Source organism: Hemitrygon akajei, chromosome 3 (genome assembly GCF_048418815.1).
Source record: "Hemitrygon akajei chromosome 3, sHemAka1.3, whole genome shotgun sequence".
Taxonomy (NCBI): Eukaryota; Metazoa; Chordata; class Chondrichthyes; order Myliobatiformes; family Dasyatidae; genus Hemitrygon; species Hemitrygon akajei.
In genome coordinates this window covers 193,669,000-193,741,088 of record NC_133126.1, presented here as the reverse complement: position 1 = coordinate 193,741,088, position 72,089 = coordinate 193,669,000, and the positions used below count along the sequence as shown (strand labels likewise).

At 41.8% G+C, this 72,089-nt stretch overlaps 2 protein-coding genes across 2 annotated transcripts in view; both read right to left on the bottom strand.

The window, feature by feature from the left end:
* Positions 1-13,143, bottom strand: part of LOC140724512 (extracellular calcium-sensing receptor-like) — a 13,870-nt gene extending 727 nt beyond the window's left edge. Inside the window, exons 1-5 of the mRNA XM_073038957.1 lie at positions 12,886-13,143; positions 1,438-2,268; positions 1,099-1,326; positions 279-390; positions 1-169 (exon numbers count right to left, since the gene is read on the bottom strand). The exon at positions 1-169 is cut by the window's left edge and continues 727 nt beyond it. Coding sequence (XP_072895058.1) covers positions 1-169; positions 279-390; positions 1,099-1,326; positions 1,438-2,268; positions 12,886-13,143 — 1,598 coding nt within the window. The remainder of the gene's footprint in view (positions 170-278; positions 391-1,098; positions 1,327-1,437; positions 2,269-12,885) is intronic.
* A 39,137-nt stretch (positions 13,144-52,280) lies between these two features.
* Positions 52,281-60,566, bottom strand: LOC140724511 (extracellular calcium-sensing receptor-like). The gene is made up of 5 exons (XM_073038956.1): positions 60,288-60,566; positions 54,999-55,835; positions 54,567-54,794; positions 53,273-53,396; positions 52,281-53,185 (listed from the first exon to the last, which is right to left on the bottom strand). The coding sequence occupies exons 1-5, from the start codon at positions 60,564-60,566 to the stop codon at positions 52,281-52,283; spliced, it is 2,373 nt and encodes a 790-aa protein (XP_072895057.1).
* Positions 60,567-72,089: the final 11,523 nt, after the last annotated feature.

Genomic DNA, 72,089 nt, shown 5'->3' with positions numbered 1-72,089 from the left:
TAAAGCACGAAAATGACGCCTATCATGGCAGTGAAGGAAGTTCCGATCAATGCCAGTGAGGTCAGAACAATCCCCATTATATCGGCAAATGAGAGGAAGTCAAGCTGCTTCTGTATGCATTGGTCTTGGCGCTTATTAGACCAAGAATCGCTGGGGCACTTCATGCACTCTGTTGAATCTGTAAGGAAGAAACTGGAAGTTGACTTATTAAGCAGTCTGCAATGGCCCGCGAACACTTGAACAATAAAGATATTACTCGTGCATACCTGTGGTGTTACTGATCGTCCCGTCAGCGCACGAAATGCAATCAAAGCAGCAAATAGGTTGGCCCTTGCGAGCTGCTTTTCTTGTTCCAGGCGAGCAGCTTGTGGAACAAACTGCACGTGGGACCTCGACACAAAGTACGGTAACGTGTTAGTTTCTTAGACTTTTCAAAGAAATATCACTGGTTGGAGGTGGCGGGAGGTGTTGGGAGCGGTGGTGAGAAAAACCGAAGGATGTAGTGTTAAGTTGAGAGGCGAAAGTTTTATAAAAGGACCTGCTGGGAACTTCTTCACCCCGAGATTGGTGGATAAATGAAACAAGCTTCCGGAGGAAGTGGTTGAAGCAGGTGAAATATCAACATTGAAAAGGTACCTGTTCAGGTTATGAGGAGAAAATTAAAGGTGTGTAGGTCAAATACGCAAAATGGGACAATATCTGATGTTTCACATCACAGACACATTGGTCTGAAGGAACTCATTTGATTCTGTCTGTCTCTCGGACTCTGAGTTTGTCTACCTTGGCTGTTCTTACTTAAACGTTGGTATCCAGAGCAAATAGTAGCGAGTAACGCGACCTAAATTTTCCGCCACTAATTCATGGAAATCATAAACCGATACCGGTATTATTGTGAACGATGGATGACATTGGAGAGCTATATCTGATTAATTTTGAAAGTGGTGACATAGATGGCTAGACCGATATATCGATGGATAGAGAATGAGTATGAGTTCGTGTGTGGTGTGTGTTTGTGTGTGGTGTGTGTTTGTCGTGTGCTGTGTGCAAGGAAACTTCACAATTATTTGATAACACTACAGCCACGTTTTCATACATTACCTCTCTGAGGCCAGAAGTCCAAACTATCGATTCTTCATTTATTATGACTTGTTCAGCTGAAGGCACGGATCCATCATAATACCCAACTATCGAAACAACGGCATTTCCTTTGCTATTCACTTGCCAGTTCACAATATCGTACATAGCCACTGAGTCTCCGTTTTCGTCGAAATTTACCCTTTCCCCGACATTAGTTGTGAAATTTAGCAATTGCCTATAATGCAAAACCTACCAGAGGAAGACACAAATTATGGAATATAACATCCGTCAACAAACAGTTTATATAAACGAAGAGTTTTAATTGGATAGTTTTCGAAATACTTAATCTGTTTTATATACCTGCCAAGGCTGAAAATTTGAAATGTTTGCACAAGACTGATTGACAAACGGACCTTCACCACTTTTACACGAAAACATATTGTGAAGTGCATGAGCTATAGCATAAGTAGCCTCATAAACTTTGTTGGTCACCCTCAGCTGAGATGTGTCCGTGTAAGTGTTCAACACAGTCTTTAGGCTCTCCGTTCCTGTACATTGATGAGGTTGTGCGGTAGTCATTGTTCTCCCTTTGTCTATTCCTTTAAGTCTGCAGTCGAAAGTCTTTTCCCAAAATTCTTTGACTAAAAGATTGCCAGGATAAGTAGACGGATGAAGACGCGTTAAGAAGTCTTTGAATCCCGGGATATTCACATTACGTATCGCAAGCCCGATGGCCCCAGTAACGAATCTTTTGTTCTCCTCCGGAGATAAAAGCGAAGTTGCGATCCACGCCTCACTGCCCACCCACTGGATGCCAGAAATGTTCTGTCGAACAATTTCTTTCAATAAACTGGCCATGTCCGCTTGAGTGAGAAAAGCTACCACGACTTTCGTGGACGCTGTGCGAATAACACGTGTAACATGAAGTAACCTTTCTCTCGGGTACCACCTGTGGAAAGATTCGGAGAAGGCAATGCAAATGCCAAGTTCCTGAACTAACTCAGTGAAGGCCTGCATCCCAAAGTTTCCGTAATCGTTGTCGCTTCTCACCGTTCCAATCCAAGTCCATCCAAACCGCTTGATAAGCTGCCCCAATGCTTTGATCTGGAAGTAGTCGCTTGGAATCGTTCGAAAAAACGAAGGGAATTTTCGCCGGTTGCTGAGACAGGCACATGTGGAGAAATAGCTAACCTGGTTAGAAACCACATTGGAAACAGAGAGAAAAAAAAACAACAGCGAAATTAGTTTTGTCTCGGGGAAATGGACAATGCGAACATCAATATCTACAAAGTACTTTAACTGGCGTATTCTTTACAGTTAGGGTCATATAGCTGTACAGTACCGACATAGGCCTTTCGGCCTCACTCTTCCATGATAAGCATCTTGTCCATTAAGATCGTGCTATCTGGCTGAACTTGCCCATGTCCATCTAAACCTTCTTTGACTAAGTGTTTTCTAATCGTTGTAATTGTACCTGGCTCAAACATTTCTTCCATCAGCAGCTTAAATCTGCTCGTTGCCCTCCGTGTGAAGAGCCGGTCACTCAGATTCCTGTTAAATCTTTCTCTTCTCATCTTAAAATGATGTCCTGTATTTCTTAATTTCTTCAACTCTGGGAAAAAAAGATGTTTTGAATTTCGTCCCATGTATGATGTCACGATTTTGTATCGAGATGGAAGCATAGTCAAAGATCGGGCAAACAGACAAAGAATCCATGACAGTGTTTTGAATTAATGCTATACATTTTTATCTTAGTGCTACCAGCATTCTTGGTTCTGACTTAATTTTTTTATTTCAAAATGAGCAAATGCAGAATTCTCGTAATTTAACAGTTAGTCAGCATTCTGACCACTTTTCCGCAATAAAGAGCTACTGGTGTCCTCTAATACAAATACAAACTTGTCTCCTGCCTCACTGACCTGGAGAGCTCTTTTGGCTGCAGTCAGAGCTTCACAACTTTACGCTTTGGCTCTTGGTAGAGCCAACCATGCTAAATATATCAAAGGGTAGACAAAGGCACTACAAAGAAAGCCCGGAACACCAACAAGCCAAGACCAAAATTGGTCAAGGAGAAACAGAGATGTAAGAGCGAGATGCAGCCCGAACTCACGTTGCGTAACTGGCGGATACTAAGGAAGTAAAATAACGAGTGTATAATCTGAGTTCATTTTATGCTTTATTTGCGAATACTGCTTACTTGATGATGAGTTCCTGTGACGATGCTGCAGGTACGTTTTTCACTGTACCTCTGCCAATCTGCATTCTTACGCATATAACAGTAAACCTGTCTCTGAGGAGTGAATTTTCTTTACGGAGATCTGTCGAGTTGCTGTTGTCTATGGTCCTAGTTATGGAGTCGTAGAGCATCACAACACAGTAATATGAAAATGGTCGTCACTCCGTCAGCAGTAAGAACTTCATTTTGAGTACTGTTGTTGGGGGCAACATACCTGGGGAAAGCAACAGCGACCGTGCCTCTTGCACTGAGTCTAGCCCTATGGCTCAAAAAGGTAGAGAACTGAAGAACATGGCAATCGGGGACTCTGTAGTCAGTGGGACAGATAGACGATTCAGTGGGCGCGAAAAAGAAACAAGGACGGTAGTTTGCCTCCTAGGTGCCGGTGCCAGCGTCAGAGATGTTTCTAGACACGCCCATAATATCCTGAAGAGGGATAGTGAGCAGCCAGCAGGGAGGAGGTACTGAAAAAAGAATATAGGGAGTTAGGTAGGAAGCTGAGAAGCATGACTTCAAATGCACTAATCTTGGGATTCCCACGCGACAATGAGGATAGGAGCACAATGAGGCGGCAGATAAACACATGGCTGAAGAATTTGAACACTGGGAAAACTTCTGAATAACTTGTACTTCTTCTGGGGCAGCTGGGATCTGTACAAAAGGGGTTGCACTTGAATCCGAGGGGTGCCAAAGTTCTTGTGGGAGTGGTTTAAAATAATATGACACAGGGGATGTGAACCAGTACGATAGAACTGAGGATGAGCCAGCAGGTTTACAAGTAGATGATGGGTGGAACATGAATGTAAGGAAAGGCAAAGCAAGGACTGTGTAAAAAAGCAAACAGAGCAAAACGTTGAATTGTATTCACAGAAGCAAAATTCAAAAGGGCGAAGAATGCAAGACTGAATGTGCTGTTTTTAAATGCGTGTAGCATTCAGAATAAGGTGAACGTACTTGTGCAATTAGAGGGTGACATGACTGATGCGTGACAGAAAGAAGGCCATAGTTGGGAGCTTAACATCAAAGTATATACTTGGTATTGAAAGGACAGGCAGGTGGTATTGTGGCTCTGTTAGTAAGAGATGGAATTAGATCTTTAGAAAGAGATGTCATAGGGTCAGATAATGTTCAATCGTTATGGATGGAGTTAAAATATTGCAATGGGATAAATATATAGGAATCGAATATAGACCTCCAAATAGTAGCCAAAGTTGAGATTGCAAAAGGAGCTAGAAAAGGCATATAATAAGGGTAATGATACAACTGTAATGGGGGACTTCAAATGCAAGGGCATTGGGAAAATTAGGTCACTGCTGGATCGCAAGAGAGGGAATTTGTTGAATCCTTCTTAGAGCAGTTTGTGCTTCAGTCTACTCGGGTAAAGGCTATCTTAGACTGCATGTTTTGTAATAACGCAGATTGTATCAGGGAACTTAAGGTACAGGAACCATCAGAGGCCGAGTTCATAATATGATTGAATTAACTCTGTAATTTGAGAGGGAGAAGCATAAGTCACAGGTATCAGTATCGTAATGGAATAAAGGGAAAGAGTACAGAGGAAATTTACAAGGATATTCCTTGATTAGAGATCGTGCCTTACGAGAATAGGTTGAGTGATTATGGCCTTTTCTCCTTGAAGCGACGGAGAAAGAGGTGTATAAGATGAGAGGCATTGATTGTGTGGCTAGCCAGAATTTTCTTTTTCCTAGGGCTGAAATGGCCAACACGAGGGTGTATAGTTTTAAGGAGCTTGGAAGTAGGTATAGAGTGGATGTCAGTGGTAGGTATTTCACTCAGAGAGTGGTGGATGCGTGGAATGCAATGACAGCGACGGTCGATGAGTCGGATACAATAGGGTTTTTTAAGAGACTCCTAGATCATAGAAAAATAGAGGGCTATGTGGTAGGGTAATCTTCGGAAGTTTCTAGAGTAAGTCACTCTGTCGGCACAACATTCATTTTCTATGTTTTACGTTGAAGAAAAGGACATGCAATGCAGCAAAAGTGAATGAAAAGATGCATGATTGGGAAGAGTGTAAAATCCAACAAAAGGCAACTAAAACTCAACGAAGGGTAAAGATGAAATGTGAGAGCAGACTGGTTAATAATATTAATCAGGATACCAAAAAAGTTTCTTCAGTTATTGAAAGAGTAAACGGGAGCCAGGAGTTGATATTGGACCACTGGAAAATAGAAACGCAGAAAACCTACAGCACAGTGCAGGCCCTTCGGCCCACAGTGCTGTGCCAAACATGTCCCGACCTGAGAGATGACCTAGGGTTAACCATAACACTCTATTTTTCTGAGGTATATGCACCTGTCCAGGAGTGTCTTAAAAGTCCCTACTGTATCTGCCTCCACCACCGTCGCTGGCAGCTCTATTCCACGCACTCACCACTTTCTGTGTAAAAAGAAACTTATCCCTGACATCTCCTCTGTACATACTCCCAAGCTCCTTAAAACTGTGCCCTCTCATGTTCGCAATTTCAACCCTGGGAGAAAGCCTCTGACTATCCCTATCCATACAATCAATGCTTCTCATTATCTTTTCCATCTCTATCAGGTCACCTCTCATCTTCCGTAGTTCAAAGGAAAAAAAGACGAATTCACTCAGCCTATTCTCATAAGGCATGCTCCCCAATCCAAGCAACATCCTTGTAAGTCTCCTCTGCACCCTTTCTATGGTTTCCACATCCTTCCTTTGTGAGGCGACCAGAAGGCGACAAAACGATACTGGTAAGGTATCAATGGGGGTCAAAGAAATGGCAGATGAGCGTAATCGGTATTTTGCATATTTCCTCACTGTGGAACACATTATTAATGTTTCTGTGAGTGTCAGGGAGCAAGAGTGTGTGCTATTGCTATTGAAATGGAAAAAGTGCGATGCAACTCAAATATTTTAAGTTCGATATGTCATCTGGGCCTAATGGACTACATCCTAGTGTCCCGAGAGAGGTTGATGAAGAGATAATAGATGCATTGGTCATGATGTTTAAAAAAGTCCCTTGATTCTGGCATTGTCTCAGAGGACAGGAAATTTTCAAATGTCACTCCATTCTTTAAAAATGGAGGAATGCAAAAGAATGGACATTATGGGCCAGTCAGCTGAAACTCAGTGGTTGGGATGGTGTTGTAGTGTATTATAAATGATCAGGTTTCTAGGTAGTTGCAGATTTAATGATAGAACAAGTCAAAGTCCGTAAAGAGAAATCCTGCCTGACAAATCAGCAATGTTACCATTTGTTTCAAGCGGGATAGAATATGAAAGCAAGGACATGATATTGAACCTTTGTTAGACATCAGTCAGGGCGCACTTGGAAGATTGTCAACAGCGCTGGGCCCCATCTCTCCGAAAGGATGATCTCTCATGGGAAAGAGATCACCGGAAGTTTACGATGATGATTCCGGGAATGAATGAATAACTGTTGAAGAGAGTCTGGCAGCTTTGAGCCTCTGCACACTCGTATTTAGACGAATGTGGGGGGGGGGTGTGGGGGTGAGGAAACTCTTTGAATCATACTGAACTATGAAAGGACTAGATAGGGTGGATGGGGAGACGATGCTGCGGGAATCCAGAACTAAAGGGTAGTACCTGATAATTGAGAGCTACCCTTTAAGTGCAAAATAATTAGAACATAACATAGAACATAGACATTTGCAGACATTTCAGGCCCTTCAGCCCATATTGGTGTGCCGACCATGTACCGTTCCCTAAGAGACAGCCTGGAATTTCCCTAGTGCATAGCCCTCTAATTTCTCAGCTCCATGTACCCATCCAAGAGGCTCTTAAAAGACTCCATTGTATCCGCATCCATCATCGCTTCCGGCAGTGCATTCCAAGCAAGCAGAATGGTCTATGTGAATCTTACACCTGACATCCCCTCGTTACTTATTTCCAAAACCTTAAAACTATGCCCCCTATTGTTAGCCATTTCAGCTCTGGGTTCAAGCCTTTGGTTTTCCACATGATCAATGTCCCTCATCATCTTATAAACTTTTATCAGGTCACCTCTCATCCTTCGTCTCCCCAAACCGAAAATGCCAAGTACACTCAACCTATTCTCGTAAGGCCCGCCTTCAAATACAGGCAACATCCTTTAAAATCTACTCTACACTCTCTCTATCGTATCCTCATCCTTCCTGTAGTGAGGTGACCAGAACTGAACACAGTACTCAAAGTGGAGTCTAACCGAGGTCTTATACAGCTGTGACATTACCTCACGGCTGTTGATCTCCAACCCGCGGCTGATGAATGCGAACACACCATACACCTTTTTAATAACACTGTCAACCTGTGGAGCAGCTCTGGGTGTCCTATCGACACGGACCCCAAGGTCTCTCAGCTCCTCCGCACTGCCAAGAGTCTTACCATTTATATGATATTCTGCTTCAAGTTGGACCTATCAAAATGAGCTACTTCACACTTATGTGATTTCAACTCCATCTTCTACATCCCAGCCCAGTGCTGCATCCTATCGATGTCCCACAGTAACCTCTCAGAACCCTCCAGACTATCCACAGCAATCCCGACCTTTAGGTCACCAGCAAACCTACTAACCTACCTTTCGACTTCTTCATCCAGGCCATTTATAAAAATTACAAAGAGGTGGAATCCCAGAACAGAACCCTGCGGAACACAACTGGTCACTGTCCTCCACGTAGAATACGAAACATCTACAACCACCCTTTGCCTTCTGTGGCAAATCAAATCTGGATCCACAAAACAAGGTCTCCTTGAATCCCATGCCTCCTTACTTTCTGAAGGAGCCTTGCATGGGGAAGCTTATCAGATGCCTTACTGAAATCCATATATACTACATCCATTGCTATACCTTCATCAATGTGTCTTGATACTTCTTTCAAGAATACAATTTGTCTCGTAAGGCACGACCTGCCCTTGACAAAGCCATGCTGACTATACCGAATCAGATAATGTCACTTCAACAACTCATAAATGCTCCCTCTCAGGATTTTCTCCAACAACTCGCATACCACTGAAATCGAACTCACTAGTATATAATTTCCTGTGTTATCTCTATTTCCTTTCTTGAAGAAGGGAGCAACATTTGAAACCTCCAGTCCTCCGATACTTCTCCTGTTCCTATTGATGACAGAAGGATTATCGCAATAGGCTCAGCAATCTCCTTCCTCGCTTTCCACAGTAGACTGGGAGTATATCTAATCCGGTCCCGGTGACATATCTAACTCAACGCTTTTCAAAAGCTCGGGCATATCCTCTTTCTTAATGTCTATATGCTCAAGCGTTTCAGTCCGCTGTAATTTTTAAGGTCTTTTTAACCTGGTGAAGATGAAGCAAAGTGGTCATTAAGTCCCTCCGCTACTTCCTCCGACTCCATGCACACGTTTCCATTATCGCACCTGATTGATCTTATTGTCACACGGCTCATCCTCTTGCTCTTCATATACCTGTGGAATGCCTTGGGGTTTTCCTTAATCCATCTCACCAAAACCTTCTCATGGCTAACTTAAATCCATCTCACCAAAACCTTCTCTGGTTAACTTAATACCATTCTTAAACTCCTTACAAGCAATCTTGTGATTTTCTAGAGCTCTAACAGTAGATAGTTTCTTGAACCTTGTGTAAACTTTTTCTTTTCTTCTTAACTAGGTTTTCTGCATACTTTGTACACCATGGTTCTTTAACTCTACCATCCTTCTTTCCCTGCTGCAATGAAACATATCTATGCAGAACTCCATGAAAATGTACCCTGAATATTTACTACATTTCTGCCGGGCATTTCTCTGAGATCATCTGTTCCCAATTTATGCTCCAAACTTTCTGCCTAATAGCATCAAATATCCCCCTACCCCAGTTAAATGTTTTCCCAAATCGTCTGCACCTATTTCTCTCCAGCGTTACGGTGAAGGAGATAGAGTTCTGGTCAGTACATCCAAAATGCTCTCCCACCGAGACATCTGACAACTGACCAGATTAATTTCCCGAAACCAGATCAAGTACTGCCTCTCCTCTCGTTGGCTTATCTATATATTGTGTCATGAAACTATCCTGAACACGCACACCAACTCCATAACATCTGAACCCCTTGCTCGGATTTAATTAATTTATTTTTTGTGGTGTAATATATAATTGATGTAGAAAGTTATATTACACTAATCTTAACCGAACATTTATTGTATTTGTCATAGTAGCAAGACATAGTCTTGACCAATTTGTTTCTTCAATTTTAATATTCAAATCACTTTTTCATTTTTGTCTTGACTTATGGACTCCTTGTTTAATTGCCTGTTTTTGAATCAAATTATACATACAAGATATAATTTTTTAAATATTTCCTTTTTGAATTAAAATTTCTATTTCATTAGATTTCGGCAATAACATTGTTTGACCTAGTTTTTCTCTTATGTAAGCCCTTAGTTGAAAGTAACAAAATAAAGTGTTATTTGATACTTTATATTTATTCTTTAATTGATCGAATGACATTAATATACCTCCTTCAAAACAATGTTCGGTTAAGATTAGTGCAATATAACTTTCTACATCAATTATATATTACACCACAAAAAATAAATAAATTAAATCCAAGGTTATCTGATCAGTGTTTCCGATGTAGCCAAGAAACTGGTACATTTTTACATTCTACATGGTCTTGTTCTAAAATTCAAACTTTTTGGACAAATTTAAGACTTTTACTGGAGCAAATTACGGGAATACAACTTCCTCATAATCCAATATTACTTTTACTAGGTGATATTGAAGGGATAAAACCGAAACTCAAACTAAATAAATATCAGAAAGAATTCATAAAAGTTGCACTGGCAGTAGCCAAAAAGGCTATTGCAGTTAACTGGAAATCAGATACATATTTAAGTATAGATTGTTGGAAGAAAGAAATCTATGGCTGTATTCCATTAGAAAAAATTACTTATAATTTAAGAGATAAATATGAAACATTTTTGAAAATTTGGTGCCCTTATTTACAAAAGACAGTATTAAATATATAGGTGCTCTGAAGATGAAACAATTGGTTACTTGGGGAAATAAATAAATATATATACTAAAGTTATTAAGAGCTCCATGGAGCATGTGGAGATCTTCCAACAACCAGGCACTCTTTCTTTTTTTTTCTTTCTTACTTTCTCTTTTTTTATATAGGGAAGTTAGGGGGGAGGGATTAAGGGGAGGGGGGAAGGGATATAAACGTTTTTTCCACACTTGTAATTACTTAAAAACGCAATTAAATAAAATTTAAAAAAATCTGAACCCCTTGCTCTAAGGAGATGTTAATTAATATTCGGAAATTTAAGATTTCCTATAATAACCCTATTAGTATTGGACCTTTACAGAATCTGCCTACCCATCTGTTCCTCGATACCCCTGTACGATTGGGGAGTGGGGGCCGGAAGTCTATAAAATAACAGCCTCTCCTCTAGTTATTTTCCCTTTCCTGTTTCTGACTTCCACCACACTGAGTCAGCAGATAATCCCTCCATTACCGCCATTTCTGTAACCGTGACACTAAACCCCCTCTCCCCGCCAGGGTATTGGGCCGCCTCGGATTTAATCGTACACGTCCTTTTTGTACAGGTCATACCTCTCACAGAGGAGGTCCCAATAATCCAAAAAATCTGAATCCCTGTTCCCTGCCCTAACCCTGCAGCCCCGTATTCATCCTCCACCTCATTCTATTCCTATACTCACTGTCGCGTGGCACAGGTAGCAATCCCGATATAACTGCCTTTGAGGTCCTGCTTCGCAGCTTCCTTCATAACTCCCTGTATTCTGCTTTCAGAACCTCCACCCGTTTTCTACTTGTGTTGTTGGTACCAATATGTACCACGACCTCTGGCTGCTCATCCTCCTATTTCAGGATGTTGTCAACCCGCTCAGAAACATCACCAACTTTGGAGCCTGGTAGGCAAACTACAATCCTCGTTTCTTTCTCGGGTCCACAGAATCGCCTAACTGTCCCTTCACTATATGGTCCCTTATTACCGCTGAACTCCTCTTCCATTCCCTACCCTTCCAAGCCACGGGGCCACGTTCAGGGTCACTGCTGCTTCCCTCAGAGAGGTCGTTCCCCCAACAGTACTCAAAATCGACGACTTACTGTTAAGGGAGACAACCACAGGGGTGCTCTCCACGACCTGACGTCCCCCATACCCTGTCAGAGGTAAGTATGAATTTCCTAGCCAGAGAGTAGTAAATATATAGAATATTCTGTTGTATACTGCGGTGGAGGCCAAGGCCCCGCGTATATATATATATATAAAGCAGTTGATCCTTTTCTGATCGGTCAATGCGTCAATGGCATGTCGTAAAGAGGGATATGGGATCAAGTATGATGCAATGCCGGAGCAGACATGATGTGCTGAATAGCCTAATTCTGCTCCTATGTTTTATGGTATTATGGTAGTATAGTCTTATGGTCAGCCTAGACCCATCGACACACACCTCTGACCCATAAACTCTCTGGACATCGCCCGGGTCAATAAAGATGTAAGAAGTCCGTTTAAATTCGCCCCATCTCTTTAGTTTCCATGAAAAAAAAATCCAATGCGATCTCAAAGTGGACGAAATTTGCCCTTTGCTTTTCTTTTGCTCTTACTATATGTGTAGAACTCCTTCACCTTGCCTGACAGAGTAATTTCGTGCCTTCTTTTTGCTCACTTGATTTCCGTTTTAAGTGTTATCTTGCATTTATTACACTCTCCAGGCACCTCTTTTATTCATTGCTGCCATTACCTGCTCTTTATGTCCTTCTTCTTAACCTAGCCCTCAATTCAAAGCAAAACTAAGCTTCGCAAAAGTTTTAGCCTTTCTCTTTACTCTAACAGGGACGTACAAGCGCTATGCTCTAAAACAAAACAACTAAACTAAAGGCGTAATGATTACTAGTTGGAAAGCGTTCCCCTACACTCACTTCTTTTATCTGTCATTACCGGTTTCCTTATAGGAGATTTAGGATCAAACTGGCTCTAGCTGGGATCTCAGTTATGTGATCTTTCCAGAATACATTTGTCAGACTGTATCTTGTTTTGTACGGTGGATGTTTTGTGAAAAAAGCTTCATATGGACTAGTGTCTTCTGCAATACTCCTTTTGAACTGTCTACCGAAGAGGCAGACCAGGAAAGTCCACAGCCCATTTCTCTCCCCAAGACTTCCTGACCCACTGACTTCCTTCAAAATCTTGCTCCTTTCACCAGTTAGTACTGTTGCCATCAATGCTAACCTCCGGTTCTCAGTGTGTGGAATTTTGTAAGATCTTCCAGTCGCTGGTGTGTTTCCCCTGGGTACCCTACTTTCCCCTCTAAAGTACTCCGCAGTAGATAAGGGGAAGTGGGATGAAAGAGGAACTGACGGGAAGTGGGAGTCAAATAGATTGCGGGAATGCGGGTCGAGACGGAATGGGGATGATGCGACTGGGTTGAAGAAATTCACGGGACATTATAGACGGAATTGCAAGCAAGAAAAAAACAGTAGCACCATGTGTTATATGCAGGGACGCTGTTTTACCACAGTACATCAACTATGACTATTTGAAAAGAACTAACCATAAAAATAAGGCCCAGGCATCAAAGGAAAACCTTACCATAGGGACTTTGAAAGGACCGACTGACGCCGCCACCGCCAGCGACTGCGAAGATGCTGATTCTGCCACGATGGCGGGGACCAGTGAACGCGGGGAACAAGAGTCCTCTGAGAACGCTGGATCCTGTCCATTAATCATTTCGAAAGCCGCTTTAACTGACAAGCGAGGCACATTGCATGAATCATAAATCCTGTAGCCCAGTGTAATGTTTGGAAGCAGGTCGGGACTCCTGTTTATCTCTTCAATCGCAAATATCATCGCCTGCATGAGGCGGAACATTTGGAACTGCAAGCTGCAACAGGGAGATGCTTCGTAAATTGCTATATCTGTAGATTGTTTTATTATTGTGTAATGTACCGAGGTAATGTGATAAACTTTGTTTCACATGCCATCCATACAGTTGATTACATGAAAGTCCATTAAATTAGAACAAGGGAAAGCAATAATAGAATGCATAGAATAAAGTGTTATTCATGGAGACAGTGCAGTAAAAGTGGATAATAAGGTACAACATCATAAAGAAGCAGGTTGTGAAGTTAAATGTCCGGATCGCCATTTTATTCCAGCAGGATGTATGCCGTCCTTCCGCCTGGTGGTACAGGACATATAAATCGTCTGTCCTATGGGATGGAGAAGAGAAAATATCTGGGGAATACTTGACAACGGTACACGAATGTTCTCTGAATCCTACAGAACAAACTATATTCATTATTTTTTGAAAGGGAAAGCGTTAATATTTCCTGTCAAAGATCCTTCTTTGGTTTTTAGTAAAATAGAAAGCACGTTAGATGTAATCTAGCAGTTTTCAGAATTTTCTGTCTGTTATTTCTATTTCCAGCATTGTTCGATAGTCATAATTTCTTTTGTGAACATGAAGGTACTTTTATCCACTTTTCCACAATGTTCATAAAAAATTCTGGTCTGGAGCAAACGTTGAGTTGGTGAAGGAACTTAGTCATAACATCTGTGGAACGAAATAGACAATAGGCACAGGAAGTCGAACACTTTCAGCTTGTGTGAACTGCTGCCATTATAGTCGTGATGTTTGCCACAACTTATATTAAGTAATAATAAGTTTTCTTCCATTTAGTAGGATTAAAACATATTTTGCAAATCTATATTCATATTTAGTAAATATTAACATAATTTTAAATATGTTTTCTGAAACTTGTATTAATTCTGATTTGTTTTCAGAAAACAGCAACAAGCGATTCAGCAGAGAATTTCGTTTGTTGTCACCTAAAGAGAAAATGTTTCAAGCTACTGTCAAAAGCCTGTCAATTCTGCTTATCGGGAGCTGAAACATTTTATATGGACACTGGCATCAAAGCAGCAACTGCATAAATGTCTGGTGTAATCCATTTGTCAGTATAAAATGATTTCTCAGTGTGAGGTCGTAAGTTTGAATTTATTTTCATTGGTGATAGATAATTGTCATTTTTTTCTCTTGTAACATACACAGACTGAGTGTGTTATGAAGGATGAGCAGCTCTGATGGGCAGAAGGGTGCAGAGTTGCCCATGTTCCCCCCCCCCCCCCCCGGGAGAATCACAAACCGTTAAAGTTGCTATGCTGCTAATGAGAGAGAGATGAAACAAAAACATGTCAGAACATCTGCTACTGATAAGAGAGGGGAGAGAGACTTGTTGATTCACAGTATTATGACTTCTGAGAGGGTTATTTATCTTAAACCATTCTGTTCATTAAAATTCCTCAGTCGACAGACGGAGTGGGCTGGTTTGATGGATACAGCCATTCAAAATTGATTGACATGCGAGACCCCGTGAGTAGAGATAAAAATGTGGTCTGAAGAGGCACCCTTCAGACACAACAGAAGACACACTATTGAGCACTGATTGAGTGTTGGAACCCACGGGAAGGTGTGGGGCATCGGAGACCGAACAAAGAAATCGGTCAGTTTAACTCACAGTGTTATAGCAGGGCCGGTGGAGGCATGTGTGTGTGTCCACTCATGCCAGAATGACGAGTCCAACACAGAAGAACGGTCTGGCTGAAGGACAGAGGGGTCATACCTGAATGGCCACAACGAAACGACGGATCAAGAACGTAAAGGAAGTTTTGCCTGCCTGTAGCTGTTACTGCTCGCACTCTCTCTCTCTCTCTCTCTCTCTCTCTCTCTCTCTCTCTCCAACGATTACAACACAACAACCAATATCTGCCTCAGCACGTATGAACTGAACTGAACTTTATACTTTTCTATGACAATTCATTATCCCCTAGACATCGATAGAGCTTGTTTATTATTACTTATTATTATTCCCACACTTTTAGGTTTATTATTGCTAACGTGTATTGTCTATAAATTTGCATTATTGATACTGATTTGTGTATTTTACTAATAAACACTTTTGAATGTAGTACCACCAGACTCCAACGGATTCTTCTATCTTTGCTGGTCAGACACCCAGTTACGGGGTACGTAACAAGTGATATGTCTGTCATCGACACTGATCATGCAGATTAAATCATTGCACAGTGTATTGAGGTCAAACATGGTAAAACCAAAAGCAGTCTAAAGTAAAACAGATACGTCAGTGCAGATGAACAATAATGTGCTAGTTGATAACGATGTACGTTATGAGCTAAAGTGTCCATCTTCATATTATGGAGCCATTTAATAATGTTATAACACATGGATAAAAATATCTTTGATCTAGTTGTTAAGGCGTTTGTATCCTTTGCCTGAAGGGAGAGTGGAGAACTGGGGTATCTGGGAGTGGCTCTTCGATTGTTCTGGTTGCTCTACTCGGGGCGAATGAAGCTAGACAGAGTCAATATGAGGCAGGGTGGTTTCCGTGATGAGTTGAATTGTATGCATAATTCTCTCAATTTTTTTGCGTTAACTTGAAGAACAGTTGCCATATAAAATGAATATTCACATAGATTGGATATTTACTACTGTGCGTCAATAACATTAAACCTGTTTTCCAATCAGATGAGTGAATGTGTTTTTTTGTGTAATGCATATTATGAACTTTTTTCACTGATAATATAAGATACGTTAGCTGAAAATGTACGTCACCAATTACGTGATTTCTGAAAATATTCTTACAATTTCAAAGAGAATATTGTTTGTAGAATAGCTTTCGACACACCTCTATTTCTGATGTGGATAATTTAGCAAAGAAAAGAAAATACACTGCAAAGAAGCCGTTTCTTTCCTACTTTTTATAATCACAATAAACACATTTAATGCCAAGCGTATACGTGTTGCTGAAATCTAATGGAGAATACACTCCAGAAAATCGTGCTGTCTCTAAGATTACCGATTCATGCTCATATTAATGCCACGGCGTAATTAAATTCTGGATTAAAATTTAGAGAGATGTCCTTGAGCGACCAACAAGTACACAGATAGAAACTGAACTGGATTCTATCTCTCACAATATTACACCACCCACCATCCCGGTCCCCGTCTGCAGTTAAGTGACTCAATGAAAATCCAGAAAATGCTAGGAAATAATATGTAGAAAAGACAACATCTGTGGAAAGAGAAACATCTGTTAAGGTTTCCAATCGAAGACTCTTCAGTAGAAGATCGAAAGAGAGAAAATCAAATTCGCTTTAAGTTTTAGCGAAAATGATAAACCCGCTACTTCGCTCATTAAACTGACCTTTCACATGTCACAGCTCTCGGTTTGGTTTCAAATGAAAGTTCCGATTTCTCTGTACGGGAGTGCAGACCAATAATACCGCCGATGTCGACGTCACCTTCCTTTGATAAACTAATCATATCAAACATTTGTCTGCGTTTACATATCAGGCTACCAGTTGACACTGCAACAGGTAACAATAACATCCAGATCACCATAAAGCACATACTTCCTTTCGTTCTGACTCTTGCTGACAAAGCACCAGGCAGATATACATTGGAGTTCATGCTTGAGCAAGCAATGTTGCTTCTCGTGATTAAAGAAATGACGTTCCAAGGGGAGTAAATTGGCGAAGCATGAATCCAGAGTTGTTGCCCTGTTTGGAAAAAAATAATAACTAATTCGGTAGAGCTCATTAATGGGTTTCATAGCGATTATAGCATCTCCATCTTCTGTTTTACTTCTCCTGTCTAGCCGATGGTATTACTTTATGTTGAAAACCCATGATCAGTGTTGAAAGGAGGGAATCCATAGTTGAATATATTGGGTTGAGTTGTTCTCCGAACTTGGCAGCTTACTTGCAAATGTTTCTTCACCATACAAGGAGAGGAATGACTGCAATTAATTTGCCAAGATCAACTACCTGAGCTGCACATTTCCGAATTATTTCCTTTATTGAATCTGTTAAGGCCGAAGAACAACATTGCCTAGTATAACCTCTCTTCTACACAAAAAAAAGCTGAATAGCATGTCAATGCAGAAAACTATTTCGTGAATTCACTTTAATTATATATTTCCTGCTGGATTAAATAGCAAAATTATGGGCAATATTTCTGTGTTTCCGATAGAGTTTTAACACACATGCATTGCAGAAATAAAAGACTGAACCCATATAGCCCTTTATTTATTCCAACTATCATCTCTGTCGCTGTTCCCAGTCTTCCCGTTCCCCATCGATCACTCTACCTTACATAAACCTATCTTCCTCTCATTCCCTCTTCACCTACATCCACTTATCACCTCCCAGCCTTTGCCACCTTTCTCAGTTTTCCCTTCGCATCTGTCGTCTGTCAAAGTAATAGAGGACGGACGATATGCATGTCAGCCCTAGTAGCTGCTTGAACTGATCGAATTTTGTCTTTAAAATCCGGACGGTAACTGTGATGCAAGCAAATGGAGTTTTATCTGGAATTGAAAGAACACGGAATACCTGGGTTCGATAGAAGAATTTCATCTAATCTGCTTGATGTAGGGAAAATAACCAGCCGAATTAACTCCTCTTTGACATAATTCGAAAGTGAGAGTCATAATCTTCACTAACATGTCGATTCCCACCCCAGGTACTCACGACCACCCTCCCTTTCCCCAATCTGGCAGAAAATATCAAAGCCCGGATACGTACCACCAGTCTCAATAATGAGAGATTTCAAAGGTTTCCCAAATTGACAAGATGAATTTTCCTTGTCATAGCCACTACACCTTGATATCTGTTTGCATAGCACCTTTTCGGTAACTGAAACAATTTATCCTGAATATTCTTATTGCTTTTCCATTGTATTACGTGGATGTACTAAAGCGATTAAACGATCTGTATGAATGGCAGGTAAAGTCAAGCTTTCTACTATACCACGGTACACGTGACAAGAATAACCCATATTACTAATTTGAAATACTATACATACCACGCCCAATTAAGTGAATTCTAGCTTCCACGCTGAACACACAAACGAGTGCAGGCAAACAAACGTAACAGACAAATTCCTCACTGATATGGGCACTGTAATCTTTGAGATACTCTGGGCAATAAAGTAATTTAGTATTGCTATTGTTCTGTTGATTGGAAAGAGCAGCCGTCTAGAAATCAGTGAATTCGAATGAATCAAGGCCAGTGGAAGAAGACAAACCAATTGTCTTTGTTCCTGCCATGAGGTCTGACGAATGGGGCCTGCCGTATTGTTAAGCTGCTCTGCTTCCTCCACTTTGTGAACTGGTTTTGTTCGGCTGAATCAACGTTTTAAAGTAGAGGCGATAATATTCCAGGAAATATGCTGGACTAAAGACCATTTCCAAATAAGATGGTATTTGTGAGTTGCTCTTTGGCGTGATTTAGCATTCAGGTTTCTCAATAGCGTGGTCTGCCCTGAGGGGTTCGAGCTGGTTACTAGTTTGGTAACTCTTTTAGAACAAAGACCCATAAATGACCAATTGTTAATGCAGGAGAGGGCAGTGAATGGATGCTTGTTTGGACAACTGTTAATAAGAAGGTGTTAGAATTCAGTCAATCGACCCACAGTCGATAACACTGAATACAATATCGGAACTGGTAAGGAATGGATACACAGGCTTCGAATGCATGGTAGCGCCAACTATCCAGAGATCAGCAATCGCGGATGTGGAGGGCGTCATGGACAACTGGAGATCAGATCGAGACGACGAAGAATACATGGCCGCATAGTCTCTTTTTCTGGTTGTTACTCTGTCCATAGTTTGACAGTTCATGGAGATTTAGGAATAGCAAGCAGATGTGCACGTATGTAGTCCGTTTTGTAAATTATCGTGTTCTTCTGTTCAGACAATAAAGGCATTTGTGGTAATTACAGAATCTCTCTGCGTCTCTCTGCCCATTATTACTGAGGTGTAGATCCCTGTAACAGTTTATTATTGTCACGAGTTACAATGAAAAGCCTGCATATCTTTCATACAAATGCAATAGTTCTTTTCTGCATTAACTGATTTAAGCCTGTGGTATATGCAGATGGGAAAAGTTTGACCTTCAGTTTTCCTAGACATACACCGGAACTGGACTTCGTGAGAGGGAATTTCCAGAATGTCTAGGGATTGGCGTTTCAGAATAGCTTGCTGTTGAGCCAGTTTGGGGAGCAGCCGTGCTGTATTGGGTGTTGTGAAATAATCCGGAGGTGGTAAGGGAACTTAAGGTTAAGGAAAACTTAAGGAAAAGTGATCACAATATGATGGAGATCACTCTGAAATTTGAGAAGGAGAAACTAAATTTCAATGTGACCATACTTCAGTGGAATAAAATAAATTACAATGAAATGAGAAGTTGACAGGCCAAAGTTGACTGGAAAGGGACAATAACAGGAAGGACAGCAGAACAGAAACAGCTGGGGGTTTTGGGAAAATGAGGAAAATGCAAGACAGATATATTCCAAATAAGATGAAATTTTCGAATGGAGGGACACTACCGTGGCTGCCAAGTGAAGTCATAGCCAAAGTAAAAGTAAAAGAGAGGGCATACAAGGAAGGAAAGCTAGTGGGAAGATAAAGAATTGGGAAGCTTTTAAAATCCTGCAGATTGAAACTAAGAAGGTCATTAGAAAGGAAGAGATGAATTGTGAAAGGAAACTGGCGATTAATATCAAAAGCCTTTTTAAGTATATAAAGGGTAAAAGAGAGCTGAGGGTAGATTTAAGACGAATAGAAAATGACACTGGAAATATTGTAATGAGAGAGGCAGAGATGGCGCAGAGGAACTTAATGCGTATTGTGCATCAGTATTCACAGTGGAATACATCTGCAATAAACCTGACTTTCGGAAGTGTTATGGAGTGAATTATGTGCAGTACAAATGACGACTGAGAAAATCCTCAGCAAGCTTAAAGGAGTAAGGGTGGATGCATCTCCTGGACCTGATGGAATGCACTTTCGGGTTCTGAAGGAAGTAGCTGGAGGGAATGCAAAGGTATTAACAATGATCTTTCAAGTTCAGGCAGGCAGAGCAGGATTCCAGAGTTCCGGCGAGACAGGCGGAGAAGGCTCCCAGAGTTAAGGCAGGCAGAGCAGGATTTCAGAGTCCCGGCAGGCAGAGCAGGATTTCAGAGTCAGGCGAGGCAGGAGGATCCCAGAGTTCGGGCAGAAGACGGAGTCTTGAGGTACATGGCTAGGCTCGTGGAGAGCCCCTCCTGGGCGGGCCGCATATGTCCAAGGGAGCCTCCTGGTGAACAACGAGGGGCTGTCGGGCTAGGGACGGCACGCGGGGGGTAATATCCAAATCAGCAAAAACCCCAGGGTAACGGGAACTAGCATCCTGTGCCTGCGTTGCTGGGTCCATGCGTGGGGTGGTCGTTCTGTCAGGAACGGGGACAGGAATGGACCCAAGTGCAGGACGCAGGCACTGAAGTACTAGGGGTAGGACAGGACGGAGATGCCATGGCATGCAAGGGGTAATGCTTGGGTTCAGGCGGACAGAGAGTCTTAGTCGAGCAGGCAGAACAGGATCTCAAAGTTCAGGCAGGCAGAGCAGGATCCCAGCGTTCCGACGAGGCAGGCGGAGCAGGCAGGCAGAGCAGGATTCCAGAGTCCCGGCTAGGCAAGAGGATCCCAGAGTTTGGGCAGAAGCATCCCAGAGCTCGGACAGAAGGATTCCAGAGTTCGGGCAGAAGGCGGGGTCTTGAGGTACATGGCTTTGCTGGAGGAGAGCCCGTCCCCCGGGCGGGCCGCATATGTCCCGGGTAGGGCTGCCTCCCAGGCGGAAACACGGAGGCCTGGGCAAGATGCGGACTCCTAGGCGGGTGCGGGGCACAATCCCAGAGTACAGCCAGAAGGCGGGGTCTTGAGCTACATGGCTTGGCTGGAGGAAAGCCCCCTCCCCCCCACCCCCTGGGCGGGCCGCATATGTCCCAGGCGGAGACACGGAGGCCTGGGCAAGACGCGGACTCCTAGACGGGTGCGGGGAACAATCCCAGAGTACAGACAGAAGGCGGGGTCTTGAGGTACATGGCTTGGCTGGAGGAAAGCCCCCCCTGGGCGGGCCGCATAGGTCCAGGGTAGGGCCGCCTCCTAGGCGGAGACACGGAGGCCTGGGCAAGACGCGGACTCCTAGGCAGGTGCAGCGCACAACCCATCGGAAGCGGGGTGGGGGGTGGGGGGTGGGGGACGAAAGGTGCAGATCACCCTGCTCGGCAGCGGCAGGCAACGGATAGAAACATAGAAACATAGAAAATAGGTGCAGGAGTAGGCCATTCGGCCCTTCGAGCCTGCACCGCCATTCAGTACGATCATGGCTGATCATCCAACTCAGAAACCTGTACCTGCTTTCTCTCCATACACCCTGATCCCGTTAGCCACAAGGGCCATATCTAACTTCCTCTTAAATATAGCCAATGAACCAGCCTCAACTGTTTCCTGTGGCAGAGAATTCCAGAGATTCACCACTCTCTGTGTGAAGAAGTTTTCCCTCATCTCGGTCCCAAAAGGCTTCCCCTTTATCCTGAAACTGTGACCCCTCATTCTCGACTTCCCCAACATCGGAAACAATCTTCCTGCATCTAGCCTGTACACTCCCTTTAGAATTTTATACTTTTCAATAAGATCCCACCTCAATCTTCTAAATTCCAGTGAGTATTAGCCTAGTCGATCCAGTCTTTCTTCTTATGAAAGTCCTGCCATCCCAGGAAGTAATCTGGTGAACCTTCTCTGTACTCCCTCTATGGCAAGAATGTCTTTCCTCAGATTAGGGGACCAAAACTGCACACAATATTCTAGGTGCGGTCTCACCAAGGCCTTGTACAACTGCAGTAGATCCTCCCTGCTCCTGTACTCAAATCCTTTTGCTATGAATGCCAACATACCATTTGCCTTTCTCACCGCCTGCTGTACCTGCATGCCCACCTTCAATGATTGGTGTACAATGACACCCAGGTCTCGTTGCACCTCCCCTTTTCCTAATCGGCCACCGTTCAGATAATAATCTGTTTTCCTGTTCTTGCAACCAAAGTGGATAACCTCACATTTGTCCACATTAAATTGCATCTGCCATATATTTGCCCACTCACCTAACCTATCCAAGTCACCCTGCATACTCTTAGCATCCTCCTCACAGCTAACACCTCCGCCCAGCTTCGTGTCATCCGCAAACTTGGAGATGCTGCATTTAATTCCCTCGTCTAAATCATTAATATATATTGTAAACAACTGGGGTCCCAGCACTGAGCCTTGCGGTACCCCACTAGTCACTGCCTGCCATTCTGAAAAGGTCCCGTTTACTCCCACTCTTTGCTTCCTGTCTGCCAACCAATTCTATATCCACCTCAATACCATACCCCCAATACCGTGTGCTTTAAGTTTGCACACTATTCTCCTGTGTGGGTCCTTGTCAAAGGCCTTTTGAAAATCTAAATATACGACATCCACTGGCTCACCCCTATCCACTCTACTAGTTAGCATTGGAGAGAGATAGGAACAGACAGGTTCGAAAGTGTTTAATTGGAGTAAAGAGAATTTTTAGGCAATCAGGCAGGAAATTGGAGGCTTAAATTGGAAACAGATGTTCTCAGGGAAAAGGACGGAAGAAATGTGGCAAATATTCAGGAGATATTTGCGTGGAGTTCTGTATACGTACGTTCCACTGAGACAGGGAAGTTATGGTAGGGTACAGGAATCGTGGTGAACAAAGGCTATAAAAAATCTAGTCAAGAAGAAAACATAGAACATAGGCAGTTCGGCCCACAATGTTGTGCCGACCCTCAATCCCTGCCTCCCATATAACCCCCCCCCCCCGCTTAAATTCCTCCATATGCCTGTCCAGTAGTCTCTTAAACTTCACTAGTGTATCTGCCTCCACCACTGACCTGGGCAGTGCATTCCACGCACCAACCATTCTCTGAGTAAAAAAACCCATCTAATATCCCTCTGAACTTCCCTCCTCTTACCTTAAAGCCATGACCTCTTGTACTGAACAATGGTGCCCTGGGGAAGAGGCGCTGGCTATCCACTCTGTCTATTCCTCTTAATATCTTTACACCTCTATCATGTCTCCTCTCATTCTACTTCTCTCCAAAGAGTAAAGCCCTAGCTTCCTTAATCTCTGATCATAATCCATACTCCCTAAACCAGGCATCGTCCTCGTAAATCTCCTCTGTACCCTTTCCAAAGCTTCCTCATCCTTCTTATAGTGAGGCGACCAGAACTGGACACAGTACTCCAAGTGTAGACTGACCAGAGTTTTATAGAGCTGCATCATTACATCGCGACTCTTAAACTCTATCCCTCGACTTATGAAAGCTAACACCCCATAAGCTTTCTTAACTACCCTATCTACCCGTGAGGCAACTTTTAGGGTTCTGTAGACATGTACCCCCAGATCCCTCTGCTCATCCACTCTACCAAGTATCCTGCCATTTACTTCGAAATCTGCCTTGGAGCTTGTCCTTCCAAAGTGTACCACCTCACACTTCTCCGTGTTGAACTCCATCTGCCACTTCTCAGCCCACTTCTGCATCCTATCAATGTCTCTCTGCAATCTTCGACAATCCTCTACTCTATCTACAACATCACAAAACTTTGTGTCGTCCGCAAACCTGCCAACCCACCCTTCTACCCCCACATCCAGGTCGTTAATAAAAATCACGAAACGTAGAGGTCCCAGAACAGATCCTTGTGGGACACCACTAGTTACAACCCTCCAATCTGAAGGTACTCCCTCCACCACGACCTTCTGCCTTCTGCTGGCAAGCCAATTCTGAATCCACCTGACCAAACGTCCCTGGATCCCATGCCTTCTGACTTTCTGAATAAGCCTACCGTGTGGAACCTTGTCAAATGCCTTAGTAAAATCCATGTAGATCACATCCACAGCACTACCCTCATCTATATGCCTGGTCACCTCCTCAAACTCTATCAGGTTTGTTAGACACGATCTTCCCTTCACAAAGCCATGCTGACTGTCCCTGATCAGACCATGATTCTCTAAATGCCCATAGATCCTATCTCTAAGAATCGTTTCCAACAGCTTTCCCCCCACAGACGTAAGGCTCACTGATCTATAATTAGCCGGACTATCCCTACTACCTTTTCTGAACAAGGGGATAACATTCGCCTCCTTCCAATTCTCCGGTACCATTCCCGAGGATAACGAGGACAAAAAGATCCTAGCCAGAGGCTCAGTAATCTCTTCCACCGCCTCGTGAAGCAGCCTGGGGAATATTCCGTCAGGCCCCGGGGACTTATCCGTCCTAATGTATTCTAACAATCTCCAACACCTCCTCTTCCTTAATATCAACATGCTCCAGAACATCAACCTGACTCATATTGTCCTCACCGTCATCAAGTTCCCTCTCATTGGTGAATACCGAAGAGAAGTATTCATTGAGGACCTCGCTCAATTCAACTGCCTCCAGACACATCTTCCCACCTTTATCTCTAATCGATCCTACCTTCACTCCTGTCATCCTTTTGTTCATCACATAATTGAAGAATGTCTTGTAGTTTTCTTTTATTCTATTCGCCAAGGCCTTCTCATGCCCCTTTCTTGCTCATCTCAGCATCTTCCTAAGCTCCTTTCTTGCTATATTCCTGAATAAGCCCATTTGATCCTTGCTTCCTAAACCTCATGTATGCTGACTTCTTCCACCTGACTAGATTCCTTCACCATGGTTCCTTCATCCTACCATTCCTTATCTTCCTCACCGGGACAAATTTATCACTAACCTCCTGCAAGAGATCCTTAAATATCGACCTCATATCCGTAGTATATTTCTCTGCAAAAACATTATTCCATTTCACACCCGCAATTTTTAGCCTTATAGCCTTATAATTTGCCCTTCCCCAATTAAAGAAGTTTTCTGTCCTCTCTAATTCTATCCTTTTCCATGATAATGGTGAAGGCCAGGGAGCGGTGATCACTGTCCCCCACTGGATGCTCACCCACTGACAGATCTGTGAACTGACCTGGTTCGTTACCTAATACTAGATCTAGTATGGCATTCCCCCTAGTCTGCCTGTCAACAGGGATCCGTACTGGACACACTTAACAAACTCTGCCTCATCTAAACACTTGGAACTAATCAAGTGCCAATTAATATTAGGGAAGTTAAAGTCACCCATGATAACAACCCTGTTATTTTTGCACCTTTCCAAAATCTGCCTTCCAATCAGCTTCTCGGGATCTCTGCTACTACCAGGGGGCCTATAGAATACCCCCAGTAGAGTAACTGATCCCTTCCTGTTCCTGACCTCCACATTTACTGACTCAAAAGAGGATCCTGCTACATTAACCACCCTTTCTGTAGCTGTAAGAGTATCCCTGACCAGTAATGCCACCCCTCCTCCCCTTTCCCCTCCTCTCTATCCCATTTAAAGCACTGAAATTCAGGAATATTGAGAATCCATTCCTGCCCTGGTGCCAGCCAAGTCTCCGTAATGGTCACTACGTCATAATTCCATATATGTTTCCAAGCTCTCAGTTCATCACCGTTGCACCTGATGCTTCTTGCATTGAAGTACACACACTTTAGATCTTCTACCTTACTACCTTACACCCTTTATTCTGTTCCTCTTTCCTCAAAGCCTCTCTATATGTTAGAGCTGGCTTTACTCCATGCATTTCTTTCACTGCTCAATCGCTCCAGGACCCCAAGATCTCTTTGATCCTGCACACAGCTAAGACTCTTGCCATGAATGCTATATTCTGCCATCATACTTGATGTACCAAAATGAACCACCTCACACTTATCTGGGTTGAACTCCCTCTGCCACTTCTGTTTTGCATCCTATGAATTTCCCACTGTACCCTCTGACAGCGCTCCACATTATCCACAACATCCCTAACCTTGAGTTAGCAAATTCATTAAACCAACCCTCCACTTCCTCATCCAAGTCATTTTTTAAAAATCATAAAGAGTTGGGGTCCCAAAACAGATCTCTGAGGCAGACCACTGGTCACCGACCTCCATGCATAATATGACCCGTCTACCAGCTCTCTTTGACTTTTGTGGGCAAGCCAGTTCTGGATCCATAAAGCAATGTCCCCTTGAATCCCATGCCTCTACTTTCTCAGTAAGCCTTACATGGGGTACCTTATCAAATGACTTGTTAAAATCCATTTACACTACATCTACGGCTCTACCTTCATCAATGTGTTCAGTCATATCCTCAAAAAACTCAATCAGGCTCCACAGGCACGACTTGCCTTTAATGGAGCCATGCTGACTATTCCTAATCATATTATGCCTTACCAAGTGTTCATAAATCTTGCCTCTCAGGATCTTCTCCATCAACTTACATTGAAATAAGACTCACTGGCCTATAATTCCCTGAGCTACTCCTACTCTATTTGTTGAATAACGGAACAGCATCCGCAACCCTCCAATCCAATCCTTCGGAACCTCTTCTGTCCTCATTGATGATGAAAAGATCATTGCCTCAGGCTCAGCAATCTACTCCCTCGTTTCGCACAGTAAGCTCGGCCATTTCCCGTCCGGTCTCGCTTGATGCTTTCCAAAATCTGCAGTACTTCCTTTTCCTTAATATCCGCACCCTAAAGCTTTTCAGTCCACTGTCAGTCATCCCTACAATCGCCAAGATGCTTTTCCGTCGTGAATACTGAAGCAAAGTATTCATTATGTATCTTCGCTATTTCCTCAGATTCCATACACTCTTTTCCACTGTCACACTTGATTGGTCCTAGTCTCTCAATTCTTAACTTCTTGCTCTTGACAGGATTAAAGCAAGAGAGAATCTGTAGACGTTGGAAATCAAAGTAACCTACAAGAATGCTGGAGGAACTCAGCAGGTCAGGCAGCATCGAAGGAAAAAAAAATACTGTCAGCGTCTCGAGTCGAAAACCTTCGGCAGAATGCAGGACTGAGTCAGCTCTTTGACTCCTGTATCTTCTCCTTGGGGGCAGCAGCGATAAGAGAGCATGTCATGTGTGACAGGCTCCAGAACGACGGCAGCATCCTTTCTGTGACAGTTTCCTGTGGATGTTCTCAATAGTGTGGAGGGTTTTAAGCCTGATGAATGGTACCGTTTCCTCTCGGTTCTGCACGAGTTTTAGGTTTAAGGGCATTGTTATTTCCATACCAGGCTATGATGCAGTCAAAAGTTTCAAGTGTTTCAAAGGGACACTTAATGTCAGAGGACTGTCTACAATATACATACTGAAATGTTTTCTCTTTGAAACTATTCAGATGAACAGATCAGAGCGTCCAAAGAATGAATGAACAGTTAAATGTTAGAACCCCAAATTCCATACCCTATTCCTCTCCATTCCGCGCGAAAACGGTAGCAAGGAACAATTCCACCCTCACCCCACTGGCAGAAAAAAGCATTGGCACCCGCCGCCGACCACTCAAGCGTGAGCAAAGCAATAGGAAAAACTTGGACTTGCAGTACTCCAAAGTTCACCCGGGAATCGACATACTACAGGCTTTCTCTCTCTCTCTCGCCCTAATAAGGGAGAAAGAACTGACTGTTTCACATAACAAACAACTCGCTGGTTTAAGATGTTAAAATTCCGTTACTTCACTTTTTCCGAACTCTGTGCCCAAAGATCTTGGGTCATTGGGCACAAAGTGTTATTATCCATCTCCCACGACACATTGATCGCCTGCTCAGACACCGACCTCCGATTCCCCCGTATCCAGATCCACGAATTCTCGGTCCTCCGATGGCGAATGAATCTTTTAGGCGGAGCCCTTGTCCCGAATAGCGGCCATTTCTCAATCCCGGAGAACGGGTCCCATTCCCGCAAATAACTGTAGTCAGCATGTAACTTCAGGTCACGGTCTTCAAAAGAGCCTGAAAGGGTAAAATAGAGGTTAGAAGATGGAATTAGAGCTGTTTCCGAAGATGCAAGCAAAGGAATTACCGTTAGTCGCCATTAATCCTCCTCTGCTCCTCCACTAATATGTTCAGATAATATTATCCACTACATATTTATAGAAATTTGACAAAGTTTCAGAGGTCATGCCAAATCTTCGCAACCTCCTAAGAAAGTAGAGGCGTTGACACGGTCTTCGTAAATCCTTATACAACCAGGGCTTGAAGTGGTTTGTCGTGCCCCACAAACGACCAGGAGACGCAGAAGATTCTTCAAGAAGTATTAAACTTTAATTTGCAAATCAAAGCTGAGACAGTCATTGAGCTAGTCGCTGATTGCCCACCGATGCTTGTACATAGCATTTTTTATAGCAATCCCCTGGTTTAGTTGTATTAGCATATCCAATCGGTCTATAGTTGCGTATCACAAGTACATCCGCCACTATTGTTTCTACCTATTGACTTAATCATGTTCTAACCTACATCTCTTAGCTACCTCTCATTAACACACCATTGTCTTCTACATTCAATTGGATACATGCATAGCAAATAGCAAACTCAGACGACATAATCAACATCAAAGCTGACTACATAGTTTTGGTTACACAGCAAACAAGTTCAAAGCAAAACATCTCTTAGCTACCTCTCATTAACACACCATTGTCTTCTACATTCTTAAGATTTCATTCTCTAGCAAATAGCAAGTTCAAAGCTGACTACATAGTTTTGGTTACACAGCAAACAATGCAACTTTTATACTCCAATAGGCTCAGGTTCTCCGAAAGAATAACATGGAAGGACGTAAAGCTGATGACCACCTACACCTCTTATCCTCCAACAAACACTGGTTCGTGGATCTCTTACTTCCTTCTTCTGATGTCAATAATCAACTCTTTATTGTTGCTGAGTAATTGCTGTTATGGCACCACTCAGCCAAATTTGGCAGAGAATTTTTTCTTTCAGTTAGTCCTTTCACACCATCAAAGCTGTCTTTCACTTTCAAAAGCAGTGCATCCCTCTCACTGTTGTTGATGTCGTCATCACGATATCTCGATTTCCATCCCCAGGACACAGTTCACCTTGTTCTCATCCAACGCCCCACCAAATATTACAATCTGCATGTCATTCATGGCCACAGCCGGCATCCAAAACGTGATTCCCATCAGCAGCCACATTTCCCCTTGGCCCGGGCTTTCCGGTTTCTGCGGGGATTGAGCTCTCCCTGGTGCACCATCCTTCTGTCTCCCGAGGCATCATGCTACATAATCGCAAAAGGTAGAATATCTCTCCCTATAGCTTCCTCACTATCATCCAAAGTCCTGAACAGTCCTTCCAGGTGAGATTGTCTTGTACATGCATATACACTGGTATCCAGCCAGGGCAGTCATCTGTATACAGGTGAGAATGGATACAGACTGCGTGACCTCTTCACAAAGTACTTGAGTTCCATCTACTATTGCCCTCTGAAGCTCTCTATTTCCAGCCAATGGAACCCGTCACTTCCTACATTGACATGTCTGTCTCAACCTCCTCCGTTGCCCAGACAAGCCAAAGGCTAGAGGAACAGCACCTCACATTCCACGTGGATGGTGTACAACCCACCAGCATTAAAACTAAAAGATCCAGCTTCCGATAAATTCTTCGCTCTCTGTCACTTCTCACCTATTACACTGTCTTGTTTCCCTCAACCACTACCTCGTTTACTTTTACTTTTATTATTTTTTTCTATTCTATGTTCTATTCTCAATAACAACCGCGGTTCGTAATCAGCTGATTACCATATACGAATACCTGGATTCCTTTAAATTTCACAAAAATATTTTGTCCATAAGGTCTGATCTCTCTCTCCCAATTTCTTTATTGTTCTTACCAGAACTCAGGGACTGGTGACTGGCCGGTCAGGGATGACCTTCCTCACTCCTCACCCTGGCCCTGGTCTTGATTGCAGTCTTTCAGGGAAGTCTCACAGGTAGGGTTTTGAATCCTTTCTGGGTGTCCAGCTGCTTGGTCGGGGCTCAGCTGGATTCCATATGTCGGGATGTCATTCTCGCAGCCAGTTTGTTAAGGAATGTACTTTTCCACACACTACTCAGTCCCAGGTATTCTTAAGGAAACACTTTATTGACGTGGCTCGGGAGCCGCCCCTCCGGACAGCAACGTCTCCCCTTACGATCTCTACATATATGGTTGATTCTAATGGGTATAGTTTGTTCAACGTTTCCATATTTGTTATTGTTCCAAGCAAGCTATAGGGGGAAAAAACAACTTAAGTCACGTAGCCTCGTGGTGTACAGCAGTAGGCTGTACGACATTACCACACAGTCTTGTGTTTACGCAGTAGGCTAAAGGGCAGCACCAGAGGCAGCCTTGTATTGCGCAGCAGCAACTTAAAGGGCAGCCCATCATTCTCTGCTGACTCGCAATTCTATAGTCCCACAAAGATGTTTAACCGACCCAGTTAGCCAAAATTCTGCACATCGATTTACTTGGTCAGTTCCACACACCTGCCACAGCTGAAGATTTGAAATGTTTGCACAAGATTAGTCGACAAATGGACCTTCGTCGCTTGTAAAACGAAAACATACTCTAAAGTGCATGCGTTGTAGCATAAGTGCCTTATTAGTTTGTTGGGACCCTGAGCTGAGATGTTTCCGTTTAGGTGCTAGACACGGTGTTGAGGCTCTCCATTCCTGTACATTAACGAATCTGTGTCGAGGTCGTTGTGCTCCCTGTGTGGCATTCTGTTCTGATGACAGCCGAATGTCTTTTTCTGAAAGTTCTACTACTAAATGATTAGCGGAATATGCAGCTGGATGAAGACGCCTTAAGCATTCTTTAAAATCCGGGATACTCACGTTACAAATTCGTGACTCCGATAGCATAAGCAACGATTTCTTTGTTCTCTTCTGGCGACAGAACTGATGTTGCGATTAATACCTCACTGCCTACGTAATGGACGCCAGAAATGTTTTGCGAGCAATTTTCTTTAACAAACCGTCAATTTCCGCTTGAGTGAGAAAAGCCACCACGAATTTCGTGGACGTATAACCTGGGTGACTCGAAGTAACCTTTCTCTCAAATAGTCCTGTGGAAAGTTTCGGAGAATGCGCTGCAAACGCCAAGCTTCTGAACCGCCTCAGTAAAGGCCTGCATTCCAAAGTTTCCATAATCGTTGTCAGTCCTCACCATTTCAATCCAAGTCTATTCAAGGTGCCTAACAAATTGCAGCAACCCTTTTCTCTGGAAGTAATCACTTGGGATCTTTAGCAAGTAGGAGGGTAATTCTCGCCGGCTAGAAACAAGCACACGTGGTTAAATAGCTGACCTGGTCAGAAACCACAATGGAAACAGGAAAACAGCGAGGTTGTTTTGTTGTCGACGCTTAGAGTCCAGGAAAAGACCATTATCTTCAGAATGCTACAACTAGGCTATTACAAACAAATATACGGTCAACGAGTAATGCAGCACGAAGATAGGTTTTTCGGAGCATATCTTCTGTACTAATCTATATGTCCACTAACCTAATCCTATTTGCCTGAATTTGGTTTCTATCGCGCTAAACCTTCCCATTCTATGCATCTGTGCAGTTACTTTTCAAATGGTTTAATTGAATCAGACTTAAACACTTCCTCCGGCCACTCGTTCCAAATACTTGCTGTTCTCTGAGTAAAAAGGATCCCCTCAGTTTCCTTTTAAATCTTTCTCTCCGTATCTAAATCTAATGCTCTTCATTTCTTGATTCTCCCATCCTGGGAAAAGAGCTCCCTGTTGATTTCCTCTGGTAGAAATGGGGGAAATAGTCCAAGGATTGGTAAACAGAAAGGAAATCTGAGGAAACTTTTCATTCACGACTTCTATTCACGCATTCACCATATTTCCTATTTTAAATTTCCTATTTCCAATGAATATCCACGATGGTTTGAACTTTTAGCTTTAATCTATAAGGGGGCTAAGAATGAACGTAACGATGATTCTGATAGGTAGAGCAGTGCTCATCATCTAGATGAACCATTCCTGCCCTCCATTTCTCAGCTGCGTATGCATATATATCCGTTTTAAAGCAACTTTAATTGCGTCATAGCCGATTGAAATGCAATCCCTGCTGTAGATGTACGGACCTATGTACCAGGCTCCCACAGACAGTAAGTACATCACCCAGATTCCTTTAGCAATGTATATTGACGGATAATTATTGACGAGAAACCCGGTAACTTCGCAGATGGAAATATGAATGGTACAGGAAGAGCCATGTGCTTAACATTCTTCTGAAAACTCTGAATAATGGATGTCTAATTCGTACTTTTTCTTCTGACTGTTGTGTACAGTCGCCATCAGTCGCCTTGGCCACAGTGACGTCGTCGATGCACTTGCTGATGTAGCTAGTCACTGACACCGTGTACTCCTTTAAGTTGGTACAGTCGCCATCAGTTGCAGCCTCCTGAACATGTGCCAGTTAGTGTGCTCAGGCACATCGTTTAAAGCAGACACAAGATGCTGCACACGTTTGGGTCTCGAGCAACAAAGTGCTGGGTGAAGCCTACTGATCGGTCTGGATCTGTGAAGGCAAGCCCCGCCGCCACCTCGGTTACTCAGACCACATCTCTGTTCTGCTAATCCCAGCATACAGACTGCACGTCAGGCGCTCCAAACCAATTCAGAGGCAGGTGAAACCCTGGCCAGCAGGAGCCATCTCTGCTCTTCAAGACTGCTTTGAGCACACTAACTAGCACATGTTCAGGAGGCTGCAACTGATGGCGACTGTACCAACTTAGAGGAGTACACGGCGTCAGTGACTAGCTACATCAGCAAGTGCATCGACGACGTCATTGTGGCCAAGGCCATCACTACACGCGCTAACCAGAAGCCATGGATGACAGCGTAGGTGTGTGCGGTGCTGAGGATCCGTGACTCCGCCTTCAGAGCAGGCGACAAGGCAGCCCTAACAACAACAAGGGCCAAACTGTCCCAGGCCATCAGAGAGGCAAAGCGTGCACACGCCCAGCGAAACCACAGCCAATTCCGGGACAGCGGAGACACGCGGCGCATGTAGAAGGTCATTCAGGATATCACCAGCTACAGGACAACATCAGCTGACTGTGCGGGTGATGTCTCCCTCCCAGATGCACTGTATAACATCTACGCTCGATTTGAGGAGGAAAATGGCGTGGCGGCGAGGAAGACCACCCCTCCTCCAAATGACCAGCAGCTGTGTCTCATGGTGGCCAATGTGAGAATAACCCTGTGAAGGTCAACCCACGGAAGGCAGCTGTTAGAGTTCTTAGTGGATGTGCAGACCAGCTAGCAGATGGTCTCACTGACATCTTCAACATCTCCCTGAGCAGCGCCATCGTTCCAACGTACTTCAAGGCCGCCACCATGGTCCCCGTGCCGAAGAAGTCTTCAGTGTCCTGCCTCAATGACTACCGTCCCGTTACACTCACATCCATCATCATGAAGTGTTTCGAGAGGCTCGTCATGAGGCACATCGAGAACCTACTGCCCCCCTCACTGCACACTCTGCAGTTTGCTTACCGTCCCAACCGTTCAACAGACGGCATCACCCTCCACCTGGCCCTAACCCACCTGGACAAAGAAGACACGTTCGTTCGAATGCTGTTCATAGACTTCAGTTCAGCATTCTACACAATCATCCCACAGAAACTTATTGGAAATCTGAGCCAGCTGGGCCTGAACATCTCCCTCTGTAATTGGACACTAGACTTCCTGACTGGGAGACCTCAGCCAGTCCGGATCGGAGGTAGCATCTCCAACACCATCACACTGAGCACGTGGGCCCCCCAGGGCTGTGTGCTCAGTCCACTGCTGTTCACTCTGCTGACCCATGTCTGTGCTGCAACACACAGCTCGAAGCACATCATCAAATTGGCTGATGACACGACCGGGGTGGTTCCCATCAGCAAGAACGACGAGTCAGCTTACAGAGAAGAGGTGCAGCGGCCAACGGACTGGTGCAGAGCCAACAACCTGCCTGTGCATTTGAACAAAACAAAAGTGATGGTTGTTGACTTCAGGAGGGCACGGAGCGACCACTCCCCGATGAACATCGACGGCTCCTCGGTAGAGATCGTTAAGAGCACGAAATTACTTGGTGTTCACCTGGCGGAGAATCTCACTTGGTCCCTCAACACCAGCTCCATAGCAAAGAAAGCCCATCAGCGTCTCTACTTTCTGCGAAGGCTGAGGAAATTCCATTTCTCACCCCCCCATCCACATCACATTCTACAGGGGTTGCATTGAGAGTATCCCGAGCAGCTGCATCACTGCCTGGTTCGCAAATTGCACCAGCTCGGATCGCAAGACCCTGCAGCGCATAGTGAGGTCATCTGAGAAGATCATCGGGGTCTCTCTTCCTGCCATCACGGACATTTACACTACACGCTGCATCCGCAAAGCAAACAACACTCTTCTCCCTCCTGCCATCTGGGAAAAGACACCGAAGCATTCGGGTTCTCACGACCAGACTATGTAACAGTTTCTTCCCCCAAGATATCAGACTCCTCAATACCCAGATCCTGGTCTGCCACCAATGTACTGTCCAATACTCTGTCTATTGTCGTGGTTTTTATTTATTGTAATACCTGCACTGTTTTGTGCACTTTATGCAGTCCTGGATAGGTCTGTAGTCTAGTGTAGTTGTTTTTTCTGTGTTGTTTTTACATAGTTCAGTGTAGTTTTTGTACTGTCTCATGTAGTACCATGGTCCTGAAAAACGTTGTCTCGTTTTTACTGTGTACTGTACCAGCAGTTATGGTCGAAATGACAATAGACAGTTACTTGACTTGACAGTATAGGTCGAAGCTCTTCGTCAAGACCAGTAATGGCTAGTTCATTCTCCAATAGTGATCGTTTGATTTATCCACCGAAGATGAAGGTTCTGAAAGTGAAACTTGGTGTGTTCATTGCGCTACAAGAAAGTAGCCTCCAGCATTTTATTTTTCATACCATAGACACATAGAAAACCTACAGCACAATACAGGAACTTTGGCCCACAAAGCTGTGCCGAACAGGTGCCTTACCTGAGAAATTACCCGAGTGTTACCCAAAGCTTTCTAATTTTCTGAGCTCCATATACCTGTTCAGGAGTCTCTTAAAAGACCCTGTCGTATCCACCTCTACCGCTGTCGCCGGCAGCCCATTCCAAGGATTCACCACTCTCTGCGTAAAAAACCTACCCTTGATATCTCCTCTGTATCATCTTGGACCCAATCTCTGTTCCTGTTGGGTAGAGTTTACACATACTCTGTATGGCTGCATTGCATTCTCCTCTATCGTAATATATGTGTCGTTGGTGAGGTGGCCACTCTAAATTTCTCCTGCATGTACGGAAGTGCCAAGTCGATCAAAGAGGAGTTAATGAGCAGGTGAGAGCGAATATAGATTGTGGGAATGGGGAAACAGCTCTTCTGATGTATAATGTAGACAATTTACGGAAGTAAAAGATTGGGAAAACTCGATAAAAGCACTCTAATAGCACATTCATTCTGCATTGAAAGAGAAAGAATTCACTTTACTGGTTGAAGACCCTTCCTTAGGGAAAGGAGAAAGCGAATTGGTTTTCATTCAGTAGTTTTCAGTATGCTATATTATTATTGACGTTTTCAGCATACCTGAATTGATGTAATTTGTTTTTGGAAAAATGTGCTTTGATTATCTCCGCAACGATGCATAAAGAAAATATTGCTTGAAGCCGAAGCCATCTCAACGAATCAGGCAGAATCTGTGGAAGGAAATGAACAGGTGACATTTGAGGTAGAGCTCTTTAGATCAGCTTTGTGGACTCGGCGTTCTGGCAAAGCAGATATAAATAAAATATAGTGTTCTCCATTTGCAAATATATTTTGCAAATTTTAGTTCTTACAAGGTAAATTTTAGTTATACTTTCTGGTAACTCTATCTGATTTTAAGACAACAGTAACGAGCTTTTTTCCGCACGGAGTTTCGTTCCCAATACATCAAAGCAACCAATGTTCTGAAATCCAATCAAACAACTTTCAGATGTGGAGACGGTGAGCTGAAAATCTTCATTAGCAGCCCGCTATCAAAGCGGGACCGCCTGACCGTTTAGTGCAGTTCATTTGTTAAAATAAAATAAAATTTTACTGCTGGGTCAATACTTATAAAACAATTGCTATTGGTGATAGACAGTATACTTGTCAGAAGGCAAGGTCGTTATGTGAACTATTACGGTGCTAGCACGAATCGTTGTGCACAGACAGACGAGATTGCGCAGATTCTGGTAATCTTGAGGAACACCTGCACCGACACTCATTCAAAAAAATTCTGAAAGAACTCAGCAAGTCAGTTAGACCTGAGGAAACGTCTCGGCCCGAATTTTCAACTGTTTATATCTCTCAAGGGATTCTGCGCATCCTGCTGAGTTGCTCCAGCATTTAGTGTGCGTTTTGTTCAGGAATCATATTTGTTATATTTAATTGAGAATGCAAGTGACTAATCAGAAATGCAAATACGCGATATCTTATATGGATCCCACAATTTAAAAGAGGACATTGTCTTTAGAATAGGTTTGAACGCATCATCTGCATCTGCTGTGGATGCCTCTTTTATGTTTCCTTACCTTATCTTCGCAATAAATACAATCATTGCCAATATTGCATCTATGAGAGGCTTGTTGACTCTACGATAAATGACTTATGCGCCTATTAATACAATTGAATTCAGCACGATAATGTAATAGGTAGCGAGTGACAGACACACAGAGATAGATTAAAATTGATTCTATCGCACGTTATGTTACACCTGCGCCATTTGCATCCAATAAGCTAAATAACTAAATTATAAAATGCTGGTCATCTCAACAGGTCAGGCAATATCTGCGAATGTAGAATCCGCGTTATGGATTCAGTGCGAAGACCCTTAATCAGAACATTCAAAGAGAGAAAATCTATTTTGTTTTAAATTGCAGACTGTGACAAATCCAACACTCTCTACGCAAAACTGACCTTTTACTTTCACAGCTTTCGGATAGATCTCGAATGGAAGATTCGATTTCTCTGCATGGAAGAGCAGATCGAACGTACGACCAATGTCTGTCTCCTTCATTCTATAAACTAAACAAATCAAACATTTCTCTGTGTTTACATATCAGGCTGCCAGCAGAGACTGCAACAGGTAGCAATAGCCATTCAAAGAACCACACAGCACATATTTGTTTTCGGCCTGATGCTTGCTGACCAAGAACCACAGAGTTTTATTCTGGAGCTCAGAACATTACTCGCTCCAGTTTATACAGGAGCGAGTAATGTTGCTTCGGCTGATTAAATAAATTATATTCATAGGGGGAATTAATTGCCACTTTTATCCAATTTGAGGCATAGACAAAGAGCTATACGAAGCTCTCAAACAGTAAGACACAAAAACGACCATGTTCATATTTTTGGAAAAGAGCAACGAATTAGTTTAAACCATTGTCTAGTAGTTATTGCAATCATAATGGCTGCAGAAAAGGAGGACGTCATGGAGGGGTTGTCTACAGAGTCTCTGTGGGTGGAAGTTAGGAATAGGAAGGGGACCATAACTCTACTGGATGTTTTTTGCAGACTACCCAATAGTAATAGGGACCGCGAGGAGCAGTTAGGAGTGAGATTCTGGAAAGGAGTCATAATAACAGGGGTCTTGTGGTAGGAGATTCTAATTTCCCAAATAATGATTGGCATCTCCCTTGAGTGAAGGGTTCAGATGAGGTGGACTTTGTTAGGTGTGTTCAGGAATGTTTCTTGACACAATATGAAGATAACAAAACAAGAGAGGAGGTTGTACCTGATCTGGTATTGGGAAATGAACCTGGTCAGGTCTATCAGTGGTAGAGCATTTTGGGGATAGTGAGCACAATACTGTCTCCTTTACCAATACATTGGAGACGGATAGGGACAGACTATTTAGGGAACCATGTAATTGGAGTAAGGGGAAACATGAAGCTATCAGGCAGGAACGTGGAAGCATAAACTGGACACAGAATTTCTCAGGGACACGTAAGGAAGAAATGTGGCAAATATCCAATGGATATTTGCATGGGGTTCTGTATAGATACGTTCCAATGAGACAGGGAAGCAATGGTAGGATTCAGGAACCGTGGTGGACAAAGGCTGTTGTAAATCTAGTCAAGAAGAAAAGAAGAGTTTATGAAAGGTTCAAAAAAGGTTCTACAACATAAAGATAGAGATCTGGACGATTATAAGGCTAGCAGGAAGGAGCCTAAGAATGACATTAGGAGAGCCAGAAGGGGTCACGCGAAGGCCTTGGCGGACAGGATTAAGGAAGACCCCAAGGCATTCTACAAATATGTGAAGAGCAAAATAATAAGACGAGAGAGAATATACTATTCAAGTGTGACAGTGGAAAAGTGTGAATGAAATCGGAAGAGATGGAATAGGCACTTAATGAATACCTTGCTTCAGTATTCACTACGGAAAAGGATCTTGGCAACCGTAGGGATAATTTGCAGAGGATTGAAAAGCTTGTGCATGAAGATATTAAGGAATACGATGTGCTGGAGCTTTTGAAAAGCATCAAATTGGATAATTTACGACAGGACGGGATGTATCCCCAGGCTGCTGTGGGAAGCGAGAAGAAAATTACTGAGCCTCTGACGATTATCTTTACATCATTAATGAGGACGGGAAAAGTTCCAGAGAATTGGAGGGTTGTGGATGTTGTTGGCCTATTCAAGAAAGGGAGTAGGGATAGCCCAGGAAATTATAGGCCAATGAGTCTTACTTCAGTGGTTGCTAAGTTGATGGAGAAGATCCGGAGGAGCAGAATTTATGAATATTTGGTGAGGCATAAAATAATTAGGAATAGTCATCATTACTTTGACAAAGGCAGGTCGTGCCTTAAGAGCCTGATTGATTTTTTTGAGGATGTTTCTGAACACATTGATGAAGGTAGAGCCGTAGATGTCGTGTATATGGATTTTAGCAAGGCATTTGACAAGGTACCTCTTTCCTGAGAAAGTAAGGAGGCATGGGATTCAAGGGGAATTGATCTGTGTTTCCAGAACTGGCTTGCACACAGAAGGCAAAGAGTGCTTGCAAACGTGTCATATTCTGCATGGAGGCCAGTGACCAGCGGTGTGCCTCAGGGATCTGTTCTGGGACCCCTACTATTTGTGATTTTTATAAATGACCTGGATAAAGAAGTGGAGGGGTGGGTTAGTAAATTTGCTGATAACACTAAAGTTAGGGGCGTCGTGGATTGTGTGGAAGGCTGTTGGAGGTCCACATTGATAGGATTGAAAACTGGTCTCAGAAGTGGCAGATGGAGTTCCACCCAGATTAATGTGAATTGGTTCATTTTGGTGGGTAAAATATTATGGCAGAATATAGCATTCATGTTAAGACTCTTCGCAGTGTGGAAGATCAGAGGTCCGAGTCCATAGGACACTCAAAGCTGCTACGCAGATTGACTCTGTGGTTAAGAAGGCGTATGGTGTATTGACCTGCATCAATCGTGGAATTGAATTTAGGGGCCGAGAGGTAATGTTGCAACTATATAAGACTCTGGTCAGACTCCACTTGGAGTACTATGCACAGTTCTGTTCTCCTCACTACAGCAAGGATGTGGAAGCCGTAGAAAGGGTGTAGAGGAGATTTACAAGGACGTTGCCGAGATTGGGGAGCATGCCTTATGAGAATTGGTTGAGTGTACTTGGCCTTTTCTCCTCGGAGCGACGGTGGATGAGCGGTGACATGATAGATTTGATCAATGTACTGAGAGGCATTGATCGTGTGGATAGTCGGACGCATTTCCCCTCGGTTGAAATGGCTAGCATGAGAAGGCATAGCTTTCTTTCTTTCTTTTCAAATCTTTTTATTAATTTTTAAGAAAAACATAAGTAAAATATAAGTGCAAAACATTTGAGAGTACATAATAGATTAATTAACAATCAAATATGTATTAATCAATACAAAAAGTCTCCCAAACTCTTAGTATAATGTAAAGGAATTAAGAAAAAAAAGAACCCCCCCCAAAAAAAACCAACTAAAAAAAAACTAAAAACTAACCAACATGGGCAATTGCATAATGTTAAATACATACAGTAGTGCCGATGACTCCCAACCTCCATCCACACAATTCAGGATAGTAACAATAAGGTTCAGGATCAGACCATTTAATTCATATGAAAATGTTGAATAAATGGTCTCCAAGTTTCCTCAAATTTAACTGAAGAATCAAAAACCACACTTCTAATTTTTTCTAAACTCAAACAGGAAATAGTTTGAGAAAACCACTGAAATACAGTTGGAGGGTTAATTTCTTTCCAATTCAGTAAAATAGATCTTCTAGCCATTAGTGTAACAAATGCAATCATTCGTTGGGATGAAGCGGATAAACGCTTCTTATCTATCATTGGTAGACCAAAAATTGCGGTAAAAGGATGTGGTTGGAGATTAATATTTAAGACTCTTGAAATAATATTAACAATATTTTTCCAATAGTTTTGTAAACAAGGACAAGACCAAAACATATGGGTCAACGAAGCAATATCAGAATGACATCTATCACAGGTTGGATTAACATAAGAATAAAATCGAGCAAGTTTATCTTTAGACATGTGAGCTCTATGTACAACCTTAAGTTGTATTAGAGCATGTTTAGCACAGATAGAGGATGAGTTTACCAATGATAAAATTTTTTCCCATTGCTCAGTAGATATAGGGCAATGCAATTCTTCCTGCCATTCCTTCTTAATTTTTTCTGATATATCTGGTTGTACATTCATAATCATATTATAAATGATAGCTACTAAGCCCTTTTGACAAGGATTGAGAGCTAAAATTCTTTCTGTAATGTCCAATGGACATTCTTTCGAAAAAGACTTTAGTTCATTATATAGAACATTTCTAACTTGTAAATATCTAAAAAAATGGGTTTTAGATAAATTATATTTATTAGATAACTGTTCAAAGGACATAATGTTATCATCCAAAAACAGATCACGAAAACATGTTATACCTTTTGTTTTCCATAAAAGAAAAGCTTGATCTATAGATGATGGTCGGAAAAAGTAGTTAGATAATATAGGACTTGACAGCATAAACTTATTCAAACCAAAAAAATTACGAAATTGAAACCAGATTCGTAATGTATACTTGACTATAGGATTAGTTATCTGTTTATTCGTTTTGAATAACGAAAAAGGAAGTGAAGATCCTAAGATTGAGATCAATGAGAAATCTTGCACAGATTTACATTCCAAATTTACCCATTGTGGGCCAGCAACTGTAGTCGATTCTTGTGTCCAAAATATCAAATACCGTATATTAACTGCCCAATAGTAAAATCTTAAATTTGGTAGAGCCAAGCCGCCCTCCTTCTTAGGCTTCTGTAAATATTTTTTACCTAGCCTAGGATTTTTGTTCTGCCACAAATACGAAGATATTTTAGAGTCAACCATATCAAAAAAAGATTTAGGAATAAAAATTGGTAATGCTTGAAATAGATATAGAAATTTAGGTAGTATCATCATCTTAATGGCATTAATTCTGCCTACCAAAGACAAAGATAGTCGGGACCACCTATTAGCAAGTTGCTTAATTTGATCTATTAAAGACAAAAAATTAGTTTTAAATAAATCTTTATGTTTTTTAGTAATTTTAATACCTAAATAAGTAAAATAATCTGTAACAATTCTATATGGTACCTGATTATAAATTGAAGTATGCATATTTAATGGAAAAAGTTCACTCTTATTAAAATTCAATTTATATCCAGAAAAATTACTAAATTGAGCAAGCAAAGAAGAAATAGCAGGAATAGATCTTTCAGGGTCAGATATATATAATAACAAATCATCCGCATATAATGATACCTTATACATCGTCTCCCCACGGGTAATACCTAAAATATTGGGTGATTCACGAATGGCTATAGCCAAGGGTTCTAAAGCAATGTCAAATAATAAAGGGCTTAAAGGACAACCTTGCCTTGCACCCCGAAATAACTGAAAAAAGGGGATCTTTAATTATTGGTGAAGACCGAAGCTAAAGGTTTCTGATATATTAATTTAATCCATGATATAAATTTTGAACTAAAATTAAAATGTTGCAATGTATTAAATAAATATGACCATTCGACTCTATCAAATGCTTTTTCGGCATCTAAAGAGATGACACATTCTGGGATTTTAGATGAAGAGGTATAAACAATATTAATTAATTTTCTAATGTTAAAAGATGAATAGCGATTTTTAATAAATCCAGTCTGATCCTCAGAAATAATCCGAGGCAATATATTTTCTAATCTAATAGCCAAAATTTTACTAAAAATCTTAAAATCCGTATTCAGCAAAGATATAGGCCGATAGGATGCACATTCAGTAGGGTCTTTATCTTTTTTAAGAATTAAGGAAATAGAAGCTTCATAAAAAGATTGTGGTAGTTTACCTATACTTAATGCATCTTTAAAAATTTTACAAAGCCAAGGAGAAAGTATGGAAGAAAAGGATTTAAAAAATTCTGCAGAAAAACCATCTGGACCCGAAGCTTTACCCGAGTTCATTGAGAAAATAGCCTTTTCTATTTCAGACTCCGTAATAGGTGTGTCCAAAAATACACTATCCTCAACAGTTACTTTTGGAATATTCAATTTCCTTAAGAATTCATTCATTATAGAAGAGTCCTTAGTACATTCTGATTGATATAAGGAATTATAAAAATCTTGGAAGGCTTTATTTATCTCTTTATGATCAATCGTCAAAGTACCATCTTGTTTGCGAATCTTAGTAATTTGTCGCTTATCCGAAACAATTTTCAATTGGTTAGCTAGTAGTTTACCAGACTTATCTCCATATGTATAGAACTGAGCTTTCGATTTAATTAACTGACTTTCAATCGAGGAGGTTAATAATAAACTATGCTTCATTTGAAGTTCCACCCTTTCTTTATAAAGTTCTTTACTAGGGGTCAATGAGTAGATCTTGTCAATTACCTTAATTTTATCAACTAATGTTAATATTTTAGAATTAGTTCGTTTCCTAACTCCGGCAGAATATGAAATAATCTGTCCACGAATATATGCCTTAAAAGTATCCCACAAAATTCCACTAGAGATCTCTGCTGTAGAATTTATTGAGAAAAACAAATCAATTTGCTGTTTAATAAAGTTAACAAAGTCAGAGTCCTGCAGTAAAACAGGATTAAACCTCCAACCTTTAGTACTAATATATGAATCCGTCACCTTAATAGATAACTTCAAAGGTGCATGATCAGATATAGCAATAGAGTCATATTTACAATCCATAACATCTGTAAGTAAATGCTGATCAATGAAAAAGTAATCAATTCTTGAGTAATTATGATACACATGGGAAAAGTATGAGAACTCTTTGTCATTAGGGTGTAGAAAACGCCAAATTTCACAAATAGCTGAATCAATCATAAAAGAATTAATAAGAGAAGCCGATTTATTCGGAAAAGTTTGAGTGGGCTTGGATCTATCCATCAAAGGGTTTAGACAACAATTAAAATCCCCGCCCATTATCAATCTATATTGATTCAGATTAGGAAAGGATGTAAAGAAGCATTTAAAAAATTCAGGACAGTCAGTATTTGGAGCATAAACATTAACTAAAACAACTTTTTGATTAAAAAGTAAACCAGTAATAAGCAAAAATCTACCTTGCGGATCTGAAATTGTTTCATGATGTATAAAAGCAGTTGATGAGTCTATAAAAATAGAAACACCTCTCACTTTGGCTTGTGAATTTGAGTGATACTGTTGGCCCTTCCAAAACCTAAACAACCGCTGACTATCCACCTTCCTTACATGAGTCTCTTGAACAAAAATAACATTAGCATTCATTCTATGGAATACTTTGAATACTTTTTTCCGTTTGATTGGATGATTTAAACCATTAGTATTCCAAGAAACAAAGTTAATAGTCTTATCCATATTGACAATATATATTACAGTTAACATATAGGTTTGAAAGAAAAGTGAACTCATGAACCCGGAAGAAGGAAGTAAGTTCAAAGGGAAACCGGAAGTCACAGCACTGCAGACATTTTTGTAGTTTCATATAAGCCCATGAAATAAAACTAAGCAAAAAGCAAGCGAAAAAAAGAAAAAAAAGAAAAATCTCCCTCCCACCACCCTCAAAACCCCAGGAAAAAAGCCAAAAGGAGGCAAGCGAGCGATCTAATACTAAAATTACCCCCTTGTCTCAAGACGGCAACTCGAACGTAACAAAGTTAAAAAAATACAAACAACCCACATTATACAAAAGGGTTGATATAGCAAAAGTTAAAATATTAAATTAGTGTTATAAATGTATATAAACAAAAGGGTTAAAAAAAAGAATTAAAACAATAAATGAAAGTTTAAAACTTTCAAACACATCAAAGCAGTTATGACGCGCCAAACACTGGAGTCTGTCGGGAAGAAGAAACGCCATTTTATTTTTTTCCCAATCTTAATATTCAAATGTTAAAAGTGTAAAAGAGAGCGTATATCGATTTTAAAAAAGAAAAACAAAAAAGAAGAAAGGCATAGCTTTAAGGTGGTTGGTAGTAGACACAGCGGAGATGTCAGGGGTATATTTTTTAAGCACAGAGTGGTTAGTACGTGGAATGGGCTGCCGGCAGCGATGACGAAGGCGGGAAGGATAGGGTCTTTTAAGATACTCCAGGACGGATACACGGAACATTGAAAACTAGAGGGCTCCGGGTAAGCCTAGGTAGTTCTAAGCTAAGGACATGTTCGGCACAGTTTTGTAGGCCGAAGGGCCTGTATTATGCTGTGGGTTTTCTATGTTTCTATAATCACTCCATCTTTTCCATTATTTTCCCCTGCGCCACAGATGAAAACATGTAAGTTCAAAAGCAATTATCTTTGTTAAAGAGGGTAAATCAATTGCTGAGCTGTGAACAACGTCAGATATTACAAACAGTAATCTCTCGTCCAGCGAAATGTCCTAGATAGGATTCAATCTGAGAAACTTGGTGGACCAATTTACTTTAATTATGTATTCCCTGCTGGTTTATACATAAATGATGGACAACGGATAAAAGATTCTAACTGAACTGTTAGGCATCATGCACAAGAGAAATCAGACCCCCATCATCTGCAACTCTTTCTCGTATCCAATTATCACCTCTGCCACTATTTCCATCCTCATGTTCTCCATTTGTGGTTCGCTTCATTTGACACTCAAAGACACTCGTGGACGAGCACGTACCCACAAAAGCATTCGGGGTCTTCCCCACACGGAAGGCCTAGATGAATGATGTTTTTCGCAATCTGCTGAGGTCTGGATAGATAACGTTCAGGACTGGTCATCGAGAAATATACAGAAGGTCCAAGAATGAACTTCGGAAAGCGATTTCACGTGCAATGTGAAATTACAAAAACATGCTCGATAGCTGTCGCAGGGTCGGAGTGCCATCGCATCTTAATAGCAGACGCCATTTAATGCAGACAAGTGTGATGTGCTGCATTCGGGAAGGACAAAGCCGAGTGGGACCCATGCTGTGGGCGGTAGGGCACTGATGTTTGCGATAGAGCAGAAGGATTTAGGAACGCGGAGCTATAATCCCCCGAAAGGTGTGCCAGAGGTAGATAGGTTCTTAACAGAACTTATCTCTTATTGGCCATCATAACTTAAAGTAACGAGTACAAGGGTAGGAGAGATAGGTTGACAGTGTACAAGAAATTGGTGAAGCCTAATTTGGAGTATTGTCACAAATACGAGAAAATCTGCAGAAATTAGAAATCCAAAGCATACTCACAATATGCTGGATGAACTCAGCATCTATGGAAAATATCAAACAATCGACTTTTCGGGACGCACGCGTCATCAGGCCTGGGAAAAAGAAGAGAAGTCAGTGACATGGTGGGGTGGGGGGGGGGAGTGAAGGCAGCCGTATAAGGTGGTATAAAACGGGAGAGGGGAGGGATTGAAGTAAAGAGCTGGGAACATGATTGTTGAAAGAGATAGAAGTCTGAAGAAGGAGGATCTTACAGGAGAGGGTACAAGTCCATGGAAGAACGGGAAAATGAAGGAGCACCAAATGGAAGTGGCGGGCAAGTGAGGAGATCCGGTGAGAAAGAGAAACGACAATGGGGAATAATGAAGGGGAGGGCTGGGGGTCGACTTCCAGAAGTTCGAGAAAACGGATGCTCATGCAATCAGGCTGGTGGCGCCCCCAATGGAATGGAAAGAATTGCACAAACCATTTTAGGACTTAGACAGAGAAAAGCAACAGTCTGAAGTGCGCGATAAAACATTGCGATCCAGGAATACAGATCCATAACTCCTTGAATATCGAGTCACAGGTCGATAGGGTCGTAAGGAGCGCTACTGGTACATAGGGGTTTATAAATCAAGGTATTGAGTGATTTTATACTGAAGTTGTATTAAGTACTGCAGATGCTTAATTTGGATTATTGTATGCAGTTCTCGTTACCTACTTATGGGAAAGATATCAATAAGATTGAAAGAGTGCAGAGCTGTTGCCAGGACTTGTGAACTTGAGTTATGGGGAAAGGTTATACAGATTGGTACTTTATGCACTGAACGCTATCAAGTCCTGTCTGAGGAGTGACTTAGATCCGCCCTAGGTCCACAGCAGATAGTATTTCATTGGTTCGTCACTCAGATCTGGAACATCTGACAATGAACATGCATACATCGTTATGTTCTTCCTGAGTATAAGGATGTTCTTCCGCACTCAATCACTATGCTCCTCGACTTAAGGCTCGAAACCTCCCTATGCAATTGAAGTCTCCGCTCGCGTGATACATATGGTTGCGTGGCTAAATGCAGCTCCAAATCTAAACTCATCTTTGCTGGCGTCACCAATACTGTTCACCCAAAGCAAAGGTGGTGACGAATGGCCATGTAGCAGCGAATTTAAAATAAAATGTTTGAATGGTGCCACAATATCCTCTAACTCAATGTCAGCAAAAGCAAATGCTGATTATTAATAACAAGATGTAAACTCTGGACGTCTAGTAAACTGTCGGCATTCAGGAATCGAACGTAGTGAGGGTCAGTCACTACATATTACTTGGCGTTATCGTATTGGAGGATCTATCCTGGCTTTACCACGCAAGTGCCACCAAACATAATGCACGACAGCCCCGGTACTTTCTTAGATGTTTGAGTAGATTTGGCATGTCATGTAAAAGCCTGAAAGACTTCTATATTTACACAGTGTAGAGAACCCTAACCGTTTGCATCACGATACAGAACATAGAACATACAATAGTACAGCACATTACAGTCCCTTCGGCCCACAATGTTGTGCCGACCCTCAAACCCTGCCTCCCATATAACCCCCCCGCCTTAAATTCCTCCATATACCTGTCCAGTAGTCTCTTAAACTTCACTCGTGTATCTGCCTCCACCACTGACTCAGGCAGTGCATTCCACGCACCAACCACTTTCTGAGTCAAAAACCTTCCTCTAATACCCCCCTTGAACTTCTCTCCCCTTACCTTAAAGCCAAGTCCTCTTGTACTGAGTAGTGGTGCCCTGGGGAAGAGGCGCTGGCTGTCCACTCTGTCTATTCCTCTTAATATCTTGTACACCTCTATCATGTCTCCTCTCACCCTCCTTCCCTCCAAAGAGTAAAGCCCTAGCTCCCTTAATTTGTGATCATAATCCATACTCTCTAAACCTGGCAGCATCCTGGTAAATCTCCACTGTACCCTTTCCAGTGCTTCAACATCCGTCCTATACTGAGGCGTTTAGAACTGGACACAGTGCTCCAAGTGTGGCCTAACTAGAGTTTTATAGAGCTGCATCATTACATCGCGACTCTTAAACTCTATCCCTCGACTTATGAAAGCTAACACCCCATAAACTTTCTTAACTCCCCTATCTACCTGTGAGGCAACTTTCAGGGATCTGTGGACATGTACCCCCAGATCCATCTGCTCCTCCTCACTACCAAGTATCCTGCCATTTACTTTGTACTCTGCCTTGGAGTTGGTCTTTCCAAAGTGCACCACCTCACACCTCTCCGGGTTGAACTCCATCTGCCACTTCTCAGCCCACTTCTGCATCCTATCAATATCTCTCTGCAATCTTCGACAATCCTCTAGACTATCTACAACATCACCAACCTTTGTGCTAGCTGCAAACTTGCCAACCCACCCTTCTACCCCCACATCCAGGTCGTTAATAAAAATCACAAAAAGTAGAGGTCCCAGAACAGATCCTTGTGGGACACCACTAGTCACAACCCTCCAATCTGAATGTGCTCCCTCCACAACGACCCTCTGCCTTCTGCAGGCAAGCCAATTCTGAATCCACCTGACCAAACTTCCCTGGATCCCATGCCTTTTGACTTTCTGAATGAGCTTACCATGTGGAACCTTGTCAAATGCCTTACTAAAATACATGTAGATCACATCCACTGCACTACCCTCCTCTATATGCCTGGTCACCTCCTCAAAGAACTCTATCAGGCTTGTTAGGCACGATCTGCCCTTCAAAAAGCCATGCTGACTGTCCCTGATCAGACCATGATTCTCTAAATGCCCATAGATCCTATCTCTAAGAATCTTTTCCAACAGCTTTCCCACCACAGACGTAAGGCTCACAGGTCTATAATTACCCGGACTATACCTATTACCTTTTTTGAACAAGGGGAAAACATTCGCCTCCCCCCAATCTTCCGGTACCATTCCCGTAGACAACGAGGACATAAAGATCCTAGCCAGAGGCTCAACAATTTCCTCCCTTGTGTCGTGGAGCAGTTTGGGGAATATTCCGTCAGGCCCCGGGGACTTATCTGTCCTAATGTATTTTAACAACTCCAACGTCTCATCTCCCTTAATATTAATATGCTCCAGAACATCAACATCACTCATATTGTCCTCACCGTCATTAAGTTCCCTCTCATTGGTGAATACCGAAGAGAAGTATTCACTGAGGACATCGCTCACTTCCACGGCCTCCAGGCACATCTTCCCACTTTTAACTCTAATCGGTCCTAACTTCATTCCTGTCATCCTTTTGTTCTTCACATAATTGAAGAATGCCTTGGGGTTTTCCTTTACCCTACTCGCCAAGGCCTTCTTATGCCCCCTTCTTAAGCTCCTTTCTTGCTGACCTATATTCCTCAATAGACCCATCTGATCGTTGCTCTCTAAACCTCGTGTATGCTACCTCCTTCCACCTGACTAGATTTTCCACTTCACTTGTCACCCATTGTTCCCTCACCCTACCATTCTTTACCTTCCTCACTGGGACAAATTTATCCTTAACATCCTGCAAGATATCCCTAGACATCGACCACATGTCCATAATATATTTCCCTGCAAAATCATCATCCCAATTCTCACCCGCAAGTTTTAGCCTTATAGCCTCATAATTTGCCCTTCTCCAATTAAAAATTTTCCTGTCCTCTCTGATTCTATCCTTTTCCATGATAATGCTAAAGGCCAGGGAGCGGTGGTCACTGTCCCCCAGATGCTCATACACTGAGAGATCTGTGACCTGACCCGGTTCGTTACCTAATACTAGATCTAGTATGGCAACCCCCCTAGTTGGCCTGTCAACATACTGTGACAAGAATCCATCCTGGACACACTTAACAAACTCTGCCCCGTCTGAACCCTTGAAACTAATCAAGTGCCAATCAATATTAGGGAAGTTAAAGTCACCCATGATAACAACCCTTTTATTTTTGCACCTTTCCAAAATCTGCCTCTCAATCTGCTCCTCGGTATCTCTGCTGCTACCAGGGGGCCTATAAAATACCCTCAGTAAAGTAACGGATCCCTTCCTGTTCCTGACTTCCGCATTTACTGACTCAAAAGAGGATCCTGCTGCATTACCCACCCTTTCTGCAGCTGTAATAGTAACCCTGACCAGTAATGCCACCCCTCCTCCCCTTTCCCCCCCTCTCTATCCCTTTTAAAGCACTGAATATTGAGAATCCATTCCTGCCCTGGTGCCAGCCAAGTCTCCGTAATGGCCACTACATCATAATTCCATGTATGTATCCAAACTCTCAGTTCATCACCTTTTGTCCTGATGCTTCTTGCATTGAAGTACACACACTTTAGCCCTTCTACCTTACTACCTTACACCCTTTATTCTGTTCCTCTTTCCTCAAAGCCTCTCTATATGTTAGATCTGGCTTTACTCCATGCACTTCTTTCACTGCTCTATCGCTCCGGGTCCCACCCCCCTTGCAAATTAGATACAAGGGGGATACGATTTGATGCTGAAACACCGATGTCAAGGAATGGAAACGTTCTGTTGGAAGTAAGGTGACATATTGCTGCACGTTTTGTGATAATCTTCTGTTGTTATTGGCTACGGAAGTAGAGACATGTATTTGGTGAGCGGCAAATGATATTGCTGTGTTCCAGAATGGTGGCATAATATCCCTGGGAATTAGAGACCAGACATTCCTACTTCAATGTTGGGCAAATTATTGGGGAAGATGGTTATAGACAGGACTTCTGAGCATTTGGAGAAGCGTAGTCGAAGTACTCATAGTCAACATAGCTTTGTAAGATGCCAGTCATTCCTCGTGAGTCTCACTGAATTATTTGAGGATGTGAAAACCATATTCAAGAAGATTATGCAGTGAATGTGGTGTACGTCAATTTTAATAAGGCGTTTGACAAGGTCTCCTATGGCAGACTCTTTCATAAATTGCTGCGACATGTGATGCAGGGAATCTTAGCTGCTGTGTGCATTCAGAATTGGCTTGACCATTGAAGACAGAATGTCACTGTTGATGAAGAACTTACTGCCTGGAAGTCGCGGACTGCTGGCACTATTCTGTGAACCCTGTTCTTATGACTTTTATACATTAATTGGCAAAGGAGATTGAAGGGCGGGTGAGAAAATTTGCAGATCAAACGAAGTTTGATAGAGTTTTGGTTCGTGTAGAGGGTTGTTACACGAAATCGATAGGATACAGGGCTGGGCTAAAGTATGACCAATTGAGTACAAACCAGAAAATCTTAAGATATTCACTTTGGAAATCGTATTTGAAGGTGAAAGACAGGGTTAATGGTAGGAGTCCAGGCAGTGTGGACTTCCTCTCCTTGTCTACCTCTGATAATGGTGCCAATATGTACCAGGACCTCTGGTTGCTCACCGCCCCCTCTTGAGAATACCATGGACTTGATCTGAGACATTCCTGATCTTGGCACGAGTGAGACAACATACCCTTCAGGTTTTCTTTCGCGCCCACAGGACCCCATCTCAGTTCCTCTGACTAAGTATCATGGTAGCGACAGTGCAGTCCTCTTCACCTCTTTGCTCTTCTGAGCCACAGCAAAAGTCTCAGTGCCAGAGACCCAGTTACTGAGGGTCCCCCCGATATGTCGTCACCTTGAATAGCATCTAAAGCTGTATACTTATTATTGAAGGGTACGGCCACAGGCGTACTCGCTGCTGGTTGTGCATTTCCCCTCCTGACAGTCACACGGTTCCTTTCCGTACCTTTCTGCATTTCTACAGAAACTCCTACAGTCTGATGTTTTGGGTTTGTTGCTAAATTTCTCTTATATTCTACTTCGCTGTCTTGTCAGTCTCTTGAATTTCATCCAGTGAATTCTAAACTTCCTTACTTTTCGACCTGAAAATGCTTTTTTCGTTGATCTACCGTCTTTAACTCTGCTCGGTAGCCAGAAGGGGACTCGTTTTGTCCTGCCCTTTGAAACAAAGATCAATTTGCCCCCGCCGTCATGCAGAACATTATGTTTCTTTGCTGTAGATTAATACATTTAAATTATTTCAAAAAAAATGTGCTCGCTGTGCCTCTGCCATCCTTTCAGAATATACGTTACATTCTCAATGTTTGATTGATTGATCCATGTTTCAACAGGGAAACCGAAAAGTCCTTTAAATTCTGGACAAATTAATATATATTTATTGTTCAGCAACACCATTAATTCAATCAATATGCATCTTCAGTAATTGACAATTAGAAACTGCGATGGCACTTGCTTTAGTGAAGGGGAACAAAATTACGAAATAGACAAGATATTATATCGGGTTTGTTTTATCAAAAATATACCTCCCACTGCCCTCATCCACATCCTTCTGATGTTGCACGTTATTGATTAACTACACTGCAGTTGCTGTGCAACTTTATTCTCCATTATTACTGTTTTACCTTATTATACCTCTCTGCTTTCATCTCTATGCTCGCATCCGAGATCAGCTTTTGAATGTATCTCGGTGGCCACATCAATAAATGCTTCATGCTTTCATGAAGGCACTTTCCCCATCAAATGTTTCTTAGTATTTCTCTCCGGCTTTAACAATATGATGTAACATTTAGGCGCAAAGATGCAGAAAAGTAAACCAAAGCTGGAAGCCAAAATGGCAAACACTTCCACGGCCACAGTGAATTTCCCGGGAGAACTGACATAAGCTGGAATGAAAGATATCCAAACAGCGCAGAAAATTAACATGCTAAATGTGATGTATTTCGCCTCGTTGAAATTGTCCGGCAAATTTCGTGCCATAAATGCAACGACAAAACAAACCATTGACAGGCAGCCAATATAACCCAGGACGCAGTAAAATGCGACTTCGGACCCCACATCACATTCCAGAAGGATCACTTTGTTGAAATAGGACATGTTTTTGACAGGGAGAGGTGGGGATTTGATTAGCCAGATGCTACATATTAAACATTGTAGCAGAGTAAGAAGAAACACAGTCAGGCGTTGTTGTAGAGGACCAAACCACTTGGCCACGTTATTACTGGGTAGTTTTGCCTGAAATGCCATCACCACAACAATCGTCTTGCCCAAAACACAGGAGATGCAGAGAACGAAAGTAACGCCAAACATGGTGTGGCGTAGCATGCAGGACCATGCTGTCGGTTCTCCAATGAATGCGATTGAACAGAGAAAGCAAAGGCTCAGTGCGAGGAGAAGAAGGAAACTGAGCTCCGAATTGTTAGCCTTCACGATCGGAGTGTCTTTGTGAAGCAAGAAAATGACACCTATCGTGGCAGAGATGCAAATTCCGCTCATCGCCAGGGTGGTGAGAACGATTCCCATGACCTCGGAAAATGAGAGAAAGTCAGTCTGCTTCTGTAAACACTGGTCTTGCTGGTCATTGGGCCAGAAATCGGACGGGCACATCTTGCACTTAATTGAATCTTGAAAGAGGAAATGCAAGTTGATTTAATTAGCGGATTGGAGCCACTTGCTAACACTTAAACAATGAAGATATTATTTGTCCCTACCTGTTGTGTTACTGATCGCACCTTGCTCGCAAGGAATACAATCAAAGCAACAAATAGGCTGTCCTTTGCGAGCTGCTTTTCTTGTTCCAGTGGAACAGCTGTCGGAACAAACAGCCATGGGGACCTCGTGGCAAAAAAAAAGTAACGTGTTAATGTTTTTTTTTCTTTCAAAGAAATATCAATCGCAGGGATTTCAAATCTACTGGAGTTCAGGTGCAGTGTCTAGCAGATATGAGCGACTTAAGAGACAACTTCCTCTCGCTGGAGATAGTTGGTATATTGGACCAAGGTTCGATAGGAAACGGGTTCAGGCAACTGTAATTACAATGTTTATACACGTGGACAAATAGAAGGGCCGGATAGGTTTTGAGGGATAAATGTGACAACCATAGCTGGGCATGTTTGTGAGTTTTGGTGAGTTGTACTGAAGACCCTGGTTCTGTGCGGTATGAATCAACGCCTCTGAAGTTTAGTTCTTTGGTAGTGGTGTTTTCAATTTTGCATCTGGAGAACATACAAGTTCTTTTATCGTGACATATCAATACAACATCTCATTTTTTTTTCAGTTTCGTAGGCAACTAAGAGCATCCCTGCCAGAACCTCAGGGCTTCCTGCAGTTACCATTATCTTTGTTTTCTGCCAATGTTCGCTTACCTTCAGGAACATATATACGGCAATCCCCGCTTATCGGACACTCACATTAATTGACTCTACACACACTGTCCCGGGTACCGAACGGCTCCGGTTTTTTACATTCGACTGTAAGTCAATCCTGTCCATACGTTAAAATGCACACAAAATCCCTGGACATGCTTAACGGACTTCCACATTATTGCAATGAATACCACCAAAATCACATCTGCTATTAAAGAATTATTACTAAATGGTGATATAGATCAATGGAGAGAAAGTCGGATAGAGCGAGAAATTGAGATAGACGACTAAAGAGACAAAGACACAGACGGTCAGAGATAAAGAGGAAGAGAGAGAGGGGACGGAAAGAAGATGACAGAGAAATGCAGACAGAAAGTCAGGATCAGAGATAACTAGTTATTACCTTCATAGGAATTGAGCTTTGTGGGTAAGGTGGGCTTTTGAATTTAATAATCCGTTATGAAGTAGAGCTTGTCCTAACTAGGCGTTCGTAAACAGAAGAGCGTCTGAGGTTCTGCTATTCAATTACGTCATGAATTTCACTCTTGTTGCTTTGTTACAAAAATAAATTTTGTGCTCTGCCAGCTCTTAAACTACAATATAATTTTATTAAAACCAGGATCACTTTGACAGGCATTACCTCTCTGCGACCACCAGCCCAAATAATAGATTCTTCTTTTATTATGATCTGTTCTTCTGAAGGAGCGGATCCGTCATAATGTCCAACTATCAAAACCGCGGCATTCCCCTCGCTATTCACTTGCCAGTTCACAATATCGTACGTTGCCACCGAATCTCCGTTCTCGTCGAAACTGACCCTTTCCCCGACCTTAGTTGTGAAATTTACCGATTGCATGTAATGCAAAACCTGCCAGAGGAAGACACAAGTGATGGAACATGACATCGATCACCAATAAGAGAAAATCTGCAGATGCTAGAAACCCAAGCGACAAACAAAGAACGCTGGAGGAATGGAGCAGACCAGGCGGCATCTGTCGGTCATCCATCGGTAGACATAAACAAACAAATCTTAATTAAACTGTGTTCGAATTACTTACTCAGTTCTACGTACCTGCCACGGCTGAAAATCTGAAACACTTGCGCAGGACTGATTGACAAATGGACCTTCGCCGTTTTTACACGAAAACATATTGTGAAGTGCATGTGCTATAGCGTAAGTAGCCTCATAAACTTTGTTGGTCACTCTCAGTTGAGATGTTTCTGTATAGGTGTTAGACACAGTCTTCAAGCTTTCCGTTCCTGAACATTCACGAGGCTGAGGGGTGGCCGTTGCACTCACTGTGTTGTTATCTATTCTTTTCAGGCTGCACCCGAAGGTCTTTTCCCAAAATTCTTCAACCAGAAGATTGCCGGGATAGGCAGATGGATGAAGATCCGTTAGGAAGTCTTTGAATCCCGGAATATTGACGTTAGGTATGGCGACCCCGATGGCCCCAGTAAGGAATATTTTGTTTTCCTTTGGAGGCAGAAACGAAGTGGCGATCCAGGCCTCACTGCCCACCCACTGGATGCCAGAAATATTTTGTCGAACAATTTCTTTCAATAAAATAGGCATGTCCCCTTGAGCGAGAAAGGCTACTACAACTTTTGTGGAGGCTGTCCGAATAACATGGATAACACGAAGTAACCTTTCTCTCGAATACGTCCTGTGGAAGGACTCGGAGAAGGCAATGCAAATCCCAAGCTGCTGAACTGTCTCAGTGAAGGCCTGCATCCCAAAGTTTCCGTAATCGTTGTCGCTTCTCACCGTTCCAATCCAAGTCCATCCAAACCGCTTGACAAGTTGCGCCAAGGCGTTGGTTTGAAAATAGTCGCTTGGGATTGTTCGAAAAAATGAGGGGAATTTTCGACGGTTGCTGAGGCAGGCACACGTGGCGAAATAACTGACCTAGTCAGCAACCACAGTAAAATCAGAAAAAGAACAGAGAAATTAGTTCAGTCACGGTTGAAAGTGCCCAGGCAAAGACCAATATCTAGATGTACAGTACTGCAGCTGGCATGTTCTGTACGATTACAGAGAGCTGGCAGAAGGTTCTATTTATAAATTCGGATTTGCACATCAATGGTATTCTGGTTTCTAAGTTAATTTCTGCACCAAACTGAGTAAAGGCAGAATCCATAGAACTTATCCCTGTCATTTAAACAGTTTGATCCTCATCCTGATAGCCTGTTGCCTGGCACAGTCACCGCAAATAAATATATCACATAATTTGTCGTGGGCAAAGTACTGGAGAGTATAACATCGGTAGCTGAGCGAAGGGCGCTGAGTAGGCTACGGTCAATTATGGAAAACCCTGAACATCCCCTACATAGCACCATCCAGAGACAGAGAAGCAGTTTCAACGACAGGTTGCTATCGATGCAATGCTCCTCAGACAGGATGAAGAGGTCAATACTCCCCAATGCCATTAGGCTTTACAATTCAACCGCCAGGAGTAAGATATGTGAAAGTGCCGGGGTTGATTGTATTTAATGTATCTAAGTAAACTACTTAAGAACTTTTTAAAAGCTATTATTAATGCTTTTTGAGAGAGTGATTTAGATGCATATCATATTTTTACTGAGTAATTTATGTAATTAGTTTTGCTAAAACAAGTGTATGGGACATTGGAAAAAATGTTGAATTTCCCCATGGGGATGAATAAAGTATCTATCTATCTATCTATCTATCTATCTATCTATCTATCTATCTATCTATCTATCTATCTATCTATCTATCTATCTATATCATAATATATATTAATTATATAAAATATAAACGGTATGCCATTTATTTGTAATTCATATTTTTCTTGCGAACACTAATTATCAGATGATATCTACCTGTGACGTTGCTGGCAGTAAAGTTTTCACTGCTTCAATTGTGCTTCAATGTAGTTGAGCGGATGGCGATAAATTTCACTTTCCATTTGAGGAATTAATGTTTCTTTTGGATGTCTTAACTGGTTGCTCTGCGACATACGTCCCATATCACGACCCAAACCAAGCATGTATTATTTATTTTTATTTATTTAGAGTTAGAGCCCGGTAACATGCCCTTCCAGTTGTAGCAAAGTAACCAATTAAGTATTTGCTACTCTGAGGCAAAGCAGGTTGGATAAATGCCCATGGCCTGGCTACGTGTTTCCTCGGGAACTGACGGGAGTCAATTGCAGAAAATACCGTTGCCCGAGCACAGATAATTGAAACATCCTTAGTGGCAGGAGAGTTACCAGAAGATTGGAGGATAGCCAACTTTGAAAAAAAAACCCAACAAGCTCAAAACAGAAACCAGGAAATTATAGGCCGGTGAGTTTGACATCAGTTTTGGGGAAGTTTTTGGAAGGTATGCTAAGGGACCGGATATATAACTATTTGCATAGAGATAGATTCGCTAAAGATAGACAGCATACAATAGTTTATTGCATGGTAGGTCATTGTTAACCAATCCTATGGCATGTTTTAGAAACATAGAAACACAGAAAACCTACAGCACAATACAGGCCTCTCGGCCCACAAAGTTGTGCCGAACATGTCCCTACCTTAGAAATTATTAGAATTACCCATAGCCCTCTACTTCTCTAAGTTCCATATACCTATCTAAAAGTCTATTAAAAGAACCGCATCCACCACCATTTGTGGCAGCCCATTCCATGCACTCACCACTCTGCGTCAAATACATACCCCTCAAATCTCCTCTGCGCCTACTCCTCAGCACCTTAAACCTGCGTCCTCCTGTGGCAACCATTTCAGTCCTGGGAAAAAGCCACTAACTATCCACACGATCAATGCCTCTCATCATCTTATACACTTCTATCAGGTCACATCTCATCCTCTGTCGCTCAAAGGAGAAAAGGCCAAGTTACTCAATGGTTTTTCATAAGGCCTGCTCCCCAATCCAGGCAACATCCTTGTAAATCTCCTCTGCACCTTTTCTATGGTTTCCACATCCTTCCTGTAGTGAGGCGACCAGAACTGAGCACAGTACTCAAAGTGGGGCCTGACCAGGGTCATATATAGCTGCAACATTACCTCTCGGCTCTTAAACATAATCCCACGATTGATGAAGGCCAATGCACAGTATGTCTTCTTAACCATAGAGTCAACCTGCGCAGGCGCTTTGTGCGTCTTATCGACTCTGATTCCAAGATCCCTCTGATCCTCCATACTATATACTGCCATCATATTTGACCTACCAAAATGAACTACGTCACACCTATCTGGGTTGAACTCCATCTGCAACTTCTCAGTCCAGTTTTGCATCCTATCAATCGTCTTCTATAACCTCTGACAGCCCGCAACGCTATCCACAATACCTCCAATCGTTGTGTCATCAGCAAACTTACTAATCCATCCCTCCACTTCTTCATCCAGGTCATTTATAAAAAATCACTAAGAGTACTGGTCCGAGAACAGATGTCTGAGGCACATCTCGCTTTGAGGAAGTTACCAGAAAGGGGGATGAAGGCAAGGCCATGGATGTTGTCTACATGGAATTTATTAAGGCATTTGACAAGGTCCCACGTGGGAGGTTGGTCGAGAAAGTTCGGTCGGTCGGAATTCAGAATGACGTAGTACATTGTATTAGAGAACGGCTTTGTGGCAGAAGCTAGAGAGTGATAGTAGAGAACTGCCTCTCGGACTGGAGGCCTGTGATTCATAGTGTGCCGCAGGGATCAGCACTGGGTCCTTTGCTATTTGTCAGCGATCTGGATAATATATTAGTTAAGTGGATCAGCGTGTTTGCGGATGGTACTAAGATTGGGGATTAGTGGAGAGTGAGGGAAGCTCTCATGGCTTGCAGAGGGAACTGCGTCAGTTGGAAAAATTGTCTGGAAAATGACAGATGGAATCTGATGCAAACGAGTACGAGGGTTTGCACTTCAGTATCACCAACCAGGGTAGGTCTTACACTCTGAGCCGTAGGGTGCTGAGGAGTGTGGTAGAACAAAAGGATTTCGGGATATAAGTATATAATTTGTTGAAAGTGGCGTCACAGGTAGATAGGGTCGTAAAGAAAACGTTTGGCACATTGGCCTTTATAAGTCAATATATTGAATATAAACGATGAGATGCTAGGTTGAAGTTGTAAAAGATGCTGGTAATGCAAATTTGGAGTATTGTGTGCAGGTTTGGTCACATACCTACAGGAATGATGTAAATAAGGTTGAAAGAATTCAGAGAAAATTTACATGGATGTTGTCCCGTCTGAGGTATATGGAAGGATTGAATAGGTTAAGACTGTATGCTTGAGAACACAGACTACTGGGAAGAGATTTGATGGACGTATACAAAATTATGCAGAGTATACCGGGTAATGTAAGCAGATGTTTTCCACTCAGATTGGGTGGGACTGCAACCAGATGTCATGACTGAAGGGCGTAAGCTGAAAAGTTTAAGAGGAACACGAGGGGAAACGTACTCACTCAGAATGTCGCGAATGTGTTAATACAGCTGTCAACACGTGGTACATCCAGTTCAATGTTTAAGAGAAGCTTAGATTGGTACATGATTTGAAGGGATACGGAGAGCTATTGTTCTTGTGCTGGCTATTGGGAGTAGGCAGATTAAATGGTTTCAATATGGACTAAATAGGTTGAGCGGCCTGTCTCTGTGCTGTACTTAAGAAACCGGAGCACTTGGATGGAACCCACACGGTCACGGGGGGACTATGCAAACTCCTTACAGAAAACAATGGGAAATGAACCCAATCGAGGGCGTTGGCACTATAAAAAGCATTACTCTAGCGGCTACGCTACCATGCTGTCCCAAAATGAGAGGCACTGTAGCATATTGATTAAGGCAGACACGAGACTGTGGCATTGGTATCTGGAGCAACAAATAAAATGCCGGAGCAACTCAGCGAGGTAGGAAACATGCACGCAAGGAAATCGACGGTTGAAGTTTTGAGTCAAACCTATCGTTTGTACTGGAACCAACTGTCTTTTCTCCAACACAAGGTTCGAACGTTCAATGAAACCGAAATATCGAGCGTCCATTCTCTTCCACTAACGCCCCCTGACCGTTAAAGTTCCTCAACATCTCGACTGATGCACCGCTTGGTATTGCGGCCTCTGCCCTAGGTTCGAGCTCCCTGTGTGTAGCTTGTACTTCCTGCCCGTGTGGATTGCTTTGAATTCCATCTCATTAGTGTAACGTCGATCAAGTCGGCACTACTTCTCTGTATAGATCAATTAGAAGCTGGATTGACTTACAGTATATTCAATACAAGCAGGAAAAAGACAAACAAATGTTCCACGTATTGATTTCACGGCCACAGTTTTACACCTGTGGATAAATGAGAACTTACAACGAAACAGCCTTTAAAAAATAAAGCCTGAGAAAAAAAGGGTGATCTTACCATGGGGACTTTGAAAGGACCTAGTGACGCCGCCAGTGCTAGCGACTGTGAAGATCCCGATTCTGCCACGATGGCTGGAACGAGTGAGCGCGAGGGACAGGAGTACTGCGTGGAACTTGAGATCTCTCCGTTCATCAGTTCGAAAGCCGCTTTCACTGAGAAGCGAGGAAGACTGCAAGAATCATAAATCCTGTAACCCAGTGTAAGATTGGGAAGGAGAACAGGACTTCTGTTTATCTCTTCAATCGCAAATATCATGGCCTGCATAAAGCGGAACATGGGGAATTCAAATCTGCAAGAAGGAGATGTTTGGTGTAATAGTAAATTGGTAAATTGATTTATTTTTGTCGTGTATATCCTAGTATGAGATAAACCTTGTTTTGCAAACCACTATTATAATATATTTCATTACTACAGTAAAACAAGTTAACTCTACATCCGAATGTTGAATAAAGTGTTTGTTCAAGAGAAAGTGCAGAATAGGCTGACAGCAAGGCACAAAGTGATAAAGAGGCAGGATTCAGGTCAAGAGTTCATCTTATTTAACTGGGGCACAGCTGAAGTCTTATAACAGGCGGATCGAAGCTGCCACCTATTTTGGTGGAGATTGCATTTTTACCCTCCAGGCGATGGGAAGGAAGGGAAAGAGAAAATTTCCAGTGTGTTTGTCTGTTTTTGATTATGAAAGATAGTTTACCGAGGCAGAAAGAAGTGTGGACAGATTATATTACTCGCAGTCCTAATGCCCACAGGTTATTTCTCTGAAATATACTTTTTTCAAATGAACATGCTCGGCAGTTTTATAATTTATAAAATTTTTGGAAGCAAATGTGTGGGGTAGGATTCGATAATGATACTTAAATGATCCCTTGACCCTCGACGAAAAATTATTTGCTGAAACCGAAAGAGTTAACATTTCAGGGAAACCATTATATTAGTTAGTTTCAAGTTAGCACTCTGCAGCACTTTATATTTTTGTTTCAATTTCAGGCATTTTTCGATAGCTGTTATGTGTTTTCGGTGCACAAAGGCAATTTATCCACTTTACTACAATGTCCAAATAATGTACACGTCTGGACCAAAAGATGAACTGCAGTATAATTTGCCTTGCAATGCGAGCTATTATGTTATTATCACTGATCATGTCTGATATTTTTTAGTGAGTATAAACCAGTAAGCAGATATATAATTGCACATGCTTTAACACATTTGCCACTGTTGTGGAACAATTAGAAAAAAATAGATTTCAGATTAACCCTTTTGATTTATTCTCTTCACTGTCAAAATAAGCGCAAACAACGTCAGAAATCATGAACACAAGAGATTCTTCATATGCTGAAAATCCACGGTAACACACACAAAATGTAGGAGAATCTCAGCATGTCAGATACCATCTAAGGGGTGGAAATGGATGTCGACTTTCTTTCGGAGCAATCGACTGCTAATTTATCTCGGTAGATGCTGCCTGGCCTCCTGAATTCCTCCAGCATGATCTGATAATGTAAAGAAAATACGTTTTGATGGGATCCATGGGAGAACATTACATCTCGAAATTTGTCCCTGATAACCGGTTCACGCTCAGTTTTATGCAGTTAAGTGATTGAATTTTAAAGATATGTCCCAGGGCGAGCAAAGGACAAACACACCGAAACTGAAATTCATTCTCTTGTACTAAATTTACGTTCCCAGTTTCAACTTACAAGCTCAATAACAAAACCAGAAAAAGCTGACAAAATTCGACAGGGAAGGCAACATCTGTGAAAAGAAACTCTGGGTTAAGATTTCAGATCCAAGCCTTTTCATGAGGGCCAGAAAACAGACACAATTAAATCAGTTTAATGTTACAGAGTAAACGATAAACTTTTAATTTGGCTCATTAAACTGACCTTTCGCATTTCACAGCTCTCGGTCTCCTTTCAAATGAAAGTTCCGATTTCTCTATACGGGCATGCAGACCAAAAATTCCGCCGATGTCGATGTCTCCGTCCTTTGATAAACTATGCAAATCAAACATATCTCTGCGTTTGCATATCAGGCTGCCAGTGGACAATGTAATAGGTAACAATAACCCCCAAATCACCACACAGCACATATTTGCTTTCCTTCTGACTATTGCTGACAAACGACTGCGCAGTTTTATAACGGAGCTCATGCTCAGCCAAGGAATGTTACTTCCCCTGATTAAAGAAACGACCCTCAGTAGGGAATAAATTGCAATTGAATTTAATTTGATTCAAACAAAGACAATTAGCTATGCCACGCGCTGTGTTTGGAAATAGAGACATGAATCCAGCCGTGTTGAATTCATTGGAGAAAGTGAAATAATCAATTAGGCTCAGCCAAAGGCTGATGTTCATAGAAATCATAATAACTCCATCTTTTGCTTTTCTACTTCCTCTCGTTCGCGGGAAAATATAGAATATAGATCAGTGGAGCACAGTACAAGTCCTTCAGCTGACGATGTTGTATCTAGATTTAACCTATTCTATATTCAACCTGACCACACCTCTTGTCGTAGTCCTCCATTTATTCTATCTTCATTGTGTCTATATAAACATTTCTTTTTTTGTAATTTATTTTTTTATTGAAGTTCATCATCAAACAAAAATTTCCATAAGATGTATTTCAGAGATTGTACATAAATATCATATAATCATATATATCACAAATCTCCACAAAGTATTTATCTGAGGTTTACACTTATAGAAAAGAGTGGAAAGAAAAAAAAACAAGCAAAAGGAAAAAAAAAAACTATGTACAAGTACGGAGTGATCTTTTTTTTTACAACAGATTAATTGATTTGTGAGAATAAAATCAGGCCTATAAGGCATTATGTAGTTAAACCATTTTTCCCAGTATTAATCAAATTGTTCCAGCTTATGATTAACAGATGATGTTATCTCCTCCATTTTGTAAATGTCCATTGTAATTTCCATCCATTTATTTAAGGTTGGGCTCTCTTGTGATAACCATTTCCTAGTAAGAGTCTTTTTACCAGCCACCAACAGTATATTCATCTCTTTTCAACCATTCTTGAGGTATATATCCAAAACATATGGTCTTACTCTCTAAGGGTATTTCATATCTAAAGATGTCTTGTAGGGAATTCTGTATCTCCCTCCAATAATTTTTGATAACAGGGCAGTGCCAAAAATATATGATAATGATTTGCATTTTGATTTCCACAATTTCTTCAGCAAACAGGGAGGTTACTATCATAACGGGATTTCTGAGATGGTGTAGTAAAATATCTTAAATCTTTCCATCCAAACTCCCCCCATTTCTGTGAACTAGTACACTTCCATTGATACCTCCATATTGTTGTCCATTCTTCCTCAGATATAGATATCCCTCCTTCCTTCTCCCATTTTGTTTTAATGTATGAAGTCGAATGTGTTTTAAGATTTGACAACCCCGTATACAATGCTTGAAATGATTCTACTACCATTATCTGAATTATATGCTTTCCTAAAGAGCTCTATCAAGCATGTACTTGCCTTGGTTACATTTTTAAGCGTCCTATTAACATATTGTCGCATCTGTAAATACCGATAAAAATCTTGTTTTTCTAATGTGTTTCTCTTTAAGCATTTCAAAACTTAACGGTGTTCTTTCTTTCATTATGTTGCAAAGAACTGTTATTCCTTCAGCTGTCCAGTCCATAAATCTAGCATCCAATTTATTTGGTGTAAAATCCTAGTCCTATGCCCACCATTTAAGAATTGCAATATTTCCCTCTAGATGATATTCTTTTATAGTAGTTTTGCATATTTTAAGAGTCAATTTCACCCATGGGTTATCATATTTATGTACATTTGCAGGTTATTATCAGCCAAAATTGCTTGTATGGGGATGTGAAGTACCCGCTCCTCAATGCTTTTCCATTGAGCTTCATATGATGGGTTAAACCAACATACCACAGCTCTCAACTGTGCTGCAAAATAATAATCTCTAAGAGAAGGTAGACCCCATCCCCCCTTTTCCTTTTCTAATTGCAAAGTTTTGAGACGAACTCTAGGCCTTTTACCCTGTCAAATATACCTTGATAGCATCTTGTTCCATTCATTGAATTGATTTTGATTAATCTCTATTGGTAGGGTCTGAAAGAGATATAGCATACTGAGCAGCATATTCATTTTAATAGACTCAATCCTTGAACTGAGACTGAAAAAGGAATCAGGTTCCAACTTGCCACATCTTCCTCAATTTTGTTTATATAAAGGCTGATAATTACATTCTGATAATTTTGCCAAATGTTTTGGTATTATGATGCCCAGATATTTGAAGACAATGTGCCATGCCCAGGGGTATCGAATTTCAATTTATCTTGGTGGGCTATAGTAATATGAAAATAATTGGGTTTTATCTATGTTGATCTTGTATCCTGTTAATTGACCATAATGTTCAAAGGATTGCATCAATTTAGGTAAGGAGTAAGCCGATTGCCCTAGATAGATCAAAATGTCATCTGCATAACAAGGTAATTTATGCTCTGCCCCTTTAATAGTAATTCCCCGATATCTTCATTTTGTCTGATGTATTGAGCTAATGGTTCCAGATATAACGCGATGAGTAGCGGTGACCACGCACAACCGTGTCTCGTGACCCTTTCTAGAGTAAGACTATTTGATAAATATCTATTGATTTTAATCCGAGCAGTAGGATTGCCATATAGTGTCTGTATAGTATTAATAATTGTGTCTTGGAAACCAAATCTATGTAAAACTCTGTAAAGAAAATTCCACTTAACCGAATCAAACTCCTTTTCAGCGTCCATGTTTATCACTATTGCTTCGATTTTTTTTTTGTGTATATGATCCATAATGTGAAGTGTCCTTCGTATATTGTCCTGTTTCTGGCGTTGTTGTATAAAACCTGTCTGAACTTTACGTATCAGTATGGGTAGAAACTCCTCTATTCCTTTGGCCATGATGGAGGTAAATAATCTATAATCTACATTAAGAAAGAATATTGATCTAAATGACCCGCATTCCGTTTTATCCTTGCCGTCTTTCGGTATAGCTGAGTTTATCACTTCCCTCCAACTGGGTGGCATTTGTGCCTTTTTTAGAGCACAGTTCAGTGTGGGGAGTAAAACAGGAATTAACTCAGTTTTAAATTCTTTGTATCACTCTGCCGTATACCCATCTGATCCTGGTGACTTGCTTAATTTAAGACTGCTAATTGCAGCTTTTAATTCAACTTCAGTTATGTCAGCAGTTATCGTTCTATTTTGCTTTCACTTAAAGAGGGCAACTCTAGAGAATTCAAGACGGTGTCAATTTGGATTATGCTTCCCCTGGAACTTTGGAATATAGATCTTTGTAAAACACTTCAAAAGCTTCTTGAATTTCACTTAGCTTATTTTTTTTATCATTTTCGTTCTTGGGTCCCTAATTCTATGAATTGTATTTCCTGCTATCTCTTTTTCCATTTTCCACGCCAGTATTTTCATAGATTTCGATCCACTTTGATAATGTCTCTGTTTCAGAAACATTAAGTTTCTCCTGATTTCTTGCGAAGCCAAACTATTTATTTCATTCCTAATTCTTTTAATTTCCCCTAATGTATCCTGTGCCAAATTCAATTTGTCTTTTTTTCTCCGGTTCCTTCAGCCTATTTTGTAATTTCTATAATATTTTATTCCTTATTTTTTTCTTATATGAAGATATTGCTATAATTTTCCCTCTTAAGACGGCCATTAGATTATCCCATAAAATGGGAGGTAAAACCTCTCCATTATCATTAAATTCTAACTAGAGACCAATTTCTTTTCTTAATTTGTTCCTTAAAGTACGGATCATTGAGTGGACTTGAATTTAGTTTCCAAATAGTATTCTTTGGTTGTAGGTCAAAATCAACAGATAAATACATAGGTGCATGGTCACTTACATCTATTGTCCCAATTCCACAGGTGTTTATTTTGTCTTTGTCTTTACCAAATGTTATGAAATAGTCTATTCTTGTATATACAGAATGGAGAGCAGAATTATGAGTGTAATCCCTTCTGTTGGGGAAAGGGTCCCTCCATATATCAATTAAACCAACTTCCTCAATAACTGTATAAACTTTCTTATATAAAGATTTTGTTTCATAGGTTTTTCTATTGGAAGAGTCTAAGTTTGGTTGTAATTGTAAATTTAAGTCTCCCACATATATCAGGAGACCTTCTGTTTCCGTTACCACAATATCAGTAATTTTCTGAAATAAACCAATATCACCTCCCGGGGGTGCGTATATATTCAATAGAGTAACTGAATTTCCGTCTATATTCCCCCTTACCAGAATATATCTGCCCTTTTTATCTCCTATTTGGAATACGTTTTCAAAATTTAGCTTACTTGAGATGAGAATAGCAACTGCTCTCCTATGTCCTGATTTATATGAGGAGAAAACCAGATTAGAGAAGCCCATTCTCTTTAGTTCTTAATGCTCATTATCACTTAAATGAGTTTCCTGTAAATATGTTACATGGGCTTGTTCTTTTTTCATTTTGGATAAAATTCTCTTACGTTTGATGGCATTTAATAGCCCATTCACATTAAAAGAAATGAATTTTACGTTGTCCTTAGCTATCTGTATTTATCTGTCAATGTTTCATTGACATTAGAATAAAACTTAATCGATCTTACTCCCTGAACAAATAAGAACCAAGAAACGCAAATAATAACAAAAATGGCAACGAACGTGTGATTCCAAGGCTGAGGTCTCTACTAGATGACCCTGCGTTGAGCTAGAGAAAATGTCTAGCTGTGGGGATAACCGCTCCTACTTGTGAGCTGAGGGCCCCCATTGCAGTATTCATAAAATTCAGTGAATCTCGATTTTCGATTCTCGCACTATTTCCCAAGTGGAGCGGGATAATTCCTCAGCTAGGCTTTCCCTCGTTTTGGTCATTCTGACAGGCAACCCTCTGGCCTTCATGTCTTCATGTCAACCGCGTCTCGTTGTCATAAAATACTCGAAGTTTAGCAGGGTACGGAGTTTGAAATCTAATCGTGTTTTGCTTTAGTACTCCCTTTACTTCAAGAGTATTATTTATGTTTCTGCAGGACCGCGGGGGGGTGGGGGGCGGGGCGGGAAATCTTGGTCGAAATATATTAATTTATCGTCTAAAAACACTCTCTTCGTACCCCAGGCCCTTCGTAGAATCTCTGCCTTGCTGTTGTACCGAATGAATTAATTATTATTGAGCGTGGCATTCTATCCTGTGTAGGTTTCGGGACGAGCGCACAATGGGCTCTTTCGACTTCCCGCTCCATTGCCGAGGGAATATCCAGCGCGTCCCGCAATAACTTTCCGTCAAACTCCATCATAGACGAGCCCTCCACTCGCATTTTCGGGAACGTTGTAGATTCCGTTATTTTTCCACCGTGATCTTCCCTCCAGGTCAAGCAGTTACATCTTGGTGATGTAATATTTTCATCGTCTTACTCAGTACCCGTTCCACGTTTTGAACGCGATCTTCCACCTTCTCCATTCGAGTCTCTGCCACCGCTATTTTTTGATTGACGCTAGCGAGCTCTGACTTAACATCACGGAGCTGCTGCTCTATTTCTTTTCGGAACTCCCTTATCTCTTTCAGGATTTCGAACATATTCGCCGCTTCGCCGGAACGAGGCCCAGCGTCCGCCTCGCTAGCAAGCCGTCGGGTAGGAGAGCCGCTCGCTGCACTCCTCTCGGCCTCAGGCTCCGCAGTGTCACTTTTTTAAATTTCCATTCTTTTTCCCCATTCTTGCCCCTCTTTTCAGTTCAAATATTTTTCGAAAAATATTATATTTGGTGGGTTAACGGGGCTTAATACGCGTTTTTTCGGAGGAGCTAGTGACTTAAGCTGCCATTCTCTGACGTCACGTATAAAAAAACTATATAAACATTTCTAATGCTCCTAAATGACTATACCTGATAGCATGTTCCATGTACCGACAGTTATGACAACCTTCCCCACCCCTTACGGGAGGTACAAAAGCCTGAGGACGCAACCAAAAAGTTCAGGAGGATTTAAACAATTAGACTCTTGACTCTTGGTCATTTCTCAATTGCTAGGATATTTTGAACTATTCTAGTGCTGCTTCGCATTGTGACCTTTTGAAGATTGACATAGATACTTTGAGTGGCCATAATCGTGTAATGCTATTGTGTAGTGTCTTTGGGATGATTACATTTGGAGTTCTTACATATTGGACAATGTGTACGCAGTTCATGTTCCAAAGTCTTTCAATTTCCTCTTTAAATTCATCACATATCTAGTGTATTTCACTTGCTGATTTATGTAAGTTATGTGTGTTTGAGATGGCTATATCTTTTAAGTAAGTTCGTCTTGCCTGTCTATTCGGTATTATTATATCAGACAGTTATTATTAATTGTTCTATCTGTAATAACGGACCAATCAGAATATAATCTTGTGGGAGTCCAGCACTAAAACTGGATAAGCTTTGCATTTGTAGTAAGGTATGGTTTCCTTTATAACTTTGTATTTTAAAGCAAAATGTTGCTGAATGATATTTGCCAATTGCTTGTGCCCATGTACGTTATCAGATTGTGTGAAATAGCTGCAGGATCCTGTACTGGGTTGGTTTGTTTCTAGTTTGATTGGCATTTTCTACATTAATTTCCTTAAATTTGTTGGACATTTGTTATGTATTTTGATAATTTTTGTGTTAACCACCTGGTCCTCTATTGCAACAAGGAGCGCTTCACTTCTGGGAAGAGGTCTCCAAATCTGTACCAGATGTCGGACGCCTCCTTGTCGACAATTGGTCTGCTCATTTTGCGTGGTGTCTTCCATGGATGGTCATGCATTTCCAGTGGGTAACATTGTGTTCGATGAGTATAATTTCTCTTTTTCTTCTGAGTTATGCTCGCAATTAAGCTTAATGTTGTATACATCAGAAATTCATATGCTCACGGGGAGTGCGGAATTCTGTTTCCATTCATGAAAATAGAGTTTCGGAAACTTTATCTGGCGATGGTGTAGATTTTAATATCTGTCATTCCTTTACCCACTTCTGTCCGAGGAAGAGATTATGTTAGTGCATTTGAGTGTATGTAATTTGTCTTTTTAATTTGCCATTTCCATTCTTATATGTCTTGTAAAATTTCCAGATAGGTCTCAGAAGACTAGGTTTAAATAAATACAGCGAAAGTGCTGAATGCCTTTGTTATATTTTTACTGTTGAGCTTTGTTTGGCAGACTTTCTGAATCGTTGAAGTAAGTACGCTGTGCTTTCCCCTTATATTCCTTCTTCACCTTTTTTTGCCTATCCCCTCCCTGCCCCACCCTTTGATCTTTCCTCTGATTGGTTTTTCACCTGGCCCTTACCAGCCTTCTCCTTCCCACCCTCCTCTCACCTTCTATATAGGGCCCCTGCCCCCTCCTTCTGCTGTCCTAACGAAGGGTCTCGGCCCGAAACGTTGTCTGCTCTTTTCTACGGATGTTGTCCGACCTGCTGAGTTCCTCCAGCGTGTTGTACGTGTTAAATGGCTCTAACAGTTTTACCTCCGCTATCAGCAGCGTATTCCAGGCAGATCCCACTTACTGAGTTGAAAAACTTATCCTTCACATCCTCTTTGAAACTACTCCCTCTCAAAAGGAACTTACACCTTCTGGTATTCTACCGTGGGAAAAAAAATACATGTTATGGACTCTTACCCTCTTGCTCTTGATGTAGATATAAAAAGCCTTAACCCAAATGTCCAAGAACTTTCCACAGCCCTTCCTAGTTTGCCTAATTCCTCTTTATATTTACTTTCTGGCTTCTTTATAATCGTCATGTCCTCCATTTTATACCAACTACCAACGCTTTAGACACTTTTCATTTTTTGACATCCAATGTTCTGTAATCTTTCCATCCTTGTCCTTTCTTCTAGCAGGAATATACATTTCCTGTACATCGTGCAATTCATCCTTCAGCATCCTTTACATATTTCATTTAGACTTGCCAGTACAAAAAGTTGTCAATGATCTCTTCTTTGATCCTGCCGAATGATGTAGTAATTTGCACTACCCCAATTTAAAATACTCCCCCAAAGACCACAATGCCCTTATCTACAACTGTTCTGAAAGTTAAAGAGTTGTGGACACTGTTCCCTTACTTATCGCCCACTGAATTGTCAGTCATCTGGTCAGGCTGATTACCCAACACAAGATCCAGTACAACCCCTCCTATCGTTGGGCTGTCCACTTATCGATTTAATAATCCTCCGGGGTACATCCAATAATTTCCTCCCTAATTAAACCCCTTGCACTAAGAATGTCCCAGATTATAGTATAGAGATATTGAAATCTCCCATTACACCATCTTACACATTTTCATATTTCCTTAATTTGTTTACATATCTGTTCGTTGGTGTCCCGGTGACTATCATGGGAAAGGGCTCTGCAGTACAATCCAATCAATAGGATTGCACCCTTCATAATATTGAGTTCTCCCGAAATAGATTCAATGACTAAAAGCTCCATTATGTCTCCTTGAGAGCCGTTGCGATACTTTCCCTAATTAGTTATGCAAATCTATCTTCCTGCTCCGCTTGTTTCTGCCTAACTTTAATTTGTTCTTGCAAATCACTCCTGAGCGCCGATTAGCCTCTGCTCAGATCCCTAAATTGCGGTAGCTTTTCTTCTTAATTAGCGAACCTGTATGAGTTGCATCTTTTGGTCTTCCGGGCTCAGCGTGGATGCAGGAATCAGCACCAATGTACTCGTCAATGCAGCGAAGGAAAAGTTGGGGAGCAGTACCAGTATAGATTTGGAGCATAGACTGCTGCACATAACCCACGAAGAAGCAGGCATAGCTGGGGCCCATGCGTGTGCCCATAGCTACACCCTTGGTCTGAAGAAAGTGTGAAGAGCCAAAAGAGAAGTTATTAAGTGTTATTACCAGTTCCACCAACCGGAGTAGTGTGCTGGTGCTGGGGAACTGGTGAGGTCTATTGTCCAGAAAGTATCAGAGGGCTTTGCGGCCTTTTTGATGGGGAATAGAAGTGTATAAACACTAAATAGGGCATAGTTCTGGAAAAAAAAGAAAGAGACTTATAGCAGAGTTGTGTAGGTAGGATCAAATGGGGTGCGGATGGAGTGAAGGAAGTGCAAGAAATAAATGAGAAGGCTAAAAGTAAGCACCAGGTTACCCTAGCAAACAAGGTGAGGGAGAATCCTTAGTGATTCTACAGAACAAAAGGACAGTAAGTGAAAAATAGTCAACTGGGAGATCAGAACAGTAATCCATGTGTGGAGCCAAAACAAATTGTAGAAATCTGAAATGAAGTGTTTATCATCAGTGTTGCATCAGGTTTTACCCACATGAGGCGAGGAAACCCATTCTTACCACCTTTGGCGATCCAGCAGCTAGGATGCTAGCAGGTCTATGATGCAGTTGCACAAGGCAGGGTGCAGGCCCAGGTTTCTGAGCTTCCTGTCAAGTCTATGGGGAATTATGGTGTTGAATGCTGAGGTACAGTTGAGGAGCAGCATTCCAACGTGTACATCTCTGTTTCTTCAGGTGAAGGAGGACAGTCAATGGTGCTGTAGATATGACGTCAGCGGTAGACCAGTTCCGTTGGTTGCCGAATTTTAGGGTGTGGGTGGTAATGTGCTGCAGATGTAATCCTTCACCAGCCGTTCAAAGCATTTGCTAATAATTGACCTATGGTCCAACCATTCAGGCATGCTCCCTTGGTTTTCAGGTAGAGGGACAAGGACGGACGATTTGAAACAAGACAGCACTACAGACTGGGAGAGGGAAGGATATCCGTAATCACACTAGCCAGCTGTTCCGCACACGCAACGTGGACACGCCCTG

Bases quoted from the DNA above. Each gene is read 5' to 3' on its own strand.
- LOC140724511 (XM_073038956.1), bottom strand. From the start codon at position 60,566: ATGTTCCGCTTTATGCAGGCCATGATATTTGCGATTGAAGAGATAAAC. The intron at 54,795-54,998 runs GTACGTAGAACT...TTCCTCTGGCAG, and splicing joins CAGATTTTCAGCCGTGGCAG to GTTTTGCATTACATGCAATC. The intron at 53,186-53,272 runs GTAGGGACAAAT...TCCTCTTTCAAG, and splicing joins TGCGATCAGTAACACAACAG to ATTCAATTAAGTGCAAGATG.